General features: G+C 44.1%; 1 long non-coding RNA gene across 1 annotated transcript; it reads left to right on the top strand.

Moving 5' to 3' along the window:
• The first annotated feature begins 12,314 nt into the window (after positions 1–12,314).
• LOC123378896 lies at positions 12,315–35,223 on the top strand. The gene is made up of 3 exons (XR_006582786.1): positions 12,315–12,437; positions 30,710–30,788; positions 35,151–35,223. It is a non-coding gene; the product is annotated as an uncharacterized LOC123378896 (long non-coding RNA).
• The last annotated feature ends 36,866 nt before the right edge of the window (positions 35,224–72,089 follow it).

Below are 72,089 nucleotides of genomic sequence, written 5' to 3' on the forward strand. Positions count from 1 at the left end.
TTTCCTTTTTCCAATCGTCTGGGACCTCCCCTGATTGCCACGAGTTTTCAAAGATCAGGAAGCACATTAGCTAGGATCTATTTCTTCCATAATTGTACACTTTGGGGTTTGGTGTACACTTTGGATGCTCCTTTAAAGCATCTGGTGCTGCTCATTGTTAGAGACAGGATAACAGACTAGATGGATGATCGGCCTGATCCACCAGAGCTGTTCCTCTGAACTATAGGATAATAGAACTGGTTGGGAATTTTTTCAGTGAAATGTTTTGCTTGGAAAATTCCACTTTGTCAAAACCTTGTCTGTGAACAGTTTCAATTTGCTTCTGAAACTTTTTTATTTTTGGTGGAGTGAGGGGGATGAATGGGTCATCCTGAGATTTTTCTAAAAGAAAACTTCAATTTTTTTGTTATTGTTGAAAATGACTCTTCTTTTCTAAGTCTCTAAATGATTTTTTAATAAAATAATATAACAACCATCAAAATTGAAACAAAAAATTTCAAAATAATGTTTCAATTGACCTTAGGATGACCAGACAGCAAATGTGAAAAATCAGGACGGGGAGAGGAGGTGTAATAAGACCCTATACAAGAGAGAGCCCCAAATATCGGGACTGTCCCTATAAAATCGGGACATCTGGTCACCCTAATTGACCTGTTCCAATGTTTGAGATTTTGATGATTTTCCTGATTCTGGATAGGAAGTTGTAAAAACTCTCATGGGATGGGAAAATTGCTTCCTGTCCAGCTCTAACAGATAAACTATAAGGTCATACTTCCAGTACATTAATGGGTTCTGTAGCCCCTAGCCCAGGATAAGTACTGTCTTGAGGTGTGTGTGTGTGTGTGTGTGTGTGTGTGTGTGTAAATCTTCCTCCCAATTTACCTTGAACATCACCCACACAAAGCCCGGATGCTTATGCGGGTATAGCAAACTTCAGCCACAGTTTTGAAATGCCTGAGTATTATTACTCAGTTATGTAACTCTGGCAATCGTATTGTTGTTACACAGAAATGAATCCAGATCAGAGTTTTAAAAAAAGAAATCTGACAGACTATGAAAGATTATTTAAATAAATGTGTAATTAATTATACCTGTGTTTGCAACATGCACAATATCAGGCATAATTTTCTTCTCCTCCTCTGCTTTCCTCCTTTCTTTATTGCGCATTTAATTTCATTATGGAATTTTTTTAAAAAACCAGCCTTTGATAGTTATTTTTTATGATCAAACACCTTCTCCAATTAGTCTTGATGTCTCGCTATAATCGCAATGAATGTTATTAATTCAGCATTCTATATCCTAGTAAGGGTTTTGGCATGGCAGAGCATATAGCATTTGCATATAAATGTTGTAGCCCGCTTTCCTGTAGCCCCCACAAAAGCTATACACACCCATGCGTGTACACCCACACAAACCTCTGGGTCAGATGAACACCCAAGGACGTTAACATGTCTTTTGAATCCATTTAACGGATTATTTTTAAAAGTATCATTACATGTTCCTTGCTGTTAACTTTTTCCCTAACAAAACAGGCTGTAAACAAATCTGTTACAATACCCGGGAACACAGAATGAAGGTACAAAAAGAAGCTATCCTGAAAACAATAATCTATAGCAGCCAGCATACGGTACACCAGGCCAGTTCTTCACGCCCAGAGCACTATGGACTGGAAAATGCCTTCACTGTTCTGTCTTCAGACGAGTCTTAACTTGGGCATAACTCTTCCACTCATTTCTCCATATTATAGCAAGCCTTTCAGAAATAGAGGGTTTAAGAGCTCTGAATTTCCATAGATTTTAATGTCAGAAGGAACCTGGTCCTGCTTTGAGCAGGGGGTTAGACTAGATGACCTCCTGAGGTCCCTTCCAACCCTGATATTCTATGATTCTATGACCATTATGATAATCTAGTCTGACATCTTGCATGACACAGGCTAGACACCCTCACCCAGTTTTTCTGCATCAAGTCCATCACTTCTGTTTGAGCTGTAGCATGATTTAGAAAGATGTCTAGTCTTCATTAAAAGGTGTCAAGTCATGGAGAACGGTTAATTGCCTTCGCTCCTAAAAATGTTACCTTATTTCTGCTCTGAATTTGTCTAACTTCAGTATCAGACCACTGGATCGTGTTATGTCTTTGACTGCTAGATTAAAGAGCCACCCACTAGAAATCTCTTCCCTGAGTGGGAATTTGTGATCAAGTCACCCCTTAATCTTCTCTCAGGTAAACTAAATTGAGTTTCTTAGATTTTGAACCTGAGTCCATTCCTAACATGGGTCTGCATCTTCCAATGCTAGGAGCATCTCCTGCAAGTATTGATCCACCTCAACTCCCATGAAGTCAGTGGAGCCAAAGGGTGCTCAGAACATCACAAGAATGATGCTTTCTCCCCCCAACCAAGCACCTTTCCTGTCCTGAAAAGGACCATTATGGAAGAAGTACTTAGATATTACTCTCTCATCAGAAGCACATTTAGAACTGAGCAATCAAATAGCCCTTGTCTTGCTAATTAAAATTCAGTGGTGGGGTGAGTTAATCACTCTCTTTTTTTTAAAATTCGTACTTTACTTTTCACATTTATTCTGGTAATAATGTGCTGAAGAGCTCATCAGCCTCTGAAGGAAGGTAGCAATCTTTTCTCGTGTACATAATGATTAAACTGATAAATAGGCAAGGCACTGTAGAGTTATCTGTATTAGCACGGCAGCCCCTGTCACTACTAAAAACCTTAGCGGCAGATTGAGTCGGGGAACTGAAGTGGATAAAAGAACAACAGCAGCAAGAACAAAAAAAAGTGTCAGAGGTTCTTTCAAGTCCCTCTTTTTTTTTTTTTCCGGTTTGATCTTAGTTGCCACCTTAAATCATGTCACATTGATCACTCCAGCTTTATGGTAACAGAGATAATTGAGTGCATTTGGTTCTGCAAACAATTAAAGGACTTATTTGACTTTCCATTGTTGAGTCATCATCATGTTTCAGGCTACTTTGAATGCAAAATACTGTAGGTTTTTCCTAAATTATTTTTATTCTTGATCATACAAGTTCAAAGCTGATGGATGATAAGAGAAGCTGTCTGCTGCAGGTTGCTTTGAAGTCTAAGGGCAAGATCCAGCTCCCACTGAAGTGAATGGGAAAAAAGACTCCCATTCATATTATAAGATCTGATTCTTGGTGAGCTGAATCTGGTTCCGAAAAGGTCTGCAGTCTGCTCTGACTGCAGGGAATCAGTGGCTAAACTAGGGGCACCTGTCTTTGTGCCATAGAATGGGTCACTTGGCAAGAATATACCAAGAGCCCCCAGACTGCACTAACAGCTATATAAATGGGCCTAAGGCATGTGATTTTTTTCAACAGTGCTTAACACTGGGCTAGCTCTGCTCCTGTTGAAGTCTAGGAGGAGAGTTATGACAAAATTCACTTTCTCGTATCTGCACCCAAGGAGTACATACCACAGCTAAAAAGCTGGGAGGTGCAAACATCGCTTCGAGTCAGCTCTGCCTTTCATAGAATCAGAGAAATGTAGGGCTGAAAGGGACTTGAGGAGTCAACTCTGACCCTCTGTGCTGAGGCAGGCTCAAGTAATCCTAGAGTCTGACCAGCCCTGACAGGTGTTGCTCCAACCTGTTTTGAAGGCCTCCAGTGACAGGGATTCCACAACCTCCCTTGGAAGCCTGTTCCAGAGCTTAACTGCCCTTGCAGTTAGAAAGTTTTTCCTAACATCTAATCTAAATCTCCCTTGCTGCACATTAAGCCCATTGCTTCTTGTCCTACCTTCAGTGGACATGGAGAACAAGTGATCACCATCCTCTTTATAACATGTTTGAAGACTATTATTAGGTTCCCCTCAGTCTTCTTTTCTCAAGACTAAACATGCCCAGTTTTTTTAACCTTTCCTTAGAAGTCACTGATTTTAGGACAAGCTGGACACTGGGCTGGACTCTGGGTGTAACTAAGAGCTGCCAGTGTCCCCAAGGGCAAGTATGACAGTTGGAAATGGCCAAGTGGTAGAGAATCCCAGACCATGAATCTTTCCCTAGCCTAAGCCACCTAATCCAGCCCCAGGAAAGGAAGGTGACAATGCCAGAGGTCCCCCTTACCTTGGATCCCCCCCAGGATTACTCCGCCAGCTCTAAGGCTGCTTTGTGCTGTTGGCACAGCATAAAGCAACCAAAACATAGGAGAGAATTTTCCTCCTGGCTTGTACATCTATGTTTAGAGTTCACCTTCAGCAGAAACTTGTCTTTGACCAACTATGTGCTCATGCTGCTTCTACATGGAGAGGGTACTCCATTTTCAGACTCCAGCAGGTATGCACTTTTTTTAATGTGGCCAGCACAAATTGGGGGGTCCCTGCTGAAAAGCTTGAATTTGACAGCCAGGATGGGATTTTCAAAAGTGTTCCACATTGCCTGGACTGGCTCCATGAAAGTCAATTGGAGATTTACCACTAAGCTCAGTGGGAGCAGAGTTAAGCCAATACTGCCTGCTTCTGAAAATCCCACACTGAAAGAACCTGTCTTCCACTGCCCCTCAAAATGCATCCAGGTAGTTCCATTTTATTCCCTGCTGTTGAGGCTGGAGGCTTTGGCAATATCTGTCATTGCTCAATGTCCCCTGACCTAGCCTGAAACAACTTCTAACACCCCACGACACAGCTATCTGACAGAGTACATTGTAACGGATTAGCTGTCTCCCCAAGGAAGAGAACTCATTAACCAGACCTTTGACAGGGCACATCATTCCAAGCTGTAGGCTCAGAACATCTGTAAAGTAGATATTTGACATATTAGACTGTTACAGGCCCTTCCGATATATCCCATTAATCCAAAGGATGGAGGAAAGGTGGGAGGGGTTGGATGGTTCCACTGCATTATAGGACACCATTAGAATGTTAAATGGCTGAAATGATTGAAAAAGAAGATTCCTCTTGGTGCAAAACTTTGGGGTTTCTTCTGGACTTGTGGGAGATGCAACAAATCTCTCTGGTGGCTGAAGGACTGAAATACCATGCATAAAAGTGAATCAATGTACAACCACCCTTGACAAAGATCTGTTACTCGGTGCTACATAACCACCATTCTTGGCCAACCTTCCCCCCCCCCCAGCTCTTCTCTGGGGAGAGTGCTTTGGGAGTCAACCATGGGCATTTGGGAACAGTGAGAAGAGCAGCATGTGGTGATCCTTCCAACTCCTGTCTGAAACACACTGTCTGGGGAACCCTGCACTGTTGGTGTCCGTGGTGTACTGAATGTATTGGCCATCTCTTGTTACATGATGGTCCTGTATGGATTGTCAGCAGTGGGGATTGAACCTGGTTCTAAAATCATGGGCCACTCTGACCTCAACTAAAAGGCTCAGCTTTGTTAGCCAAGGCTATAGCAGGTTATATATGCCCCAGGATGACAGAGCCACATTGAGAACTTGATATATAAGAGGTCTCCAGTCCTGCAATGCCAGAGGGCAGGGAGAGGGAAATATGAGACTTAGCCAGGGCTTCCCCTCTCCCTCAGCAAGCTCCCGTGTTGGGCCTATTCAAAGCTCATCAGGGTTGGGAGTCTGTACAGCACCCAGCATAACGGGGTCCTGACCTTTAGGTGCTATCTTAATGCAACTAGAAATAACAGGACTGCATTAAATATAATCTAGAATAATAAAGGAATTAAAAGCAGCTTTTGCTGATTTAGAAAATAGAAATGTAATAAATGCTTGGGAGTGCAGATTTCCGTAGGCAGCCGAAGGGGAAGATACTGTAGCTTTCATTGAACAGCTAATACCCACTCTGCTTAGCATGTTTTTAAAACCTGTTTGCAGTAGAACATGTTCATATTTACAGGATTTTATCTTTTCTGCACCTTCATGAAGAGCCTAAAGCTTTTTCTTCATTTTGATTTTGTTTTTACCCAAAGTTTGGGGATTTTTCTCAATTCCAAAAATTCTTCATGCTGTTATACTCTTTTCCTGGTATCATTTCAGGGTGATATTTGCATTTTTTTTTAATTTAATCCTCTGGAACTGCCATGTGACATGGTGATCAAGGAGGAGAAATTCAATAGGAGGATGAAAATTCTGTGCCTCATTGACAAATCTAGTGTCTTACCATGACCAATGGGTGTGAAGTTCGGATCCAGAACCTGACCTGAATCCAAACTTCCCTGATGTCTGAAGTCTGATGGTGTCTGGATTTGGCCCATTGTGAAACCAGTCTCTCTCAATCTGGATCTACATGGCTCAAAGTTTGGAAGAGATGGATGGTGTGCATTTTATATAAGGCTCATCTCTAAGTATTAATTAGAAACATGACCATTGATCATGATATAAAAGTGCCTGTTTTTCATTGTTTGTTGTGGTGGTAGCTAAGGGCCAATCAAGAAGGGCACCCCTTTGTGCTATGTGTGTTGTACAGAGTAGCAGACAATCCTTGTCGTGAAGTTTACAGTTTAAATAGACAAGACAGACACAGGGTGGGGGAATGGCTATAACACACCAGCAGAGTAAACGATGTGTTGGCAGTGAGTGTCTCATTAGTAAGGCTACGTTTTATGTCACAGAAGTCACGGCATCTGTGACTTCCAGAGATCTTGGTGAAATTTTCTACTCCAGCCCCCAGGGTCAAGGGACTGGGGATGGCAGCCAGCAGGGGCCGCAGCAGAGTTCTGGCAACAGCCTCCTGAGGGGGCCCTCCACAGGTTTTCAGTGACAGGCAACAGCCTCGCGCATGGGGGAGTCGTGAGGGGGGGTGGGCTTAAGTGAGTGGCTGGAGGTGTCCTCTTTTCTCTTTGGGAAATAAAGTCACCATGCAGCTCCCAGCTGCCGTGGGCAGAGGGGACTTTGCATCTCCCAGCCACCACAGTGGTGGAGAAAATCATGGAGCTGCATCAGCCTTGGGTGCTGGATCCTCCCACTCCCCATTTTGTCAGGGTTTTTTAGTAAAAGTCACGGACAGGTCACAGCTTCTATGAATTTTGTTATTGTCTGTGACTTTTTGACTAAAAATAACCATGACAAAATCTTAGCCTTACTCATTAGTTCCATGATTTTCTTTTCAGTTGAATGGGAAGCGAGGACAGGGCAGGGGAGAATAGTGTAAGAGGGATCATTTTGGAGTGAAGCTGTGGTGAAGAGACTGAGAGGTGGCGGGAGAGGGTTGATGCAAATAGCCAATCAGCACAGGGCAGAGAGAGTCCATTCAAAACTGTGGAATGTTCTCTGGAAGTCCAAAGGTCCGTGCTGGAGTCTCTGGTTGTTCATCCCTACAGTTTGCCCCAAGGCAACGTGAGGAGGCAGATTCCAGATTGCAGAGGGCTTGTTAAGCCAGCAGACAAAGGTATGATACAATCCAGTGGCTGGAAGTTTGGGGTTTGACTAATTCCAGCTGGAAATAAGGTTCAAATTATTACCATATGAAGGGTTATTAACTACTGGGACAACTTGTAAATGGGATGTGGTGGATTCTCCATCACTTGGAGTATTCAAATGTCTTGCGCAAAGATATATTGTTCTTCAACATGTTTTTGCACCTGTTGCAGGAATTAATGGGTGGAATTTTATGCAGAAGATCAGACCAGAGGATCACAGTGGTCCCTGCTGGACTCAATATATGGATTAGAATGCTAACATCACATGGAACTCAGGGTGGCTGTACACATGGAGTGTGTTAATGAGTAGTGCAGTTAGATAACTTGTCCTTTGCAGAACACACACTGCAAATTTCTGTTCTCAGCTGGGGAAAGGTAAAAATGAATTTCAAACACAACACTGCACTGGGTATGTCATGTAGCATTTACATGGTGATTTATATTGTTACCTCTTTTGACCTGAATGGCTAGCCAATATTTGGGATCTTGGAGGTTGTTTTCCATCAGGAAAAGAAATTGATAGAGTTGGGCATTTTTTTTGCAATCCTGCTTATTAATAAAGACTGTACAGAGTCTTGTTTCCCTGAACATGGTAGGGATGAATCAGGAGGCCTCTTTCCAGCCAACTCTCTGCTCCAAAAGCCCTCCCGGCTTTCTCCAAGTTACAGTGCAAGGGCTTCTCTTGCTGTCTCCTTGGCTTTCTGGCTGCTCTTCTCTGCCTGTTTCCTGGCTGCTGCTGCACACAGACACATACACGCACCCAACAATCCCCAACCCCTGATGTTTGTAGTCAATCCCCAGGAGAATCACCTCTGCGTCTGGCTGGCCTTGCACATACCCTGTTGGGTAGGATGGTGGTTCCTATTGTTTCAAGTCTCTTACTCCAAAAAGGAACTTATTCCATTTATATGGGATACACAGCAGTTGTTATACCCAGGAGTGTCAGGCAGGTTTCACCTACTCTCCACCATAACACGATTTTCAAATCCATGGATGAATACTATCTAACTGTAACCTTTACAATACTCCATTGAGGTAAGTGAACAAATATAATTTTTCCCAAGCCATATGCTGGCAAGACACTCTGAAACAGTGAGGCCTACTGCATGGCTGCAGTCAAGTGCTGTGATGTTTCTATGCAGAAGATTAAAGAGCTTTCAGACACGATTTTGAGCCAGTTTTCTGTGACTAGTAACGAAGACTCTTTTCAATTATTATACTCTCACTACAGTGTAATCTTCTGTTAGAAATGGTGTCTCTCTTTTTTTGTTGCAGGATAAATATTAGATTGCACTAAGGCTTGGTGTGTTCTTGCCTATTACATAACAGCTATAAGAATCCTGCACTGATCTCTACTTTCTTAACACCTGATTGCTCAGGATTCAGTTCTTGCATGTTTTGCATCTACAACCTAAAGTGACTGTGCTTAAAGTTTCTTCCATTTTGAATTATTCTGCCAGTCTGGGAGTTTTCCATTGTCCTTAAACTGGGGAATGCTGCTGTAATCCATGAGCTCACAAAATGAAACAAATGTAAGTGCTACCCTTGTACATGAATGTTGGTCTCAGTATAACAAGTAATGTATTGATGGTGGCTTTTCCAGAACAAATTGACCCATTGCTACAAGTCCAATTTGGAAAAGTCTTTACTTAAGGGGGAAAATAAGCCAAAAGCCATTCAAAATTTCATCCGTAACGAACAAGATGATAACGCACATATGAAAAAAATGTGGCTTAATTCCTAGCTTTGTTTTTTAAAAGGAGTGTTATTGACTTGACATTTCTGTATAATTTTTGGCCCATGAAGTGTGTGCCAACATAAAACATGAAAAGTCATGTGATTACTAGGTTGGGCTCAATTATCAACTCACTTGTCACGGCATTGAGCATCCTAATCAACAAACTATGCAGCTGCATAGGCAATACATTCTCTCATACAACCCCCCGCTACAGTGAGTCAGTTCCCTCTGTTGTGATGTACAATCATATCCTCAAAATCTGAAGAGGGAGATGGGTGATATTTCAAGAATATAACGTGTGTGGCTTGCTGAACAAAATTTCAGGGCTACAGGGTCTGGCTCAATTGGTGGAGTCCACATTCTGGTTAGGAGAATATTCTCCTGGATCAGTAAAAGGTATTAAAACATTAATGCCTACATGGGATCTGAGTGATTCAGTGCAACAAGCAGCGGTATTGCGTAATGTGTAAAGTCCTCCCCTGAGTTAGCAAAGTGCACGGCTCTACAGCATAACAAGCAAAATCTATAAGAACTGAAATGCTTCTTAGAAAAAAACTGTTTGAGATTCCCACTCATTAAGAAAACCAACATGCAAGATCAAACCCTCCACATCCATTTTTAATGGCAAGTAATGAGTTTTTTTCCTCTGTCGAGACCTGACAGCAGAGTTCTATGTTTTTCCCCAGGAAAAAACCTGATGATCACTACATCCAAGGTGGCTCTGAACCCAAGCTGCAGATCTAAACACAGCTAAATATTACAAAATAGGGAATCTGGATCTGAGCTGTCGACCTGTTTCTCTTCGTTGTTACCACCTAAAGCCAGCGGTTGTAGACCACTTTAGGCGTTAGGGCCATCCTAAGTTATATCACAACACACAAAGAACAGAAATAGTCATGGGGGGGGGGGGAATCACCAAAAGATGTTTTTTCATTTTCCCCTTTTCCAAAAATTTGAAAATCCATGATCTTGAAATTGTATAAAATACTTAAATATTTACTGGGCCAGAGCACGTGGGAATGCTCCATGGCCTAGTAGTGGTTAGGGCACTCTAACCCAGGTTCCTCTCCTTGCTCTAATGAATACTCAAGAATTTATACACACTGGAACAATGCCAAAAGGAGGGACCCACCTTAGACTAGCCTATAACCCAGTAGTTAGGACACGCACCTGCAGAGTGGGGATTTCAGCCTTGGTCTCCCGTGTGGTGGGTCAGTGCTGCAACCACCAGGCACCGCCTCCCTCCAGCACAGAAATAGCTTCCCTACATACCCGTGAGTGACAGGGCCTAAGCCCTGCTCTTCTCTTTGGCATTTCTACTGGCTAGCGCAGATGCCACTCTACTCAGCTTCCTGGCTTCTGTGAATCTCATTCTTAGCGGCCTCCCTCTCCCTATGCATTGCTTAGGGACCGTGGGCACCTGACTGAGGGCAGGGGTCCTAAAGGTAGTGTTCCAAATTTCGGTCTGTGCAGAATTTCCCAAGGCTGCAAAAGAGAGAGAAGAGATTATTTGAAAATAAAAGGGATTCATCAAATTTTTTGTATTTATTTTACATCTGGATCTAAGTCCCATTTCTTGACCTAGCTGAACATGGAGCTCTGTGTTACTTGACTAAGGGGATTCTAGCTATCTAAGGTATACGGCCCCCCTATCACTATAGTACCTCACGGTCTTTAATGTATTTATCCTCATAGCCCCCCTCTGAGGTAAGGCAGTGCTATTATGCCCCTTTTACAGACAGGAAACTGAGGCACAAGAAGGGTAAGTGACTTGCTTAAGGTCGTACAAGAAGTCTAAGGTGGAGAATTGAACCATAGTCTCCCAAGTCCCACACTAGCACCCTAGCCACTGGGCAAGACTTCCTTGTATTTTGTGGATTGACCACAAAAGGAGGGGATGAAGGGAAAATCAGCTTCTAAGCTATTAGACAGGGTCACGAAGAAAGAGGCTCAAATCCTGGTGGCTGAGTTGGGTCAGATTTGCTGGCAGAGGTATGTAAACGCTTGTTTTTAGTTTGAGCAGTTTCTGCTTTCTGGTGAGATTTTTATTTCATTCTAGCCTTACTTTGGAGAGAGAGGGAGAGACCAGTGTTTGTAGAATTTTGATATCCTCTGAAGCACCTAGTACTGGTCACTGTCAGACATGGATCATTGGTCTGATCCAATGTAACCATTCCTATGTTCCTGTGTTGATATGAGAAAGACTTAGACTGACAGAGGGACAAGGTGGGTGAGGTAATATTCTTTGTTGGTGAAAGAGACAAGCTTTCAAGCTCCACAAAACTCTTCTTCAGTCGGGGATAGGTAATCATCTTCCCCCCATAAAAAGAGCTCTGTGATGCTTGAAAGCTTCTCTTTCACCAACAGAGGTTGGTCGAATAAAGAATATTACCTCACACATCTTGTGTCTCTCCCATCTAGCTATGTTGGTCCCAAGATAGTCTGATGCATTCCCATGATAGGTGGCTTCCTTCTCTGCAGGATGTTCTAGTACTTGGTCTTATCCCAGTCTAACCCAATGAGCTCAGAGTCCATCCGTGTATCTAACTTTCCCATTTAATCTCCTTACTTCTCATTCTTCTCCCTGACTCCCCTGTGCCGCCTTTATATGTTAGGGAGCAGGGTCACGTTAGAAGTCAGGCTGGCTGGAAAACAACAATTTCATTGCACAAAATATCTGCAGGTTTTTGACATTTTGTTTTCAAGCCAATGCACAATGAAAGTGAGACCTTTCAAAACTTTTGTGGAAAACAAATGAGACATTGACTCTCCAACCTGGTAGTTAGTTAGGACTTGAACTTTGCTTGGTACATCCCAGCTGAATACCCTAACCACTGAACTTCTCTGGGGGCAGGCTCTGGCTTTGCTTTTGACCAGAAATTCAAACACATGAGCAATTTTTTTTTTTTTTTGGACAAAACACTCAACCAGCTCCAGTGAGCCTGAGTATTAGGACTCTTGGGTTCTGTTGCTGATGCTGACACAGAGTCACTGCGAGACTGTCAGTAAGTCACTTCTGTTCTCATTGCCTCCATCTGTAAAACACAGTAAATAATACTCACCTACCTAACAAGGATGATGCAAGGCTAACTCAAATTGAATGGAAGTTGTTGTATACGGTGATGGGGTGTATAAACTACACCCTGTAGCAGCCATGAAGGAATTACTTCCCCAGCTGTGACTAAGTGACTGACTAGCAACAGCTGAGATAAAAGGCTGATGCTGAGGGAAAGGGGTGGTTGTTAGAAGGGCTGGGGATTATCTCAGGACAGGGCTTCAGCAGCAATAGTTTGGTAAGGAGCTTCTTGAAGAATGGACCCAGAGGCCTGGCTAGGAGAGTTGAGGTAAGATTGCTGGGGAATAGCAAAAAGCATGTTTCTTTTCCCTGCTATCCTCTGGGGCGGAGAAGGTGGAGAGGCCTGTGTAGCCAGGCCTTGGAGAGACTATAGGGTCAAGGAGTAGCTGACAGAGGGCCAGCTGCCTGGGTTTTTAAAAGGGGGTGGGTATTACAACCACCCCTTTGATAGCTGGGGAAAGAACAAAGAGGAACAAGCCCTCCATCAGCAGCCTGGCCTGTATAGAGACTGTGTCCACTGCCTCCTTTGCCCATTCAGTGTGCCCTGAGAGAGCAGTGTTGAAAATGCCCTGGGCAGGTGGGGGATAATCCTGAGGCATTTCCTACCTGCCACCCCTCCCCAAACTCTGAGTGGTCTGTTGCAATCTGTATGTGTTGTCCAGTGCTGTCCATGGAAGCTCTGAGTACAAATGCAAAAAGTACAGTTGTTCGCTTTTCTTAGTAAGGTGCTGGCTAATGGTGAAAACACGGACAGGTGCTTCCCTCTATCTCCTGTCCTCTTCGCTCCCCACTTTTTTTTTTAAGCAGCTGTGGGATCATTATTGTCCCACCTTTATTACCCCGAACTCAAAGCAGTACACTCTGGCACACCTCCTCTAGACCAATGTTTCTCAAAGGTGGCCACAGCTTCCTGGGCTGTGATCGGGGGTGGGGAGGAGCAGTGGCCCTTCCTTTGCCTTGTTGCTCCTGGGGTGCAGTGTGTTGGTTTCTGGGGCCCCCAGCAGACCCAGGTTGGGCCCTGCCCCCCTCTGGAGACACCTGGAGCTCAATGCTGGAGGAGCAGGCAGATGGTGAATTCCTCCCCTTACCAAGGGTGGTGGGGGCTCAGGTTTTGCACTTCAGCCCTGAGGTGACAGACTCTGGGCACGGGATCCCAGTCTCCAGCCCTGGGCTCTGGCCGCATAACAGTGGGCCCTAGGCTTTGCATAGCTTCCAGCCCTGCCCTCAGGCTGCAGGGCTTCATGCACTGCCCCCATCCTCCGCTGCTTCCCTCGACTTCCTATCCAGGCCTTGACTGTTCCCCTGGGCTTGCTAGGGCTGAATAAGTCTGCTGTGAAAAATGATACATGTTTGTTAATATCACTTTTCACAACAGATTTACTAGCTAGCAGTAAATAAATTACCATGATTTGGATGTGCCTATTTATTTTTCCCAAAGCTAATTCAGTATATTAGGAAACACCGTGAGGCCACCCAATAACTTGTCCTGAGAACCCCTCCTGCTCTAGACTCTCCATCTTCCTTAGTATGAAACTCTTCCTTTCAGCTCAAAAGGCCTTTCTCTAAGCATCACCCTGTGCCCTTCCCTTCCACGGAGATGTTAATCTGAGAGCAGAGTGTCAGCAACATTAATTCTCTCCTTTTCTCTGTCTGTGTTTAAATGGGAGGGGAAGGGTGAAGAGTGAAATGATTGGAACAGAAAAAGTGGTGTGTGTGTGTGGTGGGGTAATAAGAGGGGGAGGGAAGCTGTGATGTCCTGCCACATGCAGCCAGAGTCTCAGGGTGAAACTGTAATGCTCTCAGCTGCTAGTGCTGATCGGTAACCCACTATGAAACCTCAATGCTGATTCTCCTCTCAGTAGCTTTGTGAGGGCAGCACCACAAAGGTGGTCAATCTCCCTGTCCCAGTTCCTCCAAGTGAGTACCATGCACACACTCTCTCGCAGGGGACTAGGTTACACATTGGGTTCCAATTGCCAGTAAGGTGCTTGCACACGGCTGGCAGGTGCATTTTGCACAAGAGCATGCAGAAAACCTGATTTAAGCTTTACATACATACCCTAATAATCTTTACACCCCTACTGCACTGCCTGGGGCACCCTATTCTGGCCTATACAGGTTCTTATACTATGGTGATGAGCGCAGACTCTGCCTACTCACCCCTGGAAGGTGGGCAACGTGACTGCACATCTGTTGTGTGCCCTCATCCTGTCCCCTGAAGAAGGTACAGGGGAGTGTTCTGTTTGGATCTGTATAAATATGTGATGGAGGAGATTCCCCACACAGAGTTAACTGGAGTAAAAGGGCTCAATTAAGGCAGCTGGCTGCTCCTGAAGGGTGGGTCAGGTCCAGTTGAAGGTGAAGCCCAGCTGTGGGAGGAGCTGGTTGATGAGCAGACAAGGAGGAAGCTTCAATGAGAAGGGGGCTGCAGGGAGCGAGACAAAGAACTCTCCAATCCCTCTGGTTGCTAGAGAGTGAAGGAAGGCCTAATGAAAGGCGGACGTGCAGTAAGCCTAGGAAAGTGGCTGTGGGAAAGGGGCTGAAAGCAGGAAGGTGTCCATGGAGGCAGCAAGGGATCTGAGGGAGCAGGCCATAGCTGCTTGCTACAGGATCCCTGGACTGGAACCCAGTGCAGAAGGAGAGCCTGGGTTCCCCCACTGGCTGCCAGAAAAGGTGGTTCAGAAACACCAGGGCACAAGGAAGGGGATAAGACAAGTGTGTGGGGCCAGGCCTCCAGGGAAGTGCCTCCACACAAGAACAGGACAACTCTGCAGAGCTTGGGGAAGGGATGAAGAGTCTTTGGAGAAGTGAGCCTGGGTAGGGGCAAGAGACTATTGGGACTCGCTTTACCTGGAAAGCAGGATGGGGCTTCAACGTGACCTGACTGAATTGTGAGAAAAGGGACCATGGCTGTGCTGGAGTGGCCATCGGCAGAAGGTGCAAGGTGAGGGAAAACATCTGCTGTGCCTCACCTAGCCATGATTGTGTTGGGGTGAAAAAAAAATCCACTAGGTTACTTCTCCCAGAACGGTTCCCTTTTTGGGTAAAGATCTACTGCTCAGGGGGTGGGGTGGCGGGGAAGAGGAGTCTGAGTCCCAGAGTAGATTGACATTATTGGATTGAACTGCAGAAGCATCCCACACACACCCCATACCCTTTTTTGTCTTAATTGCTTCCTCTGGATCACTTCTGTGTTAGTCAGCAAATGATTCCAAAATAGGTGGCTGTGGTGTTTTATCCTGTAGGCATGGAGGTCTAATTACTCCCTGACTATCTCACGCACAAAGCATTTCATCTGAGGCTTTATCTTACATGATTAAACATTTCTGGGTAAAATGTTTACCCAATTTAAGCATCAATGAGTCCTGTGGCACCTTAAAGGCTAACAGATGTATTGGTGCATAAGCTTTTGTGGGTGAATACCCACTTCATCAGATGCTCTAATATATGTTAGTCTTTAAGGTGCCACGGGACAAATAGTCTGGATCTGTAAAAAGCAACAAACAAGGCTACCCCTCTGGTGCTTGTACCCAATTTAAGAGCACCACGTCATGCTCGTTCTATTTTGCAGGATTGAGACACGTGGTAGTTACTAAAATGTGACTCTTTATGAAAAGTGGGTGTTACATTGTCGATGTCCATAATAAAGAAATGAGGATAGTTTTCCAGTTGTCCAGTGCTGGCCTGACCCTGCTGCACATTAATGGAAGCAGAGTTAAGCTAACACAGAGTGTGTTTGCAAAGTCTGCCCTTAATGGTATAAATGCCACATGTCCACTGACTTGAAGGAGCACCACAATTGACCAGCTGAGAATCTGGTCTGTCTTCATTATAACTTACCATCATTTTTTTTATTTTTCTCTTTTCTCTCTGTTTAAACAAGCCCCTGGAACTCTGACTGCTTCCCCAAAGTGGGGCAAACTGTACTTGCTTCCCCCGCCCTCCCCAGTGGTTTTAAATAGCATTTGCAAAGAGCTTTGAACCTTCAATGGAAGATGCTATACAAGGGCCTGATCCAAAACCTTCTGAAGACAATGGGAGCTCTTTTATTGACTCTGGCCCTGAATTTGAAGTTTTGGCATCTAGACCCCTCGTTTTTAGTATCTAGCTCTAAGCAGGTAGAGGTGCTGTATGTGGGTTACATTTTGTCATTCTTAGAGGGGTTGCTGCTGAGCAACAAAGCAACCCCTGACTCTGACCTTCAAGCTGATCATTGAATCTCTTCCCAACCATGTTGGCTTGTGTATTGAGAATTGCACTACACCTGCATCCTGTGTACCGGCTGTGAAACATAATGTGTATCCTGAAATGAGAACCTTTTTAATAATGATGTAAATGAAGAGCTGAATGACATTGCAAGCAAAATCTGCTCTTCAGTGGAACCAAAAACTTTTAATAACGTTGCACCTAAGTTACTTCAATCTAGTTACACAAATCCTTCTGTTAAATAAAAATCATAGCCAATGCTGTATCACCCCCAATGAGTGATGCCCAAGGAGAGTGAATGTAGACCTAGAACAGTGAAGGCTCCAGTGGTATGAGGCATGGCACTGCAGATGACTTCTTCAACCATATCCTGCCTTCACTGAGCCTCTAGGATTGGATTCTGCACTGGTCTAAATCCAGAAGAACTCCAGTCAAGTCCATAGTTACACAGATAGCTGCCAGCCTGCCCTCCCACAAAGGAAGAGGGAAGAGGTAACCCCTCTCCCCCCTATAAGCCAGGCACTCTCATGTATCTCAAGGGAGTCCTAGAGATACAGGGTCATCACTGCCTCCACGAGTCCCAGGTGTAGCTCCTGGTTCCTTTGGCTTCCTGGCAGAGCAGCTTCTATAGGGGGTCATGTTACTAACGACTCCCCCGCAATGCCTCCCCTTAGGTTGGGGGTTCCACAGCCAGAAGGCAGAAACCAGCAGAGTTACTGCTGACTGGTGGAGTTTCTTTACCCATTAAAGGCAATTTTAAGGAAGAGACGAATAAGGCTGCAGTGAACAGCCTGCCTTGCTCTGCCTCTGGCCTGCTTCCTCTTAAGCTGCATAGCCTGACCTCCAAGGAAAGAATTCCATGGGGTCAAGGAGGAAAAATGGGGAATGATGATGCAGGGTAATCTCCCTGTCCTCCCCTTGACTCTCGTAGGTAGAGGGGATGGTTTGGCCCACTGTCTGAATATTTCCTAGAGATGGGCTATGCCACCTATTGCTAACAAAGTCCAGATTGCTTTGTGAAGCTGGCTGCTATAGTCTTTCAGGACTACCTCTCTATTGATGTATGGTCTCCATTATGCCTGTGCTGATGCTTTGCCTGTAATTCACAGGTTCCCAATTGTTCATGCATGCTCATAGGTAAGCCTCTCATTTGAATGACTGGAATATGTAGCTGTCTGCAGGCGAGGAGAGTAAGAATAAATGGATCTGACCACGTTCCTTATCTCCATGCTGCAGAAACTTTTGTCAATTTCTGAGAGAGACTGGGTAAAAGCAGAATGCTTAACAAGATCATTTGGGGTCATGGTACAATTATTAGATTCCTCAATTCTGTGTTACTGTAGATTAGTGTTCAGGCTCCCTGGAGGAAAACCAAATTTGAAATGGCAGGCAACAGCCAGATGCCAGACAGGTTAGCGAAAACAGTGCATGAACTGGGTAAAACACGCAGGAGCCCTTTCAAGTAGCTGAGCTCTTTTTCCCAGTGAACCCTTAACCGTGTTCCTAGTGAGTGCTCAGTTAAATTTAGAAATGCTGTATTACAAATGGGGCTTCATTGAGGAGTTGCAGGGATCAATGCTACAGTTAGGCAAACTTAATAAAAGCTTCATTTTTCTGAGACACCAATGAAGTCTTGTAACATGGCTGGGGAACTCTGAGATGTATAATAAGGGGTGATATGTAAGAGACTGATCTCTATCTCCTAACCCAAGTCACATGCCATGAACAGTATTCTAAGAGTAACAGACCTGACCTAGGCTAGATACCACTAGCTACTGACTTTGCTAGGAACCAATGCAACTCAAGAAATGGAGACGCCAAGGAAGGAAGTCAGCTCATCTACATGACAAAGAAATGGCAGTGTTCCCCTTGCATCTGCTAACAACTTCTGTCTCAGGGCTTTCTAATCTGATGGCCACAGTTTCTTCGTCAGGGGCCAAGTCAAAGGGAGGACCCACCACCAGGACCTTGTATTTTGCTACTTTGGTGTTTGGCATAGTCACTGTTGTCAGAATGAGAGCTGCCATTCCTGAGTTTGAGCTTGGCTTGGTTTATGGACAAAACAGGCAAATTCTGTCCTCCTTTGCCATGCGTGACCTCTGGGTGTATGTGAAAACTGTGTTTTGGCTCTGGATTCTTATTTGCATCCTACCTAACATACTTCAGTCATCAATACTGTCTACCAGAAGAAATAAGGTTGACAAACTGTGCAGGTTTCTAATGTAACCTGGGGGTAGGGAAAACCAAAACATTAAGAGAATCATAGGGTTGGAAGGGACCTCAGGAGGTCATCTGCTCCAACCTACTGCTCAAAGCAGGACTAATCCCCAGACAGACTTTTTTTTTTTTTACCACCCCAGTTCCCTAAATGGCCCCCTGAAAGATTGAACTCACAACCCTGGGTTTAGCAGGCCAATGCTCAAACCACTGAGCTATCCCTCCCACCCACAAATGTCTCTGCAAGTGGGATTTTTATTTTAGTGGTTAGCAGCAGGCAGGATCAAACCTGAGACCTTTGGAGCTCAATGCATCAGCCTCTACCCCGAGTTAAAAGATGTTTTTCTTAACCCAGCCTGTAATGGGCTCCTCAATTTCTAGCTCGTCTAGCCACCACTAAAGTAGTAGAGTGCCACACCAAGCAAGCATGGATTATGCTAGCAAAACTCAACCTAAGAGAACAACTTGTATCTACTGGCAGAGGTACTGCAACTAGAGACTATTTTGTGGCAGCAGACTTTTTGCAGCTGCTGTCAAGGCACAGCATTGTGCTGGCAAGGTTGCAACTTTTTAAGAAACAGACTTCTATGACTGTAAGCTTTCTAGAAACACCAGCAATAAAAAAACTGAACTATTTTATGATTACATGCAGATGTTAGACATCGGTTTTTCTTCAGTAATAATGCCCTTTGGCAACTGTTGGTGTGAAACATAAAAGGGTCTTTTAAAGATATGTTTCCAGAGTAGCAGTCGTGCTAGTCTGTATCCGCAAAAAGAACGGGTACAGCCACCCTTGCTGTTCCTGTGCAAGCAGTAAGCAGACTGCGTATGTGTGGAGTGTTGCTGCTGTAGCTCACTGAACTGGATTTGTGATGCTTATTAAGTTTGCATGAGAACAGGGCCAGATTGCTTCTGCTAAGCATCCAGACTGTCTTTTTTTCTGTGAATACATTCGAGAGAGGTAAGCAGCAAGGTTCTCAGCTGTGCTCCTGCTGGTTTTTGTATCAGGCCTTGGGCAGAAAGTGGCTGTACCTTTCTGCAGTGGCCATAGCAGCAAGTGTCCCAGACACAGTACTGGGTTCCCCTGCTATAGGGAGTGAGGCTAGGGTCTCACTTTCCTTCCGACACCAAAGTGGCAGCTGTATGACCTAACAGCTTAAAGCCAGACTATCTTTAGGCCCCAATCTTGCAGTCCCACCTTGAGCAGTACTAAGTGCAATTCTGGCATGGCTCGTGATCTGCCTAAGACAATGGTCACCAAGCCATAGATCGTGATCAACTGGTCGATCCTGGAGCCTCTGACAGTTGAGTGATCTCTGGCTGCTAAAAATGTGGCGGCCCAGCGGGGCTAAGGCAGGTTCCCTGCTTGCCCTGGCCTCACGCTGCTCCCAGAAGCGGCCAGCCTGCCCCTGGGGGGGCAGGGGTCTCTGTGTGCGAGGATCCTGCCTGCAAGCACTGCCCCTGCACTCCCACTGCTGGGAATGGGTAACTGCAGCCAGTGGGGGCAGTGCTGGCAGGCAGGAGCAGTGTGCAGAGCCACATGCTCCCTCAGGGGTGTGCTGGCCACTTCTGGGAGTGATGTGGTGCCAGCGCAGGCAGGCAGCCTGCCTTATCCCTGCTGCACTGCCAACCGGGAGCCGCCCCAGGTAAGTGCCGCCCGGTGGGAGCCCTGGGTGCTGCCCTGAGCCTGCCCCCTGAATCCCCTGCACCAGCTCGGAGCCACCTCTTGCCCCAGGCTCAGCCTGGATCCCCCTTTAGGGTGACCAGATGTCCCGATAAAATCAGGACCGTCCCGATATTTAGGTGTTTGTCCTGCATCCTGACCGATCTTTGGTCAGGACGCAATTTGTCCCGATATTTCGCTCTGCTGGCAGCGTTCGGGTTTGGGTTTTTTTTTGGCTTTTTTCCTCTGCTAGCAGCCCCCCCCATGTGTCCCGATATTTTTCTCCCTCTCATCTGGTCACCCTAGCCCGCTCCCACACTCTGAATCCCTTGGCCCCATCCCTGAGCCTGCACCCGGAGGGACGGGGGATGGAGTGAGAGGGGCTGGGCCTCTGGGAAGGCGTGGGGGTAGATCCTGGGTTGCACTTTAATTCAAAAAGTGATCTTGTGCATAAAAAGGTTGGAGACCATTGGCCTAAGAGGTGGTAAGTAAGTATGTACACTCTAAAGAGATTCTACTTTCAGCCTCGATCATTCATTGAAGTCACCAGAAGAACCACAGATGGGAGTAGAATCTGGCTCTGAATGACTAGAGACAATTTTCACAAGATGTAAAAGTTCTCTGCAGTGTTGTAGCCATGTTGGTCCCAGGAAATAAGAGAAGGTGAACAATGAGGGTTAGATTGTTCATGCATACTGAGTACACATGTGTTAGAAGACCATATAAAATGAAGTCGGCAATCCAGGGTTAGCAGGGGTGAGTTACAAATTGTTATAGTGAGCCATAAAACGAGCATCTCTGTTAAGTCCATTTTTGCATGTCTAGAGTAATGGATTTAACTTTGCAGGCTTGTCTTTTGAAGGTGTTGTGCGGGTTTCCTTTACGGATGAGTACTGAGAGATCAGATATGTAGCAATAGCTTTGTGACCTATGTTTAACTATCTATCCCAACATGAGTTTAGCTCAGATTTCCTTCCCCCCACAAAGAGCTCTGTTTAGCCCAAAAGCTTGTACCTTCCACAACAGAAGTTGATCCCCTACTGTGTCTCAAAATTTCTTGGCCTTTAAAGAAAGGATGCTGGATATCTTGCATATCAAAGTCAACGGTTTTGCCTGGCTACTTCTCAGGCTCAAGTTGGCCACCCCTGCTTTAAATCTGGACAGCTGAATCCCTATTTAGGCACTTTAATATTTATCCTTATTTTTCCAAGGTGCTGAATGCTGGTAGCTCCCAGTGCAATTGATGGAGACCCTCTGAAAATGAGGCCCATAGTTCAGGTGCTTAAGGATGAATGTAGGTGCCTGGCATTAGGTACCAACGTCTGACTTTGGCTTAATTTATGGTCCATTTCTGTAATGGATTACACTTCCATAGTCTTGGCCACACAGCAAACATTCTTTATATGGTCGTGCGGCTGCTTGGTTACACAGCTGTTAGTGGTAACGAGATCAACAAGTATGGGAATTACTGTCATGAGTAGGCATGGATGAGCTGATTGTTATGTTCGTAGAAAAACTCTCTCCCATTTTATCCAATAATTCCTGTAGTCAGCTGGACTTCTTCCTCCCTAATTCTCTCCCCCAAATCCCTCCATTTGGAATAAAATGTCTATAATTGGGCACAAGAACATAACATGATAAAGCCTTACATTTGTTAGCTTTTAAATTCTACAGCTAGAACATATGTTGGGCCAGGGCCAAAGCATAGTTCCATTGAAAATAATGGGGGCACACTGACAACAGCAGATCTGGCCTAGTGTTGCTAATTATAGTAGCTCTCAGTCATTTATTTTTAACAAATGAAGGGAGAAGGATAGACTTCATTAAAGCTTTGCTGACACAAAGACATTGGATCGCTAATCTCAGTAACATCGTAAATCCTGAGTCTCAATAGCATAAATGAGATCCGGTTCTAGCCTATTATCTGCCACTCTAAAGCGTACTTATGCCATGTTCACTGCCTACTACTTATCCTTCCTGGAACAAGAAAATAAGCAGGCCCTGAGAGCTGGATCTGCTTTCTTGATTTTTTTTTTGACTATTTTTTTTTCCCCAACATGTTAAACAGTTCTCAGAATTTCTTTATTCTGCAGAAGCTAGATTCCTTGTCACTGTATACCAAGTCCTAGCTCCCAGTGTGCGATTCATAATATAATTTATTAGCTGATTTTCACCATTCTCTCTACAAATTGTGTAGAGACAATACTTAAGTATTCCTCATAACAAATACCTTTTAGGAGGATACTCTTAAAATCTAGCTTCTTTGGGGGGCTTTTCTCAACTTGAAATGAAATACTCAGGTGTTTTCATTGGACACAAGTCATAGGGATTTGGTTTTGTTGCCTGAATTAAATATAAGAACAGTCATACTGGGTCAGACCGGTAGTCTGTCTAGCTCAGTATCCTGTCTTCTGACAATACCAGAGGCTTCAGAAGGAATGAACAGAACAGAATAATTCTGAGTGGTCCAGTCCCAGCTTCTGGCAATCGGTGGTTTAGGGACACCCGAGTATGGGGTTTCATTCTGTACTATCTTGGCTATGGCTCATGGAGGACAGGTCCATCAATAGCTTTCTCTCTCTTTTAAACTGGGTTATACTTTTGGCCTGCACAACATTCCATGGCAATGAGTTCGACAGGTTGTCTAGGCATTCTATGAAGCAGTACTTCCTTATGTTTGGTTTTTAAACTTGCTGCCTATTAATTTCATTGGGTGACTCCTGGTTCTTGTGTTACGGGAAGGGGTAAATAACACTTACTTTCTCCATACCATTCATGATTTTATAGATCTCTATCATACCCTCTCTTTTTCCCCTCCCCCTAATCATCTCTCCTCTAAATCGAACATTCCCTGTCTCTTTAATCTCTTGTATGGAAGCTGTTCCATACCTCTAATCACTTTTGTTACCCTCTCTCTCTGTACATTTTCCAATTCTAACCTTTTGTTGAGCTGCAGTAACCAGAACTGCACAAGATGTGGGCATACTATGGATGTATATAGTGGCATTATGATACTTCGTGTATTCCTTTCTAACAGTCATGCCAATTTTTTTAGCTTTTTTTGACTGCTCCTGCACATTGAGCAGATGTATGATTCAAAGATCTATCTTGAGTGCCAACAGCTAATTTAGACCTCATCATTTTTATGTACATTTGGGATTGTTTTTCAATGTACATTACTTTGCATTCATCAGTACTGAATTTTATCTGCCATTTTTTGTTACCCAGTAACCCAGTTTAGTGAGATCCCTTTGTAATGCTTCTCAGGCAAAACCAAAACTGACTATCTTGAGTAGTTTTGTATCATCGGCAAATTTTGCCACCTCACTGTTTACCCACTCTTCCAGATCACTCGTGAATATGTTGAACAGCACTGGTCCAAGTACAGATCCTTGAGGGACCCTGCTATTTATCTCTTTCCATTCTGAAAACTGGCCATTTATTCCTACCCTTTATCTCCTGTCTTTTTAACGAGTTACTGATTCATGAGAGGACCTTCCATCTTACCCCATGACTGCTTAGTGTGATTAAAAGCCTTTGGTGAGGGACCTTGTCAGTTGGTTGATTGTAACCCTCACTTGCACAGAATCCTGATTCTACTTTTTCAACACTAACTTTCTAGAAGCAGTTTGCAATACTCAATTCAGTTTTTGGTGAACATGCATGCCAATCAATCTGTTAGAATGGTACAAATCATGTTAAGTGGACACAACCCATCCTATGCAAACTCATATAAACATTCACATGAATATTTGTAAAATATATTTTTCCAGTATTTTCCCAGCTGTAATCTGTAACAAACTTATGTGTATTCTTGAGCTGTTAGTTTTACCCAAAGATGCTATTTTGTTTCATTAAGTGGAAGCAAGATTCAATTCAATAATACTTTATACAGAACAAGGCAGGTTTCTATCTGTTTACATTACACAAACCAACAAGTTCACAGAACCGGCTTCCACTAAATTTTCTTATTTATCCTATTTTTGCAAAAGGAAAGATTCAAGAACAAATATATTACTGTCAGTTGCTTCATTATGGAAACCTACACCAATGCAAGCTTTCTTCCTTAGATAAAGATATAAACTCAACCGGCTGGCAACAGAATATACACTTGTGTCCAGAGGGAGCATTATAATTAATCTTCTTTGTTTCTTTTAAAGTAACTTCTAAGAATTTCACGCTATTTCTTTAAGGCAGAAATACTGACATGAAATAATAAACCAACAATGAGGATGGGCAAACCCACTTCACCATATTTCAGACCTATTTGAATAATTCCCAGCAGTCTGTGTCAAGTCTGGAACTTCGTTCTGACTGTCCAAAGTGAACAAGATGCTGCTCCACCATAGTCAGCGCTTCTTATTTCTATGGCTTTATACCTGTTTCTGACCATATCATGGAAATCCCAGATTGGTGTTTGAAGAAAGCCACAAGTGAATTCTAGCCATGAATAACATGTGGAATTACAGATCTTAAATAGGGGGCCCTTGATAAACAAAACTGCAAACTCAGAGGCTTCCACATAGTTTGAATTCCAGCTTTGTCTCCTTTGTTTACCAGGGACCACACTGTCTGGAACTCTGTACAGCGGACATCTAGTGGCTGAATAATTTACTTGCAGTATATGTATCCTTACAATAATCCTATCTGGACAGGAACTGTCCTGCCCTAACTTCATGGGAGGCTGGATTCATGGGAGGCTGTTGTGGTTTCAGTCCTCTGATACTTGTACTCCATCACACCACATTAGACCATCTCAGGCCTGTTTACACTTGCTCTGTGTAAAGTAGAAAGTAGGTGCCTGAAACTTGGACCACCTTTTTAGTTTCTCAGCCTGTAAGTTCCATCGCTGTTGGCACCCCTACATCATTGGTAAAGCAAGTTCTTAGTTCTCAAAGTCTAATGGAAACAATTTGAGTGTAGCTTACACATCACTTCTGAACTTGGCCCATGGAATAGGCATGTAAAGATGCTACAGACACTGCAGCTAGAAAGGAGTTCAATACAGATGGGTAGAAGGTCAGGCAACAGCATGTGAGTGACTCTCTGCAAGGAGATGGAAAAGGAGTGATGCCTGTATTCAGGACACAGTCTTCTGCTTTTCAGTGATACACAAACAAATTGGTACATCTGTCTTGTAAGATTTGTTACAGGAGGCGAAATGAGCAGTAGTAGATGGTACCTGAAGCATTTCCTTAGTATTCTTCTGGGTGTAAGTTTACTTTTTTAATTCATGTGCATCTCTTTATCCTTGACTTCAGTATGTCGGCTACCCATATTTGCCTTCTGTAATAGTCTTCAACATTCTGCTGAAAGAAGCCAACGTTAGACTAGCTACAGGCTGCCTTGCAGCCATTTCCCTTGAACTGTTTCACCTTTCCTCAACAACCCCTCCTAGGAACTCAAACACAGTGAGTTTGAGGGTGGTTCTGGCCTTGGTTCTGTGCCAATGTACTATGTCTGCCCACTAAAGGGAGGAAAATAAAAACAACACCGTAGATGTACACTTCCCCCCTCCCCCCACCTAATACAGTAAATGTTAGGAATATTTGATTGGATGTCACAGCTGGATTAACTATATAGGTGTGCTTCATGTATTCACTTGGATTTTTAAATGTTTGCAATGGGGACACTTTGTTCTGGGTGGAAATGACATACCCCATACTCATACCACTGCACAAACCTAAGCATCACACATGCTTTCAAATAGGGCAGGACTATATCACCGTAAAATCTTTCAGGCAGGAACCATGTCTTTTTTTGTTCTGGAAGCAAAAGTGGGCATAAATAGGACTTAAATGGTAATCAGCATTGTGCTGGCCTCCTGCAATGGCAGAATTTCACCCTCTAACATTGGAGCAATCACATTTTAATTAACGTGAAAGTGTATGGAAAGCCGATTTGAAGATCACAAGGTCGGGGGTAGTCTAGATAATACTTAGTCCTGCCATGAGTCCTGGGGACTGAACTAGATGCCCTCTCAAGGTTCCTTCCAGTCATATGATTCACGGAAATAGGATTTTAAATTTGCATTCAGCCAGCCATGGTACAAAACAATACCCTGTAACTCATCTGACCATTGCAACTAACTAGGGACTGGTTGTGAACTATGCTAGTTAATAATTGAAGCAAAGAAATAACTGGATATTCATTGTGAATTATTCACTCCTCTGCTATGAGTGAAAACCTGGCCCAGATTCTCAGCAGGTGCTAATCAGTACAGCACCTTTGACATGAATGAAATTACTTTTATTTAGACCAGCCAATTGATATCAAAGGTACTAGGTGAATTTGCATCAGCTGAGGATCTGGCTCCTGGAATGAAATCACCTCTGCAGACTGCTAGCAAAAGTTTTTTTGATTAGGTTTCATAACACCCACAAGCATGCTAGAACCAAAGACAAGCACTTCTCCATAAAGATACAATTAGAACTAGTTGGGATTTTTTCCATTAGGAAAAAAAATCATTGATAATATTTTGACATTTTTATTGAAACTTTTCAAATGGTTTTTGTAGAGCAATTGGAAACTTGAACTTTCAAAAACTTTTTTTTTGTAAAAACTCCCGTTTTTGACATTTTCTGGCAAGTTTCAAATGAAATCTTTTTCAGACAGGAATTCTTACAATCAAACATCCTGATTGTGATCTCCTATCACATCATCTTCTCAAATGTAACTCCCTTGTCCTCAGTGGAGTGACTCCTGACTCGCACTGGTATGGGTGTGAGAAGCAGCAAGGACTGGCCATATGGCACTTTCCACTGGGACCAGGAACAAAGGTGGTATTAGAATCTCATGAGCTTTTTGGTCCTGTTTTGCAGACAGATAATTCTGAAAAGTAAATAGGACAGAGTTAAAAAGTGAATTTGTCTCTTTCTTGGGCAAAATTGCTATTGGAATCGCTGAAACCAATGGGAGGTTTGATTCATACACTCCAATGCCAGAAGGGACCATTATGATCCTCCAGGGCAGATCTACAATTATAATGCTACATCAGTGCAGCTGCACCAATGCAGCTGTAGTGTGTTTAATGAAGGCACTCTCTATGCCGACAGGAAGAGAGCTCTCCCGTTGGCATAGTTACTCCACCTGCATGAGAGGTAGTAGCTATGTCAGTGGGAGAAACCCTCCTGCTGACAGACCAGTGCTGAGGTCAGTATAACTAGGTCACTCAGCGGTGTGGATTCACCCCTGAGCGATGTAGTTTTTACTGAAGTAATTCTCCAGCTAGACCTGCCCCTAGGCTGACCTCCTGCATGACACCAGCCAGAGAACTTCCCCAAAATCATTTGTGAAGTGCATATTTCAGGGAAAAAATCCAATCTTGATTTAAACATTGTCAGTGGTGCAGACTCCACCATGACCCTTGGTAAATTGTTCCAATGGTTAATGCTGCTGGGAAATGTACATCTTTTTATTTCCAGACTGAATTTGTTGAGCTTCAATTTCCAGCCATTGGATCGTGTTAGACCAGTGATGCTCAGACTTCAGGGGTTCAGGAGCCAAATTACAGATCGGCATCACCCAAAGGAGCCACAGGAGGGTGAATCATTGTTTCATTTACTATAGTGCTATAGATTCATATGTGAACAGTATGATGGGGAAATAGTGTGTGTGTGTGTGTGTGTGTGTGTGTATTTTATATACACATACATATCACAGCAAAATGACTGACAAGTATTTTATCAATTAGAATTGTTTAATAACATAACAAAAGCATCCTGATTGGCTGCTAATTAAATCATTGTTTCAACGTGAGCTGCAGGAACCACATTCAAGACCCACTTGCAGCTGCGGAGCCTCAATCAGTATTGCTGTTTGACCTTCCTTTCTCTGCCACATGGCAGAGCCCATTATCAAGTATTTGTTCCCCCTATAGGTACTTAGCCTGTATTCAAGTCATCCCTTAACCGTCTCTTGGACTGAGCTCCTTCTGTCTATTTGGCTTACCGGTCACTATAAGGCATGTTTTCTAATCCTATAGATGACTTCATGGGTCTTATTAGACCCCCTCTCCAATTTCCCAACACCCTTTGAGTTGGGACTGTGCCGGAAGTGAATTAAGACTTTAGGATCAGGCTCATGCACTTACCACAGGTGAATTTCAAACTCTATCCCAGCAATAGCAGAAAACCCAGCTAGAGCAACTGTGTTGTCAATATTCTCCATTATCTGAAATTCTCTTCCTGCCCTAGGGAAATCTCATGGTACATCTTTAAGAGACAATTTATTCCTTCAACTCCATTTATTTACATACTGACAAATCCCTTTTTAATCAATCTGTTTCCTACATTTGCTTTCTCCAAAAATAGCACTGCGTTGACTCATGACAAATGACATTTCAGCCTCTGACATCCCTCACTTCAATTGGTTTTAAGTGAATCTGAATAAACATGTGATTAAATTACTCTCGCTAAAAGCGTATTTTTGCCATTCAGTATTTTACGCTGTAATCAGGTTGAATTCCTTGCCGTCTTCCCTCTTGACAAATCCCAGTGTGCGGTGTCCTAGAGAGTTGGCCCATTAGGAAATCTTCTAGAATTAAATTGAATTGTCTAGAATTTAAAAAAATGAGGGGACAATTGTACTAGGTCTGTAAGCTCAGGGGACCCCCCAAAACATCTGAAATGGGAGGGGTGGAGCCCCAGTGAACATGACGTACTGGAACCCCAAATCTCTCGACATGCTGATTGAGGATGACAAGTCTAGGTTCTTACAGACCCGTTAGCAGAATGGGTGAGGGAATTCTCCTCCATAATCTCTGCATGTACGGTTGAAATTCAGCCTCATGTAGAGGGGGTCACCACAAGACTATGCATCCCTTAAGTCTCACCTAGCCTTCTTTTTTTGAGATCTTAAGGGGGACATAAGTGCCCCACGAGCCTTGTGCTGGCTCTTCTGTACAGATGGAAATTCATTCCTGTACCTCAGTAAGTAACTTCCTAAAATCAAGAAAAGGCCTTTTGTAACAGTTGAAAATGCATTAAAAGAGGACAATCAAGTGACGGTACATAGGCAGGTAATTGAATTGCCACCTTTCCGTTGTGCAGTGGAGACCCCCGTCAATCTCTCCAGTCTTCTGCTGTGATGTGGGAGGCTGGACTCGATCAGGTCACTTCCCACTTTAATATCTAGGCAGCTGTAAGCTCATCTTTCAATGCCCTGATAACAGCAAGCTCACAAAACTGCCTACGGCATAACAAAGAAGCCTTTATTGAGTACTCGGTGCTGCCTTGAAGCTTCAGGCCCGTTCGGTTCAGTGAATGAAGGGTTGCTCAGAGCTTTCTCGTCCCACCTTTGTGCTGTTGACTGGCAGTTTTGCTAAGCCAATAGTTTAAAGGCACAGGGTTCTATTTCTTGTCTGTATTTTAAAATACTGCATTGGTAGAAAGCATTTGTATTTAATAGTAGCAGCAGCCGCAGCATTGCCAACTGCAAATGTTCAAAAATCGTCAGGCCACAGTAAATCATAAGACTAGATTTTAAAAAAAATAACACAAGCTTTGTGGTACTTGACATCTATCTTTTCAGGGATTTCTGTAACTCTTGTGTTGTGGGGGGTTTTTTTTGGTTGGTTGGGGTTTTTTGGTTTTTTTGTTTTAAATGTGAGATTCTTGTGTGTTCATTTGTTTCCATGAGCTGGGGCTTAAAGCAAATATTACAAGAGTTGGAAACAGTACAACTTGAAATAAGGATCTTGCTAAAATATGGAGGTATCATTTGGTTAAAGTGCTCTAGTTATTTATGATTTAAGGAAATTAACCCTTGTTGTTCCAGCAGGCATTTTGATTGGGGGAGGTGTGTAGGACGGGGGTTTGTGGAAGAGTCAAGGGGCTTTTTTATATTCTTCATTAAATATGAATGTTTACAAAATGATTTGCATTTAAACTGGAGCAGCCTGCAAAAGAGCTGTGCAAAAAAAAAACTTCGGATTTATTTTTGGGGGGGCAGAGGGAAGAATTAGCCTATGGCAAGAAAAAAGCTAATTCTTCCCTCTGCCCATCGCCCCCCAAAAAATAAAAGTACAAAGAGGTAGACTCTTTCAGATTTTAAAACCCAAAGATGATGGTTTTTGTTTCAAACTTTGCCTCTAAGAAGTTGCTGCTCTTGACAAACAGTCAATCCTTGGTGGAAGCTTTATGATTTATGGCTTATACAACTGGATATAAAAAAAATGTGTAAGGTTCAGGTTCCTATATCTGCTTTCTCCAGGACTGCAGGATATAAATATACATAGAAAATTTAGGCTGAATATGGTAATAAAGTCAGATCATGACTCCTGTACTTAGCCAGTGAAAGGAGGGAAAGAACATTTAATATGTATGGAAATTTCTGTATTAAACTGGAAACTTTTTATTTATTGATGCCCTGATAGGCCCGTTATGATTAGTGCCAGTGTGGGCAAACAGAAATATAACACTGAACTCAAAACACCATTTTAAAATGTTTTTCAGGGCTAAGACACAAACCAACAAAAGCAGGAATACTCGGAGTTTTAGGAGAAGGACTCTGACATGCTGTATTAGATAGAAGGTGAGTGGATTAATGCTTATAGGTGAGCCTCCCAAATAGGTTGTTTGGGGTTTCATGTCTGAGACACTTCTAACAAAGAGCCAAATTCTGCTGCCATTGCTCATGCTGAGTGGTGTAGTACTCTGCGAGTAGTACCAATGAAGCCAAATGGGGTGGGATGGGCCAGCACAGTGGAGAGAGGTGACAGTACGTATCCCCTGTGCAATTTTCTTTTGATGACTTGCAATCGCGCTTTCTAGAGCTACATGGAAAATAGAGATCCTTTCTTGTGGCCATTTTGGGCTGATCGGGAGAAAGTAAAACTCCACATTTGTTGAGATGGGATTTGCAAGGAAAAAAATCCATTTCAGGAGAACTGAAATCATTGCCTGGGCAGGCAGGCTGCCTGGTTTCCACTGAAACTTTTCATGGAACCAACATGTTCCCATGGCACCTTTCTATTGTGTCCAATCAGCATTTTCCAATGGAACTGTTTTTGCACAATGGATTTACATGAGTGGAAAGATGAGTGAAGAACCGGGAGGGGAGAGTATGTGTAAAAAGCAGAGCAGAACTTGTGTGCTGTGTTAGCAGATCTTATTTTAGTTTCTATCACACCTTACTGCTGTTCTTAGCAGTAGAAGTTCCCTTAACAAAGAATTAGCAGGCTGCCAAGAAGCCATGAGTGTGTGGCAGGGTGGGGCGCAGTCATTTGGAAGTTTCAGCCACATTTGCAATGGAAAGTGTGCAGGTGAGCTGAGACTGGTGAGCTCTGAGCCCTATTAATGCCATGGATCTTGGTCTGTCATGAGAATTGTTGGGCCATGCTTCTCTGCTAGTTCTCACAAGCAGTGCTACCAAAAAAGATGGGATCAAATAATACAGTAGAAAATACCATTTTTTGTTCTCATTTAAGCTGAATTCTTTTTATTAATAGCAGTCACAAAATTGCCTACCTGGCGCAGTGATTCATCATCATCCATTGGTTTTAATGACATCCGTTCATATTTCTGCTGCTTACATTGGCTTTGGTTACAATATTAGATATGCCAACACATTTTTTTGCCTCATACAAACAGAGATATGGAAGGTGTCAGATACAAGACAAGGCAATATAGCAGGCAGTTTAAAATAAAAATACTAGGAATGATCAAATCTTAAGACAACATTTTTTTACTTTGTCCCAACGCTTCTAGGTTTTTATTGAAAAAACAAATTTTCTTTCTCTTTCCAATGAAAACAATAAAAAAAATCTTCAGTGGCTTTTTTCTTGAGGGGGGAAAATAATTTTTCCATCAGCTCTAATAAATACAAGTATATGCTTTTATACAAGTCTGTAAAAAGATTGTACACCATTCCTCGTAGGGTACAATACAGAAATACTTATTCAAAATTTATACAGTTTGCTTTGAGAGAACATTCATTTTTGTTAATAAAAATGTATGAGCTTTGACGATTGTACCTTTTTTTAAATTTAGATTTACCATATGTTGAGTACTGATCTCTTATCTAATCCATCATTTATATTGCACCAAAAGGTGCTAAATGACCTCTTAAGGTCTCTCGCAGTGCTGCACATCTATGATTGTATTGTAGATTTAAATCTGATGTTTGTAAAATACAAGAAAACTGCGTGACTCGAGTCTTGCTCCTGGAAAAACTGGTAGTCACGTCCCTTCTGGTCATAGGGGCATATAGAGCCAATTATTTGTCCAATCACTAGGTAGGAAACACTGTAAGACTCTTGTACAATCCAAGAACAGCAGAATTGGAATCTGTCAGCCCAATGGGTTCGAGAAGCGAGGTACCATTGGTCCTAAAATGGGTCAGTCATGTAGGTGAGAGGAGCAAGTGGTCTGTACACCTCTTGGGGGGGCCAGGGTTGTCCCTGAAGGTTACTGTTAGAGGGATTTTCCTTACTCCTTTACTTTTCTGGCTTTTGTTACACAGACCACAAGGAGCAAAAGACTAGAAGTTTGAAGTGCCGACCATGTGATGTTTGTTGGGTTAGTTTTTAAGCAGGCATATTTTGAAGCCCTTTACACCAGTTGGGCTTTCAGTGTTTTTATTTTTAGCTTTGATGCTGCAGAGCATTTACCCCGTATTCCCCTTTCCAGCTCTGACACCGCAGAGCCTGGCCTGTGTCCCTGTTCCTTGTTTCTCCCCCACCCCAGCAAACATTCCAATTTCTCTTCCCACTTCGTGTTTGACCCCAGTTTATACAGTAATATTCTCCACTATACCTTATCCAATCATTTTACTGAAATTTAACTAACCAATCCCAACATATTGTAACATAATTCTCTAACCAATTATATCTCACTATCCTAATTAACTTACACCTAACAATTTATTATACAGTAGACAAACAACTAGAGAACCAGACAGATTAACAATAGAAAAGTGGGGGCCATAAAGATAACATACAGAAAAGAGGGTTTCACAACCATTGATAAGCGATTAATTTCTTGCCAGACAGGATGCTAGCAAACTAAGTTTTCCTTAACCATCTTAAGATCTGTTTCTTTATCTGGTCGTGATGGGCCCTATTAGGACAGGATCGTCTTCCTAAGAGCCCAATATCACTATTTCAGTGGGACTGGTTTGGAATGTGAGGATGTGACTGTACGCTTCTCGGCTTATGGCTGCACCTGCTGCTTAGCCAAAGGCCTTGGCCTAAGAACAAGGCCTCAGACTAGCCTAGTGAGAGAAGGCCCTTACACAGGCAGACTTGTGGGGTTTTTTAAACGTCTATAACTAGCTACATGATAAAAATACACCTAAGTTCTTAAAGTATAGGCCTTTACAGGCAAGCCTGAATATCTATATTCTAACAGTTACCTACATCCTCTGAAACTCATTGAAGTAATATGGCTCAGTATTATGTCAGTTTTACAGGTGGGAAAACTATATAAGGTGCAGATAGGTTAAGTGACTTATCAAGGCTACAGAGACACTGTCAGAGCTAGGATTAAAATTCAGAAGAGCCTAATGGCAAGGCTTGTGCTCAAGGCACTTACCTGGAACAGACCTGCCATTCCAAGTTCAGCCGGTTGACACAGTGGTGCTGAAGGAGTTCAAGGGACATTGAATACCCCAGCCATCATCTCTGAGGTGTGTGCGTAAAACATTCAGTTCCAATCCCCCTCTGAAATGCCTGGCTACCATTGAAGCCATGTATATGCGTGAAACAAAGTCCCATCTCTCTCTCTCTCAGAATTGAAACCAAAATTGTCTGAGATCACAAAACTGTCTGAGGAATGTAGCAACCTGTAAGCTATGAAATTCCCAATTCCCATGTGAAACTCCCATTCACATCCATGGGACTGTGGAGCAATAGAAGGCATAACACATGTATGTAGTTGTTCTTTGGTTCTATTTTCATCAGTCTATGGCTTGGTTTTCCTCATCCATAAAATGGGGATAATGGCATTCATGTTTAATGGTTCTGAGATTTATGGATGATAGTTACTATATAAGAGCTAGGTATGACTATTTTTTCAATCTTCTGCCTCTTCATTTGTCTGAGAATCTATTTATAGATATAGAAAAAACACATCAGAACAGGGTAAAACTTTTTCCAGAAAAAGGGTTCTTTTTTAAAAACAAGTTTGTTTCACTAAATTACTGAAAAGGAGCCTATACATTTTGAGTTTGTTTGAAAGGATGGAGATGGAGATGGAGGGGTAGGGGTAGGGGTGTGTATGTGTGTGTGTGAAGGGGGCAGGGAAATAAGTATCTTCAGCACAGATGGAACTCAGCTGAAAGGAATATTCCAAAGCAGTAGTAATCATGTGCATAGCAACTCAATCTAGGGAAGATTTGGGCAGAGGGGAGGATTAAGCAGGGTATGGAAAGAGTATCTTAATGGCCTTGAGAATCTGTCACCCCCTGTGCCTCTGTTTCCCCATCTATAAAAGGAGGATCATGATACTAACCTTTTGTAAAGAGCTTTTGAGATCTACAGTTGAAAAGCACCATATGTTATTTTTATTTATTAATGACCCACTCTGTTGAATTTTCCAACATTTCAAAAGCTGAATAATCAGTTACTCTGGCTACAAATCATCAAAGAAACTTTATTTTTAAATGAATGATTTATTTATAGATAAAGATACTTGTAGAGTATACATCTGACTAGCATGCAATGCACACCCGCTTCCCTTGTGTTTCACTGGAAATTACAGCAACTAATGTGGAAATGCATTTTCAATTTGGATTCATCTTGCAGCTCCACAGCCCATGAAGGGTTTTCAGGGAGGGGCAACAAATGAGCCTTTTTTGTTGCTGTTTTGTTTTTCCCTTCTCCCATTCCCCCACTTTATTCATATGAAAGGACAACAAAAGACTTAAGAAGTCTAAAATCAATTATTCTCTTTGCAGGCAGTATCAATGGGAATGACCAGCAAAGATTTAAAGAAAATTTCAATGCCTAAGGCTGGGAGAAGATAGGATAAAAGCAAGGCTCCCTTATCATGGTGTGTATGTCTGTAAGCTTGTGTGTCTAATGGCTGACTGTATAAGTAAGGGGACTCTGCTTATGAAAACTGGCATCATCCCAGCCAGTATCTGACTTGTGTGGATAGAGGCACCTTAAACAGACTATCAGAGACACCTGATGCTCCCTTCACAGATAAAGGCTCTGATCCTGCAGTAATTAGTCTCGCTGATTTCTGAGGGCCAGTTTTTAGGATCAGGCCCAAAATTCAGACTTAAGTGGCATTTGTTAACGGCTCAATGGGCTCAAGTGAGAATTAAGGATGGAGAGGGCTTATGTAGCCTGCATACTTGAAGATGTGCAAGATGCAATTCCCATGGTGGCAAATGGAAAGATTCTCCTTGACTTTAGTGGGAGTTAGATGGGACCCCCAAAAAATTTCACAGTGGGGGACAAAAAAGAGCAATTTCAGAAATGCCAAGTGTATTTGCACTTCTAGATCTCTAAAATCATTTGGAGCACAAGTTTAAGTCATTTTGAAAATATCCCTGGGAAAACAGCAGTAAGAGCTCTAGAGTCTACTGGTCTGGCATCCAATCACAAAGTGGATTTCTCCCAAGAATGTGTCTGTGATGTGGTTTTCTGTGATAGAGTGACACACATGTGGAGCTTGGGAAAACTTGGAAGAACACATGGTCTCTCTCTTGTATGTATATTTAAGTTAAATGTTTTTTTTGGATTTCCACAATAAGTGCGATAAATAAAAGGATAGTGTAGATAAGTGGTAAGATACAAGATGCTGTAAGGTTGGGGTATTATGAGAATAGGATTTCCTTTGAATAGTCAATACCTTATTTTTTTTAAACAAAGATGATTCATTAATTTAGTGTGGAGGAAATTTAGAAATAGATGATCTATTGGGCTTTACTTTCTCCACCCTAATCAGTGAAAGATTGATCCCTGTGGTATATTTCCCATTGGCAAAGCACAATCTAATTGCTGGAGTCATTGAGAACTATGCTTCCATGACTAGTACTTACCTCTCTCCATTCTGAAAACTGACCATTTATTCCTACCCTTTGTTTCCTATCTTTTAATCAATTACCAATCCGTGAGAGAACCTTCCCTCTTATCCCATGACTGCTTCCTTTGCTTAAGAGCCTTTGGTGAGGGACCTTGTCAAAGGCTTTTTGAAAATCTAAGTACACTATATCCACTGGATCCCCCTTATCCACATGCTTGTTGACCCCCCCTCAAACAGGGGTGAAAGTAACTTACAGGACTTACCGGTACTGCCGGAGTCCTGAGGGGTGTGTGGCCTCAACCAGAAGAGGCGGGGCCTTTCAAGATTTAAAGGCCCTGGGGCACTGGCTGTGGCTCAGGGCCCCAGGGCCTTTAAATCAACCTGGGGCTCCCAGCTGCAGAGGTGGCTGGGAGCCCCCCGGAGCTCAGGGGCAAATTAAAGAACCCGGGGCTCCGGCCGCCGCGGAGCTCTGGAACCTTTAAATCCCCCACCACAGCTCCAGCCACCAGACAGGTGGGATTTAAAGGGCTCTGGGCTCCTGCAACCGCAGCAGCCCAGCGCCCTTTAAATCCAGCCCCAGCCCAGCTGCCGAAGCCATGGGCGGGGGCCTTAAAGGGCTCTGGGCTGACCACAGCTACGGCAGCCTAGAGCCCTTTAAATCTGGCCACGGAAGCCAGTGCCGTCCGCCACGGCATACTGGCTCTTGCCGGTACGCTGTACCGGAGGGGATCAGCTTACTTTCACCTCTGCCCTCAAAGAATTCTAGTAGATTGGTGAGGCACAATTTCCCTTTATTAAAAACAATTTGATCGAAAAGAGTCAACATAATGTTCATCTATGTGTCTGACAACTTTTTGTTCTTTACTCTCGTTTCAACCAGTTTGCCCGGTACTGAAGTCAGGCTAACTGGCCTGTAATTGCTAGGATCAACTCTAGCTAGCCTCTCCTTTTTAAAAGGGACTCGACTGTGATGCCAGTCATTGGTACAGATGTAAATGATAGGTTACAGACTACAGTTAGTAATTCTGCAGTTTCACATTTTAGTTCCTTAAGATATCTTGGGTGAATACTATCAGGTCCTGGTGGCTTATTACTGTTTAGTTTATCAATTTGTTCCAAAACCACCTCTAATGACACTTCATTGTAGATGGGTTTTGCCCTCATTTTAGAGATTGAATCACTGGGTTGATGGATTAACAATGAGGTTGTTTTGGATCATCAAGTTAATACAGCAGGCTGACAAAGGATTGTTTTTAGTAATCCTTGCATCATGATCGACTGAAGGAGGTGTTTTTGCTATAATCTAAAACCCACTCATCAAGAGATCCTGACTGAACAGTGAAATCAACTTAGCTAGTGTAGGATGTAACTGTTCCTTTTAAAGTTTAGAGCAGGGGTGGCCAACTTGAGCCTGGGAAGGAACCAACATTTACCAATGTACACTGCCAAAAAGCCCCAGTAATACGTCAGCAGCCCCCCATCAGCTCCCTCCCAGTACGTGCCACCCACCAGCAGCCCTGCCAATAAATGCCTCCCTAGACCTCCCGATCAGCTGTTTTGTGGCATGCAGGAGCCTCAAGGGTGGGGGAGGAGTGAGGGCACTGAAGGTTCTGGAGAGAGGGTGGGAAGGGGTGGAGTGGGGGTAGGGCCTGTGGCAGAGCCAGGGGTTGAGCAGTGAGTCCCCTCCCCCCAGCACATTGGAAAGTTGGCACCTGTAGCTCCAGCCCCGGAGTCATGGCTCCTTGTGTAGGCACCATATTAACTTCTGAAGAGCCGCACGTGGTTCCGGAGCCACAGGTTGCCCACCCTGGCTTAGAGCCTGAATAAGGAGGACCACACTGAGTGGGAAGTATAGAAACCAAATTGGTTTCTAACCACAACCTCGCTAGTACTACGCTTCCTCCTAAAATTGCACCTTTTTGATAGCTGTTCTACACTTCTTATTCCCCCTCAGATGCCCTATGTGGGTTCACCAAGTGCCTTCAAACAGAGTTGATTGCTGGCTGCAAGAAATGCTCAGTAATAGCCACTCTGAAAAACACTTTCACCTCAGACACTTTACTAATGGCATGGCAGACTTGGGGTTTAGGGATGAGGGCATTTTTAAACCACTGTCTCCGCAAAGTATGGTCTCTCACACTCACTCAGAATGAGTCATCTCTCTGTTTAGACAAGAAATGGGGAAAAATTAGACAACTCAGTTGACTTGAATTTCATCTGCTACATGGGCATGGGATCTGTGCTGCACTTCAGTGCAGTTACTGGGACCAGGTGATGGAGTAGGTTGGTCAGAGCTCTGACACTGGCCGGGGTGGGGGCCCTTGGGAGAGAGCAGACTGGCATAGCTGATGATCCAGAGTCTTCACTTCCTCTTACCCTGGGTGGCCTGCCCATGGGAAATAGGAGGGGTGCATTGTTTTAGATGTTGACCAGGAAAATCACTCTTCCCTTCTGCATAGCCTTGACCTTAGGGGGGGGCAGGGAGGGGGAGACTCCAGCTTGCACCAGCTTCACCACCAGTTAGGTGGCCTGTGCACTCTGGATACCGTCCATGTGGCCTAATCCTCTCACAGGGAACAGGCTCCAGGCCTGAGGTCACTATTGGGAAGTCCCACTCAGTGATGACTATTGTCTGGAAATTCCATGCCTGCAGTCACATGGCATCTGTTCTCTCAAATTCCCATTTAAGAGGGGAGGGAGGGGCTTTCTGGGGAAGCTATGAACACCCTCCCATTTTGGGTGCTAGTCATGGGGGGGCTCGCTCTTAGCTTCAACACTACAGGGTTAAGCCATTTCTTAAAAATACCTACAGCCTCCTCGGCAACATACATCCATTCTTTCATAGCTCACACATCGAGGAAGGGACGCAGAGAACTACCTATGGAGCCTCATTAAGGTACAAGTTCATAACTTCCCTGGTAACTTTTACCCTAAAAACAAAGAACGACCGTCACACTTTTCAGAACAAATTCCATTTAACACCCAACAATTCAAGTCTATACTAGGCCCAACTTGCGTATGGTCTGTTCTCCTCACATGGCATAACAAGCACTTAAAGGGAACACACTCTGATCTAGGGAAGGATTCCCCTTGTGCAGGAAGTGTGGAAGAAAACTGGAAGGCTGCCTTCTGAGGACCACCCCCCACCCCACAAGCTCCTGTGCTGGAGCCTGCAGAGATAGTGAGGACTGGGCCACAGCACTTGAGATTTCTGGCAGTGCTGTGGTTCATAGGTTGTGAAGCACCATGGTTCCTGATTCCACCTATGCTACAAGTTGGAGGCACAGTACAGCATCTGTGCCACACCTGTGAAATGGAGTTGATGATGCTTCCTCTCACCCTTGAACTGTCTTGTCTACTTAAATTGTAAGCTCTTCAGGGCCAAGACTCTTACCACAGCTAGTATCTCTACACTGCAGCTGGAAGGCTTAATTTCCAGCTTTGATTGAGTCAGCATGCTAAAAAAACAGTGTAGGTGAGAAGATGGGCTAACATAAGAATGGCCATACTGGAACAAACCAAAGGTCCATCTAGCCCAGTATCCTGTATTCCAACTGTGGCCAGTGCCAGGTGCTTCAGCGGGAATGAACAGAACAGGTAATCATCAAGTGATCCATCCCCTGTTGCCCATTCCCAGCTTCTGGCAAACAGAGGCTAGGACACCATCCCTGCCCATCCTGGCTAATAGCCATTAATGGACCTATGCTCCAGGAACATATCCAGGGTTTTTTTTTTGTTAAAAACCCTGTTAATCTTGGCTGTCACAACATCACAGGTGGGATTGTATTCAATGTTGCTAAGCCAGCCTGCTGCCACAGCGACACTTTGAATTTCAGCACACTGACGCTCTATCAAAACTAGCACATACTGGAAATTAAACCCCTCGCTCAAGTATTAACACACCCTGTATGTGCAGAGCCTGATCTCAAGTGGGACTCCAAGGTAATACTATAATACAGCTGTTAATAATGAAAATCACTTCCCCCATCCTAAAAATGAGACTAGTTAAACTTTCCTACGTCCGTAACATTGTGAGGATTCAATAGGTAGCTCTTGTGAGGTACTTTGAATTTTAAGCAGCTTTCATCTGTTGCAATCACATACATCAAATCCCCTATATTATACTTCAACTTGCATCCCCACCGATTCAAAGTAATCTTGCTTTACGTAGTTTTAAACTTTAAAAATTACATCTTGCTCCTTCTCTTTATTGTAATATTCCTCCTACTCATTCATAGCTGTAACTGCAGGGTAACTCAAGGAATGTAACATGTCTGTTTAAATGTATTTGAGGTTCAACTTTTGTATTAAAATCTGGTTTGGTTGCTATTCAGTGTGCCTGATCCACTTAATCTCACTAAATTTATTTCAAAAACAGATTTTTCTTTTCAAATCCTAAAGGAATTCCAATGCAGTTTCATGCGTGGTATCATCTCTGGCTATAAAGCATCACATCCAATAAGATGAATACTATTGGGGCTTTTTAAACAAAACGGTGAGAGAAATCCAATCTTGGAACCATTATCTGCTCATATGCATATTTTTTTTCCCCCAATCTCTTGCAGACTCATGGTATGTGATCCTTTCTAACAGCAGACTATTTTTAATACAGAGAATTTTGTTTTATCAATAGTATTGTTACCAGATATTTTAAAATGATTCGGCATGGGATTTAACTTGTATTTGTACATGCCAAGTGTTATAGTATAGGCTTTGGACCTGATCCTGCAAACACTTAGGTCCCGTTTCAAGAAAACACAGAAACATGTCCTTAAGTCCATCCCTCTTCTGCAAACCACGTAGCACATGTTTAAATATACACGTCCCTAAATCCCATTGAATTCAATAGGACTTTAAGGATATGCTTTAATTGGGGATGATTTGATTAGTTGCAGGCTTACTATGAGTGTTCCCACTAACTTCAATAGTACTGCTCTTAGTAGCAGGTCCTACATTCAGTGTTAAGTGATTGCAGGATTGGACCATTTATTTTATTACATATTTAAGGCCTTTTAATTTTATTTGAGAAGGAGATGTTAAGGGGAGGTTCAAACATTCTATTCCCTTTTTGTGTCCATAGTCTTGTATTTGAACAGAATTCCAAGCATGTATGTAGGCAGCTCAACTGAGCGTGGTTTGATGCAACTTTTACTCCTGAGGGCATTCTGCACCAAAAATTTAAAAATTCTGCAAGTTGTATTTGTCAATAAATAAATGTGGAGAGGCTCCAGCATGGCAGTGGGGAGCACAGGCCACAGACTGCACAAAGGTGGGAGATCACCCTGCAGTCTCCCCACCCCTGGGACATGGACTCAGTGGTGAGGCTGCACCTGACCCTGACACAGCATAGGGCCTAGGCCTGCCCTAGAAACACCATGGGGCTCTGCCCCTCTGCACCAGGTGCACTAGTTCTGGGGCAACCAGGCAGGATCCAACTGTGAAGGGGCTCAGCATGGGGTGGGTGGTCCATGTGTGGGGTGAGAGGGTTGTGTGGGACAATCTGGGTGCAGGCAGCTCAATGGGGGGTGTCTAGGTGTGGGGGATCTGGATGCACAGAGGCTTTTTGGGGGCATTCCAGGTGCATGGGGACTGAGATTCTACAGGGGCTTCCATGGTGAAGGTGGTTGGGGCTCAGCAGAGGGATCTGGGTGTGTGGAGGGGTCTCAGTGGGGGACTCTGGGTGCTGGGAGAATGGGGCTTGGTGGGGTGGGGGTCTGGGTGCAGCTAGTTGGGGGCCAGTGGGGTGGGTGTCGGGGCTTGTCAGGGTGGAGGTCTGAGATGTAGGGGGTGGGTGTCTGGAGGCAGGGAGTCTGGGTGAAGGGGTTCTCCAGATGCAGGAGATGAGGTTCGGGCATGGAGTGCTGGGGGGTTCTGGGTGTACGGGGTGAGGCTTGGCAGGGGTGTCTGGGTATAGAAGATCTGTCTGCATGGGGGTTGGGAGGATGGGGGCACAGCTACACATAGTGACCCCCCCCAGCTGAGGAGCGATGGGGGCAGGAAGCAGAGAGGATGCTGAGCTTTCTGCAGCTGGAGGGAGGTTTCTGGGGGGTGGGATGGGAGGAGGAAGTCCTGTCCTCTCCTGCCTCCAGCCCAGCCAATACTAGCAGCTAGTCCCGGCTCAGGGTAGGAGCCCCTGGTTGGGGTGTGCCCAGACCCACGGTGATCTATCTATCTGCCAGCTGTTCTGGGTGCCTGAATCTATATACCTGCACAGCTAGGGAGTGCATGACTGTTCTTGCAGCTTCCCTGTCAGAAAGTCATTTTTCTATGGAGAAACAACGAAAACTGCAAGGGACATGAAGTCTGCACACATGCAGTGCTACAGAATTCCCCCAGGAGTAAACTTTGAAAATCTAGAATGAAATCCCCCAGTGCAGGTCCCTACCTCTGGGGAGTCCCAGACAATGCGGCTGGAAATGAGATATCAGGAGTCCATGCTGGCAGATCCCGATACAGGAGCATGGTCTGTTGTATTGAGCATAGCATTGCAGTTGGAGCAACTATATGCTGGAGAAAAAAATGCCAAAATGAAAAAAGGAGGAAGCAGCCACATCTCCATTACAGCCCTTTGCAGAGCACTGTATATACCATCTAAATATTGATTCATAAAGTGATACTCATTGCTAGAAAACAAAATCCACATATGGGCATAACTGCATATCTACCAAACATGCTTACAGATTCTAATTGGAGGGGCGGGGGATGGCTCAAGTTTCTTCTGGTGACAAGCAGGGTTTTGTTGCATGATCTTTGTCTTCTGATTGCTTTTTATTAGCACACAGGTAGCTCTACCCAGATACCATCACTATGGTGGTAACTCCTAAAAATATCACTTTGTTAGAATATGCAGTGTTGCTGTAGCCACGTGGGTCTCAGGATACTGCAAAAGAAAGATGGATGAGGTAATATCTTTAATTGGAGCAACCCCCTTGTCTCTCTAACTTGTGGTAAGAGCGAGAACAGGTGAAAATTTCCAAAGTTTAGTGCTAACTATTTTTGGTTGAAATTTTGGGGGGTGGGGTGGAATAGGATTTTTTTTTTTTTGCAGCATTTCTTGAAAAAGTCATCACATTTTTTGGCAAAATTTAAACAACATTGTGGAAATTTTGAACGTGGCAAAACATTGACATGATCTGATAGAACCCAAAATATATTCGGCATGGGGCAGATACATAGTAAGACTATATTTTGCGCCAAAGAGCTAACAAATTCAGAAGACAAAACAATAGGTGGGGGTGAGAAGTGGATTCAGCACACAAGCAAATTAGTATCCGTGAAATATTGTAGCTAAGACAGGGGAATATCAAGTAAGAGTAGGGAGGTGATATTACCTCTGAATATAACACTGTGATCCCATTACTGCAATAATGTCCAGTTCAGGCATCAACACTTCAAAAAGGATGTTGAAGAATTGGAAATGGTCCAGGAAAGAGCTACACGAATGATCTAAGGCCTGGAAAACATATCTGATAGCAGTAGACTAAAGATGTTCACTCTAACTTAGCTTATCCAAGAGAAAGCTAAGAGATGTGTCAGTCGTGGCATATAAGTAGTTGCATGTAGAAGATACTTCTGATAATAGATCGTTAATCTATGGGAAAAGGGCATAACAGGATCCAGTGGTTAGAAGCTGAAGCTAGACAAATACAGACTAGCAATAAGGTGCATCTTTTTAACAGAGGGTATCTAGTCACCACTGGAACATTTTTTTTTTTATTGTGGTTGAGTCTCCATTTTGAAGTCTTTAAACCAAGACTGGATATGTTCTAAAAGAGATGCTATAGTTCAAACAGAAGTTATGGGCATGATGCAGAAATTACTGGTTGAAGTTCTTTGGCCTGTGGTATGCAGGAGGCCAGGTCACATGACTGTAACTGCCTCTTCTGGCCTTAAAATCAATGACTCTGACTGTCTTGTGGGATTTTTTTTGAATATTTTGGGAGTTTTTTGTTCTATAAATTATCCCCACTCTATCCTCTGCCTTACTGATCGTCCCTAGCTCGACTCCTGTCTGCAAGTCCCTAACTGTAGGTATTTCTCTCTCAAACCCAGTAAAATTCTAATTAAACTAAAGTTTCTAGCATACGCTCTGCACCTCTCTCCATAGGTGCTGGAAGTAGGGGTGCAGGAAGTGCTGCCGCACCCCCTGGCTTGAAGTGGTTTCCATTATACACAGGGTTTACAATTTGGTTCAAGGCTCTCAGCACCCCCACAATGCAAATTGTTCCAGCATCCCTGCCTCTCCCATTCACCCACAACACAAGAAACCCAGCCCCCGGCATGGGTCCTCCCCAGACCATTCCAGGGCAGAATTCAATAATGCCTATGATAGTCTGTAGATGCTGAAGTGGATTCAGAATGGGTCATACTGGTGGGAGGGATGTTTCATGCATTGCATGCTGGGAAAATAATGTGAAAGGACTCTTTGATTTTTAAAACTCCACTGCCTCTTTATTAAAAGAACTAGTTAGGTGCTGCAGCTAGCATTTTAGCCATGTGCACACAGACTGACTCTTTTGGTGCCTCCTCCAAAAGCTTCCCTTCTGCAACCTGGTTTCCTCTCTCCATGTTCCACACAGCTTGCTACAAGGGTGGGAGGTCCTATGAGTTGTGTTGTCCTGGAAATGTGTTTGCCGAGATGCTGTAGTGTTAGTGCTGATTTGGTGTCTGCTGGATGTGCAGTGGCTGATACAGAGAGACTAGTAGCTAAGGGGAATGGGAGGAAGTGGGAAGGCAACCAATCAGCAGAGGGCATACACATCTTTCATGCTATGGGCTCTTTTGGATGGGAACATCTCATGGCTTATGTTTGTGCTTAGGACTTTCCATTGTGCCCACAGCTGGGGTATAAAGACCAATAACAATTCATTGTGAATCACTGTGGTTCGGAGGCAGAGCCCATAGGAGGGAATGGGGCCAGGAAGCATCACTGCAGCTCAAGCCAACAGATTAAGTTGATCTGACCCAAAACAAAATAGTTTGGTTTGATTTTTTTTTCCCCCCCCAATGGAAAATTCTGCCCAAATCAAGCTCTGCTCACAAAAATTTGTGTCAATGAAACTCCATTTACCAACTAGAAAAAGGTTCTCTTTGAATTTTGCTGAAGTTATCCAGTATTTGAGGTATTTCCTATAGCAAGTCTAGGAAAGGGCAAGGAAATGGTGCACCTCCTGAGGTCTGGTGCCATTCACTTCACAACTTGTGCCTAAAGAGCTACAAATCATTTATTTAGGAACAAGAAATACAGGTTCGATTAGATCCTCAGCTGGAGTAAAACACTTTAGCTCCACTGAAGTCAAGGAAGCTGCAAGGCAGTGTTGCCAACCCAAGTGCTCAAAAAATGAGACTGGCTTAAAAATTATTTTGTTTTAAACAGGAAATATTATTTGTTTTCTGGTTTTTGAGTCTAAGGTCTCTGGGTATTCAGTGTGTGTTTTCAAGTTTTTTCTTTACAACCATGAGCGCTAGACATTTCCTTTTAAATGAATAATAATAATAATAAGCACTGAGATTCTAATGTCGTCACATGCTTTTAGGAGCTGGGGCTTTAAGAAAAACACCAAATATCACAAGCATTCAGTAAAATTGCATGACTTGGCAACACTATGCTGTTTTAAACCAGCCAAGGGTCTTGGCTTTTAATAGCATTCTCTTCACATTGTTTGCTAAACCCATCATTGCTAGGTTTGAGAATGAACAGTGGCAGATGGACAAAGAGACAGACGGATAGAACACTTCCCTCAAGCTAAGGCACTTTGCAGAATGTTAAGCCTTTTATACTTACTTATTTGTCATAATAAGTTGTCACCTGCACGCCTGTAACAGATGCTGTCAACACTGCTGTATGTGCTAACTATTTTATAAACTGTATCATGCTCGTACTGTGCTGGTTCCTGTTTCTAAATGCAAGTGGGAAGCTACAGATACAGATATTTGTAAGAGAAAGAAGGTGTGATCCAGCACAAACCACTCCTCCAAGTGGAAGTAAAATTTGTAACTGTTAAACTTCCTTCGGCATTAAAGGAAGTTATAATGAGGGGATTTCAAAGTTCCATGTTAGCTTTACTGAATCCAGTGTGAGAAATAAAGACACTGGTACTGCAGATAGGCTCTTCTCACAAGACTAAGAGCCCAAATTCCAATGCAAAGAGTATCCACTCACACCTTTGGAACCCTCTTATTAGGACTATCACTGCAGTGACTGCCCTGGATGTGAAATTCCTTTTGTATGTTCTCTTCTAAGCCTCCAACTGGAAACTTTCTTCCTGTCCTTGCAGAGGGAAGATGCATTCATTATTTGCACTGAAGGACTATGCAGTTGTGCTATAAGATTAAATTATTGCTGCAGCTCCAAAAACATTTTTGGGACTGTTTCAGTGCCCTGCAACGTGTAGGACAGCCCTGTCGAAACTGAGATGGTCACATGATAAAACAGATAGATAGCAAACCTCTTTCTTATCGCCTTTTTTTAAATCATCGGAGGCTAAAAATGTGGCCTAGTCGCTATTGTTTGTGGGTATTCTGTAGTTTCTGATTTGGGCCATTTGGGATCTATTGTGCTTGTATTGTAATAGGATAGCTAGGTGCTCAGCACTTGTGGAACTCAGGTGCCTATGTGGAAGCTTAAGTAAGTGACCAATTAAAAAAAAATAGTCTAAGAAACTTGGCAATGGGTCGGTGCTCAGGATATGCTGGAATGTTCCCCCCACCACCACCCTTTTCTAGTACTTCTGATCATTGTCAAGTAAATCGTCCCCTGGGTTCCAGTACTTTTTTTTTATAGGGACCCCCGCGCTGCTATGGTTATTTCATGATTGGGCAGCAGAGTAAAGGCTGGAACTCGTATTGCCTAAATTCATCCTCAGACTATACCTTGGTTGGTATTTTGTGCCTTAAGAGAATTCAGCAAATAAAAGGCTTAAAATGAGCCAGAGGTTGTAGCTTACCCAAAGCTTCAAGTGCTGAGAACATTGGAGGACCTAGTCTAGTGAGCAGCACCCTAAGCTATAAAGCATTAAGGGATCTTTGAGTAAGGCAGCTACTAATAGCTATCACCCCTTCCCCACCGACTACTGAGATGGTAAACTCGGTGCCTGTGCTTGCATCACACCAGACAGCCCCAGGGTGCTTGATAAACATTGAATAAACAACTCGTCTGTTACCATACAAGGCCTACTTGCCCCACCAGGCATTTGCAAGGATGAAGGGCTTATTGTGGTGGTTAATGAGCCAGTGTGATAATAGGCTACTCACGTGGGTAACCAAATATACTAAGGGCTCACGTTTGTTTGTACTGGGTAATAAAGAGAGATATACCAATCTCCTAGAGCTGGAAGGGACCTTGAAAGGTCATTGAGTCCAGCCCCCTGCCTTTGCTAGCAGGACCAATTTTTGTCCCAGATTCCTAAGTGGCCTCCTCAAGGATTGAACTCACAACCCTGGGTTTAGCAGGCCAATGCTCAAACCACTGAGCTATCCCTCCTTCCCTTTGAACAGAGGGATAGTTCAGTGGTTTGAGCATTGAGCATGGTGAACAGAGCCAGCGGCAACTGTGATGGGCAGTAAAGAAATTTTCAAGTTAATAAATAAGCAAGATCGCAGGCAATGCACTGTTCTTCTTAAGGCAGGGAGAGCTTGTATTTAACTACTAAATGTTTTTAGTTAAACATGATACAACACTAACACATCAGGCAGCAACCAGAGCCTGGTGTTAATTACAGCCTACACCTGCCTGGTTCTTGGAGTCCATCCTCTATCATGGAGGCCAGGCCCCTGAGCTCTGGTCTCTGTAGCCACCCCACATCCTTACACAACAGCAGCAGCTCCAGAAAGGCTGAATTGCTTATATCTTTTTTATGTACAGTTCTGGATAGGGGGCAGCATGCCCACCTCTGACATGTCAGGACCAAGCCCGGAGAGACAGCTTCCCCAATAAAGTCATAGCAGCAGCAAAGTCTCCAGAGTGTGCATATTGAATCTGTCCTTCCATTACTGAATCATCATTAAGCTGAGAACTTGATCATCTCCCAGAAAATGTTGACTGAAAACAGAGGAAAATGTTGTAGGTACCAATGGGTGGGGATAAAGAGTACTTAGACATGACTGGGCTTTAATCTCTTACAGGAGGTGGGAGCATATTGATCACAATCAAAATCCCTAAAATTACATCTGTACTAAATTGTATCAGGCTTGAATCAATAAGGCTATTTTAATGGGCCTTGTATTATTCTGTCCCAATTTATTTCATTGGCTCTTCCATTGTGCTACCAAAAACCTAATGATCTCCTGGTTTTAGTTGTTTTACATTGGGATGATCTTTGTGCTTGGAATTATGTTGCCATTTTCAGGTTGCTTTGGCATGTGGCTGAGGTTCTGTCATTCGTTGACAAAAGGCTAGATTGGGGTGTGTTTTGTTCCCCCCCCCATTCTGCCCACCTTGCTCTTCAGTTGATTTGAATCTGGAGTAAATCCAGTGGATTTACACCAGCACATGGCTTTCAATTGCTTTGTCACTGGCTCTCCAATCCAACTGCCATGGAAGCCTTGCTTGGGAGTTCTGGTACTCTGCTTAAATCACAATGGAATACTAAGAAATAAGGGAGGGAGAATTCCCCTTAAAAGATACAATATTCCAATTTGGAAGCCTGTTGGGGACTGAAGTGGAAAGTGAGGTGAATATGAATGGGGAACCACTCCGATCTCCATTTGTGATGTTATGACTGCAAGGCCAAGGGACGCGTGGAGACTAAAGAAAGGGAACCTACATTTGAACCTGGTGTAAGTGGGTGCATGTCCACTGAAGCCAAATGAGTTGTATCCTCTTGCATAATGTCTGAATTTGGCCTAATAAGTCCTGGAAACCAAAGAGGAAGAGAGATCTAACAGATGTGGTTTCTTTGATCTTGACTCCACTGAATTTAAATGTTGGAGGGACAGGACAAGATGTGACGTATGGTGAAAGCACATATTAGAAATCAGAACTCTTTTGGTCCTTTCAGATCATCAGCTGGAGGTGGGTGATTGAGAATGCTGTGCCAAACTTTATAGACTCCCTGGTGTAAAGGGAAAAAAACCTAGATCCAGTTGGCTGAGACTGATCAACAGACATGATCTCCAACTAAGACTGCGAGGTGCTGTACATACACACAAGACAGCTCCTTCCCTGAAGAGCTTGCAAGCTAACATCCAGATTCTGCAAAACACCTGTGTGCATGCTTAACTTTAATCAGTCCCTATTCAGCAAAGTACTTAAGCTTAAATCCTATTGAATTCAATATTTAGATCGTCAACTGCACTCTTTCTTTTGTATTACTGCATAGTGCCTCGCTTGGTGCAAGCCTGACCCTGGCCTGGGGCCTTTCAGGAGCTATCACAGTGCAAATAATAATAATGTAACTAATTTAATTAGATTAACGCAATACAGAGAGTGTCGCATAAACACCTCACAGTCTTCCCCTTTTTTTGCAGCCTAACATGATTTCTTCTGGAAAACCTCGGTTCATCTTAAAGCTGCTTGTGACAGCTGTGACTTTAATAAGAGGCCACTTTTAATATACATTGCAGATTATTCTCAATTTTCCAGTGTGTCTGTCTTCCGCTGATTACACTTAACAGCTTGCCTTCTGTACTTGCAGTATGGCTGCTAATAATGTTACACCTCTTATAATGTTGTTAAGTCAGAGCAATTCTGTTACCTCTACTGTCGGCACCACCATGTGCCAGTAGAAGCTGTCTTATTTTGGAAAGGTGGGAGTTTTTGTAAGGATCTAGCATTTTCTGAGTATTAGCATATTGCTTACCAGGAAACAAGAATGTATGTTATTTCCTCGAGGGTCTATCTTTAGATTCTATTAAACCTGTTATTTGGTTAAGAGAGAATTAATCAGTTCAAGGAAAGTGGTACAAAGGCACAATTTTTTGCTCTAATTGCCTCAGATCAGAACAATGTGTTCTTGCCAAAAAATTAAATGCATCACTTTACAAAGCTGTTTATGTTGCATGTGAATTATTTAGGATAAGTTTCATTATGGTATTAATATGCATGACACTGCATCACAATATAAAACCTATCAAGTCTGGATTGAGGGTTTTGTGTTTTTCTTTAGATGCTGTACAACTTGGAGGAGGAGGGGGCGGTGGGGAATCCTTTATAAAAATCTCAATGCCTTTTATGGGTTAAATCTCCGTTCATATTTCGAAGATGTGATCATGCCTTTGAAATGTTAATTTATATGCACAATACCTTTTGTCAAATACCCTCCACGTGGAGCAGCTGAGCTTGTGGAAAATGAAAACTATATTTCCCTCTGATCTAGAGCTGTGTGAATCTCTGGAATTTCACTCTACTGGGTTTCCTACAGACCTTTAATTAACATTCAGGATCTGTGCCCCCAGATGCAGACTTGAGTTTGAACAACCCGCTCCCTAAACGAAAGAGAAACTGAGTTAGAATTGCCTGGTTTCACTTTTTTACAACCCTGTGGATGAATCTGGATGGATTCCCCCCGATTGTTTCAGGTTTTGTTGTATACACTTCACATAGCTGTAATTAAAAGCACAGAACTGGTGTTCTGCTGTCACAAAACTTCTGTGTACTCCATGTTTTCAACATGTGCCATCTTAGCTAATGTCATAGTGTAAACTTAGTTCATACTGGCTGAGCATCATTATCAACCCAACCTATGGCCTAAGAGTTTAACGAAGGGCTCTCTTCTCACTGTCTAGGTCTTACCTGTCAGACTCCCAAACTCCTGTTGGTCTAGTGAAATTTCTTTTAAAATACTACTTTAATCCAGCTTCTGAGGGAAGGTGTGTGTGTTTTGCACAGTGATATGGAGTGGGGAGGGTATAGGCTGGATGGTTGTGATGGTCCCATCCAGCCTTGGAATCTGAGAAGCTCTGATTTCCCCTTGTTCACCTCCTCCCTTCAGCACTGCCCACCGCCTGCTTAGAACACTTGCAGTTCTACATTAAGATGATTATAATCAAATTTCCGGCTTCACAGCTTCAGCTGGTAACCTGCTGGGTTAGGTAGGAGTCTTTCTTCTGATGCACAATTGGTTGGATGTGTTCCTTTCTGTCCATTGGCTTGTTTTTTCGCCTTCCTCTGAAGCTTTTGAGATGGTCACATCTGGAGATGGGACACTGGATGGGTGGACTGGTGCCCTGAGTTTCAAGATTCCTGGCTGGTATTTTGCTGCTCAGGGCCATACTGATTTTTCAGATTGGAGATCAAAGTAATTCACCCCGCCCCACCAAGATCAGATTGGCTGATAACTTTGGAGGCGGGAGGTTGTCGTCTTCTGCAGCATGGGGTGTGATTCACCTGCAGGATCATCTGAGCATCTTATCTATTCAATTGCCTGCCATTGCAGGGGCCATGGAAGAGATCCAGACACCATCAATACCCATTCTCTCCATATGACACACACGAGTTTTTTATCTCTGAGGACTGCTTTAATTTAGCAAAAGTATCTGGGCTTAATATAGGGAGATCTGGGTGAAAATTAATGGCCTCTTTTGACATAGGAAGTCTGACTAGATGACTTCACAGTCTATGAAGCTATCAAACATTTTTGTTTTTGCTTTTTGAGGAAGGAAATTAAGACTTTACTTTCAATGGGCAAAATTCTGAGGTCCTTTGCTTGAGTCAGGGCCAATTATCAATGTGTAAACTCCCATAGACTCTAACTGCTTTCCCGAGAGATGGAAAAAAAGTAAACTGAGGGCAGACCTCTGAATTTGACCTCAAACCATTGCTTTTACTTGGGAGGGCCCTTTCCTAATCATTCTGAGCAGATGACTAATAGGGAAAATTAAAACTTCTTCAACAAATTAGATATTGAATTTCAAACTTAAGAATGGCCATACTCAGTCAGACCAATGGTCCATCTAACTTCTGACTAGTTACTGATCTATGAGAAGCCCTTCCCACTTATCACACTACTCCTTAGCTTAAGAGCCTTTGGTAAGAGACCTTTTCAAAGGCTTTCTAATAGTCCAAGTACTCTGGATCCACTGGATCCCTCTTGTCCACATGTTTGTTTGACTCCCTCAAAGAATTCCAATAGATTGGTGAGGCATGATTTCCCCTTTGCAAAAGCCATGTTGACTCTTTCCTAAGAAATCACGTGCATCTATGCATCTGATCATTCTGTTCTTTACTATAGTTTCAACTAATTTGTCTGGTACTAAATTTAGGCTTACAGGCCTGTAAGAGCTTTTTTTTCTTTAAATGGCATCACATTAGCTATCCTCCAGGCATATTTCATATTTGAGTTCCTTCAGAACTCTTGGGTGAATGCCATCTGGACCTGGTGACTTATTACTGTTAAATTTATCAGTTTGTTCCAAAACCTCCTACTGACAGCTCAATCTGGGACAGTTCCTCAGTTGCCACCTAATTGCAATTAGTGAATACATCTGACAACGAGCAAATAAGAGCAGCAACATGTGTGAGTGGCTTGTGAACTAAGAGGCCAAAAATTGTCAGAAAAGTTGTTTGCTGTGAATGGTGCACCCAATTCTTGTGATGATACTGATCATGATGATACAGATGATACTGATGTCCTTGCTGCACAGAGTCATGAAGACAGCACTATAGGTGAAAGTAAGGTGATGATTTGTATTTTGCTAAGTAACACCATTAAACTGTGGCACACGTCCGTCCACTCATTTTACAAGTAAGGTGAACAGCTGGGATGTTGTGATTCAGAAGCATCTAGCGTCAAATCTTGTCAAACTAAATAACACAGAATGTATTAGTGTCCAATAAACAGCCATTAACCACCCAGCATTGAAATTTACCAATTACCAAACTGTTCCAGTCAGGAAGCTACTTGCTGTTTGCTGACAACACATTAATGAATCTCAAGTCTTAACCTTCCCTGAATTCATGAATAACAATTTGGCTCCATGAAACGTGATCACTATGAAACGCGAACTTCAGTTGAGTCTAAGCATTGGTTATAAGTTTGAGATGATAGAAAGAGAACCCTACTCCATCACTGGAAATTTAAACTCTCATAAAACCGAGCACTTGTCACAGTGATAAATGGGTTTTCTTGTTGTTTCACTGTCTGTATCATTTCCCAGTCAGATTCTTATCAAATACACAGACAACACTGTGGAAGCTGAAGGTACAATTGTCTGGATTTTATTTCTTTTCTAGAGAAATGAGTAAAGGTCACAAAATGTTTGTTTTTAAAATACGCTTGACTTCATTTTTGATTGAGTCAGTATGAAAACTCATTACCTTAATGCTCTTGTTGCCTTCACAGAACAGGCATCTTTTATGGTTCTTTCAGTTCTGACTCATTCAGTTAAGGCTTGACCCGGAGACCACTGCCATCAACAGAGACTCCATAGTGTTAAGTGAGTTTGAGATTAGTCCCTCAAAAGGTTTTCAATCTGGGTTGTTTGGATCCCCTCCCAAAAAGTTTGGAGGGTTATTTGGTGTCTGAGAAACGGAGCTAGAAATTTCATCGGAACAAGCGCTTGCAAGACATGCTGGAGCACAAATGTTTCCAATCGAGCCATGAACTTTACCAGAAATATTTTTTTTTATTTCCTCACCTGTGATTTAATTCTTTTGATTCCAGTCCCTGTTGGAAAGCACGAGCCCCAAACATGAGGGTAGGATAGGGCTGTGTGAGGAAAAATAAATAAGATTTAAGAAGACGTGTATTGGGTCAAGTTCTCTGGTGTGAATTAAAGAGAAGATCTGAGTTAGATGATTGGTGGTCCCTTCTGGCCTTGGAATCTATCGACAAACTGTAGCTGTGAACAGTGATGAGCTGCCAAAATCTTAACAAAAGTTCTGATTTAAGGGGGGGGGAGGTTAGCGGGGGAGGGGCGGGGGGAGAGATCCTTGTGGGGCCGGGGGCCCCTGCAGGGCCTGGGCCAATTGCCCCACTTGCCCCCTCCCTTCCCCTCTGGCCAGCCCTGGAGCTTGCAGCAGCCCCCACCCCCACCTTGCTGGGCCATTCAAAAAGTGGCAGCAGGACAACTCCAGAGCTCAGCTGAGCTGCCCAGCTGGTGCCGGCGGCTGGCCACGCTGCAGCTGGGGGGAAGGGCCGGGGGAGCCTCAGCCTCCCCAGCTGGGAATCCTGGGAGCAACAGGATGGTCCGGCCCACGGACCAGAGTTCTTTGCCCACCCCCTGGCCCTTTAACAACCGGTTCTCCACGGAGGTCTAATTTTAGCAACCGGTTCTTGAGAACCGGTGGGAACCTGCTCCAGCTCACCACTGGCTGTGAATCAATAGTGAGCGAAGAGAACCCCCGTATAGTCTGACCTACTGAAAATAACCGTGGTTAGCCCTGAAATATTGGAAAGTAGTCGTACTTCCTTGTTGGTAGCAATGCGCCCCACAGCGCAACGTGACTACAGTGCCTTCGCTCAGCCTTGCTGGATTCTGAATATTAATTTGTACAATAATTGATTTTATTTTAATCATGGAGAGCAGTCTGTGATCACTGAATGGAGTAGGTGGGGGGAGAGACCTTTGTCATGTCTTACTAGGATACTGAAAATCTGCAAATATTTGAGTAACACCAGTGATATGTTTGATGTATAGTAGAAATGGAACAGATACTTTTTGCCAGTGTTATGAATGCTGAAGCAGAAGCCAGCAGTGTGTCACTCCCATGGGGGACCTTGTGACATAAGAGGCATTACCTGCCGAGTAAGAGGTACCTGCAGCCCCCAACTGGCTAGTGCATGTTGCCCTCAGTAGTGAACTCTAGAAAGATGTACACAATACTCTTATACAAATGAGAAGCAAATTTTACTTACCTAGCTATATATTTATGTGCCTTTGTTTCCAATGTATAAGTGCCCATCCTATTGCCAGGGTACCCCTCTCCCCTGCCACAAACACAATTCACAATGTGTGATGCAGTTAGAATTGGTCCAGCTGTTTTCAGTGGAAAGTAACTTAATCTATATTTTTTGTCTACAACAAATTTTCTTGGAAGAATTTCATTTTCAGTTATACTATCTATTTTTTGATGGGGGGGGAAATAATAATAAAAAAGAAACGGGGGAGGGGGAAGCCCCCAAATCAATTTTTTTACCTATATATGTCTGTCTGTCTGTGTGTGTGTCTCTCTCTCTCTGTTTTTGGAAAACTGAAAATGGTTCACATTCAGGAACCATTTTTGAGGGGTGGAGATGGGGAAAGATGTGTGTGGGTTTGTTGAAAACTAAAAACAAAAGTTGTGGGAAATAGTGACCGCCAAAAAACTCCCTAGAAATAAAACTTCAAACACACACACACACATTTTCTCCAGATGCACTGTACAGATTGGCCATATTAAAATAGAAGATTTGGGGGATGCCTGACTATGGTACTTACTGGCTGCCATTGCCAAAGTATGAGCACCTCACTCTTTTTAAGGCATTTATCCTCACAATCCCCTTGCTGAGGTAGCACAGTGCATTTATCCCCATTTTACAGATGAGGAACCAAGGAATGCAGAGACGAGCGGCATGTCTATGCTGTGCAGGAGGTGTGATTGCAACTCAGATAGACATACCTGTGCTAGCTTCAATTTAGCTAGCGCACTAAAAATAGCGTTGCTGCAGCAGGACCGCCCAGAGGATTCCGGGGGCCTGGGGTCTTCGGTGGCTGGGGGCCCTTCCGCTCCGGGACCCGCCGTCGAAGTGCCCCGAAGACCCGTGGCGGGGCCCCCCGCCGCTGAATTACCGCCGAAGCGGGACCGCCACCGAAGTGCAGCCTGGCGCGGGTCTCGCTTTGGCGGTAATTCACCAGCGGGGGTCCTTCCGCCCCGGAGCGGAAGGACCCTCCGCCGGCGAAGACCGGGAGCGGAAGAAGCTCCGGGGCCCCTGGAGCGAGTGAAGGACCCCACTCCAGGGGCTCCGAAAACTCTCGTGGGGGCCCCTGTGGGGCCCGGGGCCTGGGCCAAATTGCCCCTCTTGCTCCTCCCCCTCCCCCCCCGGGCGGCCCTGTGCTGCAGTGCTGCGAGTGGTTAGCCGCTCCACGTATGTACCTAGCATCTCAGAGGGGCTGATAGAATCGTAGGACTGGAAGGGACCTCGAGAGGGCATCTAGTCCAGTCCCCTGCACTCATGGCAGGACTAGTATTATCTAGACCATCCCCGATAGGTGTTTGTCCAACCTGCTCTTAAATCTCCCATGACAGAGATTCCACAACCTCTCTAGACGACAATTTATTCCAGTGCTTAACGACCCTGACAGAAGGTTTTTTCTAATGTCCAACCAAAACTGCCCTTGGTGCAATTTAAGCCCATTGCTTCTTGTCCTATCCTCAGAGGTTAAGGAGAGCATTTTTTTTCTCTCCTCCTTGTACCAATCTTTAATGCTTGGGTCAGTTAGCCTCTCTTCTGCTACAGCTACTCTACTTTTAGCACAGTAGCTTGATCAGACCTTGGTAGGGTGACCAGACAGCAAGTGTAAAAAATCAGGACAGAGGGTGGGGGGGAATAGGAGCCTATATAAGAAAAAGCCCCAAATATCAGGACTGTCCCTACAAAATCGGAACATCTGGTCACCCTAGACCTTGGGAGGGATAGGGCTTCTTGAGCTGAGAATTGCATATTCAGCTCCAGTGTAGATACACCCCAAGGGACTTGCTCTAGGGTGATGCACAAAGTTTGTGCCGGGACAGGGAATGAATTGTTTCAGTTCCTTTTAACCATGCTTTAACCACTGGACCATCCTTCCACCCGGCCCTCAGTTCAACACCTTCTTGAAAGAATGAATGATGTAAAGCAAGTCCCAGTTCAACAGAGCAGTATTTCTCAATGACCTGGTGCCGGTCCCTGAGCTTTCCCTGACACTGTTCAAGAAGGTAGAAAGCCAGTCCCTGGTATCAAAAGGTTGCAAAACACTGCAATAGAGCATCCCTACATTGGGTAGCTCTGTCAAGTTTTGTTTCACTTTAAGTTGAATATAATCAGCTTTATGAAAGAGGAAAATAAGATTTATCCACTCTAGTGACATTTGAGTTTGCAAAAAAGAAAAAAAATGTGTGCGGTACACATTTATTAGTAATACCTCAAAGCCATTGCAAGGGTTTTGTGTTTAATCTTACATTATTCGCCTCCTGGTAGGATAGTGAAGATCCTACATATTTAAGCAGTGAACTGAAAGAGGACCAAATTAATGAACAACATAGACTGTACTGTATGGGGGTGGGAGGAGGGGAATCTCCTTGTCGAAGGAGGTAGGTGAAGAGACTGGATCTACTGACATTTTTACATCTCCAGTCAAATGTCACTGTGAATTGAAAGTAGAACATATAGAAAAAGCAGCAGCAACTTTCTATAGGAGCTGCAGAACACAAATCCTTCTTTTACATGAAATCATATTAAAAAGGTCATCCCACTACATATGAAAATACCATGGCAGTTGCTGTAGTGCTCTTTCAATTTGGAATAGGCACTTGAATGCCATCACAGAGGAATAGCAGATATTCTATAATTAAAAGTAGATTATGATATTTTCACAATGCCACTATATAAATCCATGGTACTCCCACACCTTGAATATTGCATGTAGTTCTGGTCTCGCCCCCCGCCCCCATCTCAAAAAAGATGTATTAGAATTGGAAAAGGTAGGGGGATGGGCAACAAAAATTATTAGAGGTATGGAAGAGCTCTGTGTGTGTGTGTGTGTGTTTTGAGCAGTTAACAATAGGGACCTGATCTCACCCGTAGGCTCTAGATGCTACTGCAGAACTAGTGACTTAATATTAATAGTAACAAAGCATATTCACCAGACTCCTCAAGTGTGCAGAAGGGGCCATATATGTGAAGACAGACTTTCTCGTGACATTCTAGTACTTTTTGCTTCAGGCAAGTAGTACTTTATGAACCACTGTTCTCATGGCATTTTGCACTGGAGTCTGTAAATGATTCAGTGCATAAAGAATTGAGGGTTAAATGTATCTGAATATTTTCTGCACCTTAAAATGTTTGGGTTTGGTTTGCTTCTGGAAACGGGCAAAGGTTCTACAGGGTTGAAAATAAACTGGTTGACCCATCCCTAGACTCACCCATTTTGCTACTTTGATCTGTTTGAATTTTTTGGGGGGTGGGATCTCTGATTCACAATTATTTTCTAAATAAAGTCAATGTTGGTTTGCTAAACTCATGGAGCTCACCTTATTTGTCCACAAATGTCCAGATAGCTGCCAGGTATATGTGAAAATGATTGTGAATCCTCAGAGTTTCATTAACTGTAGAAGAAATTTGTATCCATCAAGAAAACTGGTATCAGAAACTGCATTCTTTGCTATATATACTATTCTGTATTACAGCCATGCAGTCTCATTGCATGAACTCTGCAGGCTGGAATACAGTTAATTTTCAATATTGCTTTTTAAACTCTTTTTTGTAAAGTACATAGAATTAGGCTAGGCACTATAAAAGCTGAAATCAGCCAATCAAATCTCATTGTGGTGATATGAAATTATCTGTGTGTCCGGAAAGATTTTCAAAGCAATAAGCCTGAATCCTGTAAAATCCTTGAGCTCTGCCCATGTCCTCTTTAAGTGATACTCAACATCTCTCAGGACATATGCACCACTTTACAGGGCATGCTTCTGCTCTGTTTTCTGTAGTACGAGCGAGTCCATGAGTTTGTTGGCTGTTGCACTTGTGAAATTAAAGCTGTCTCTTGTACCTGCAGATGGAACTTTCATCAAACTGCAACAAAACCATCCTCCTTTTATTCTGCTTTTTGTCTTGAGGTTATGTAGCTTTGCTAGTGACAGGAACATGTGATACTAGTCAAGGAATAGAAATTGTCTGTGCCCCAAAGTGCTGAACACTTCAAACAAACAAAACCTCCCTACTCTGGGCTATAGTTTGCTTTCTTCTTTTTTTCCCTTTGTGTTACGGCTTTGTTCTGACTTTGTGGAGCTGGCGCTGTGAGATTAGAATGACAATGTGTGAAATGAAAACTCCTGCCTATCGCTCTGCAATCAATGCTTTGTGTTGCTTTTTCTTGGCTGCTCTCAATTCTCCAGGTTAAACTTTTCTCGGTTGGTTTACTTCTACTTTACTTTTTTTCAGATCATCTCAATCCTAGAGCACTTCCGAATGTTGGATGGTAGAACATAAGAATGGCCATATTGGATCAGACCAAAGGTCCATCTAGCCCAGTATCTGTCTATCGACAGTGGCCAATGCCAGGTGCCCCAGAGGGAGTGAATCTAACAGGTAATGATCAAGTGATCTCTCTCCTGCCATCCATCTCCACCCTCTGACAAACAGAGGCTAGGGACACCATTCCTTACCATCCTGGCTAATAGCCATTAATGGACTTAACCTCCAGTTCTCTTTTAAACCTTGTTATTGTCCTAGCCTTCAAAATCTCCTCAGGCAAGGAGTTCCACAGATTGACTGTGCGCTGTGTGAAGAAGTCTCTCAGTATCTCATGAGTCAAGAATTAAAGACCCATATGGATCATATGGGGAGTTAAGGGACAGGTCTCAGAAATCAGGGTTGAATTTCTGAGCTGTGACTGCAGCACAGCCTCCTGGGGGCTGCCTATATGTTGCTCCCCTTCCATAGTGGCATGCTGTATGGAGACTCCTCATCTGCTGTCTCTGGAGGGCAGAATATTTGACTGGGGGCTTGGGGAATGTGGACATAGCCCACCTCAATTGCTGATGCTGCTGGATACTCCTTCCCAGCGTGGATCCAGTAGCTGGAGAAGCCAGAAGGTATAGGTGCAAACTTGCAGGTGATTGCCTCAAGCCAGACTCCACAGCAGCTTCTAGTGACTGCAGGTGGATGTGGTTTGGAAGGTAGAGGAGGGCGAAGTGAACCAAGGTGTTATTTTAGGGTGTGGATCCCTTTCCTAAGAGAAAAGGAAGCCCCCCATGGGGGGGAGGGGCACGGCAGGGGAGATAGAGGATCTCTGTCTGCATTCAAGCAGTGGTTGTCTCAAAAATCCAGTGTGGTTTCCTCCATGTGGAGATGCTCGATGTTCCAATATGGTGGGACTTTGATGCACTTGGGGTTATTTTGTGTCTTGTGACAGGAGACTAGGAACTCTGGGACTATGCACACACACAAGTCCTTTGGTCTCCTCCGAGTGCTAATCACATTCAGTTAATTTTTAGATAGCATCTCACAAGTCTGAAAACGTTGGTCTGTTAGTTAAATATCATCTGAGATACAGTTAGTGTGGGAGTAGCTAATAAACAATTGTGCATCATGATATATTGCCTGTTTAACTCTCCTTCATTGAAGAGACTCTGAGAGTGGTAAATGAAAGTACAAAACAGGAAAAACAAATCAATCTCTTCTTTATGAACCTGACTTTTTTATTAATCAGGTGAGTGATATTTTCTGATTTCTAGGTGGAGATGGGGGTAAAGAAATGCCTGAAATAGACTCTTGGTTCATTCTAGCAGGTCAGTGCAGATGAATGCAGTACATCATGCAGCCATTTTATGCTCTGATAGCTACCTTTACATTTGACTTTTGGAAGTGTGCATTTTTTCATTTGATTAGTTTGAACCCAAATGATAAGTTCCCTCCCTTGCCAAAATTGACCAGTCACTGAGGTCCCCAGGCACATGATGCACATTACAAGTTGAACACAGCTCTGTTCCACGCATCCACTCTTATTACACCTGGCACGCGAGAAAACTGCAGGCTTTATTTAATATGGTTGGACCATAAGCTGTGAAATTTGTGGACTTCAAATGCAATGGGAGATTCTCACAGCCTGCAGCAGGAAAATAGGGACCCCAGAACTCAGTCTTCCAATCTTAATGGGTTTCCAGCATGGTTTTCGCTGCAATTACCCTCCTTGGATCCTGATCTAACCTGCACAGGAGTCAATGGAAAGATTGCCATTGACTGGAGTGGGAGCCAGATCAGGCCATTGGATGGAGATTTTTCAAAGCTCTGTATGAGATTTGGGAACCCTCTCCTAGCAGCTGAGCACCCAAACCTTTTAAGCAGTTTTGAAAAAATCTCGGTCTTAAGGCAAAGTTTTCAAAGGCAAAAGGGAAGTTAGTGACTCCCATTTGTGCCTTTTGAAAAATCTACCCCTTAGCCTCAGCAATTCATTGGGCTGGAGATTATGTAGTGACTGGGCTTCTTCTGGAATGTGGGAAGTTTATTTTTCTTGATGTCGTGGTGGTTTTTAAATAATGAGGTAACCGGGTTGAGCCTGAGGCTCAGGCATCAGCCCACCATAGCCAGATTCAGGGGTCAAGGCGGGGAAGCCCTCGCTGGGAAAACTGAGTGCTGAGAATGCTGTGGCCCAGAACTCTGCAGGGAGCAGAGCAGTCTCAGAATGGCAAGAGATGTGATTTCATGTCTTTGGGTGAGTGACAGAACTCTTCACTAGTCTGCGTGAGGGAAACTGAGTCACGGCTAGAAGGCTTTGTGGCCCAGGATCTGCTAGGAGTGGTGAGACCCTGGTACAGCTAGGAAATGAGGTGGTCCAGGACTCCGCTGGGAGCAAGGAAGGCTTAGGGTGGTAAGGGATCTGGTTTCACACTTCTGGGTGATGGAACCCTTGATTGGCCTTGGTGACCCAGATGAGTGTGAAGCAAGTGCTGGGGGAAGTATCAATGTTAACTACTGGGCAGTCAGACCTTCCCCCCTTTTAACTGAGGGTAGACTGATTTGGGGAGCTTTGGGATTGGAAGAGCTCTTGAGGCTACCTTGCAAGGAGTAACTGGGCTGCTGGAAGCCAGGGTGAGAGCCTTACTGGCCTCAAGGCTTTGAACCACAGCAGCATTGCATTAAGGTACCCAGGGTTACAGGGCAGGCAGGGACGGAACCCCTTGCTGAAGCACCCACCCGCTGGTGTCATGTAACAAGTTACTATACTCAGTGGGTGAGTGTTACAGCCGGGCCTGAAGGGACATGCTGGTAGGCGAAGGGTTTTGGGTAGGCAAAGACTGAAAGTGATGGATCTTTGGTTTGGGAAGAAGTTGAAATTAACGGATTTTGACAGGGTAGGGGCGAGAGAAATATTGCAGCGTGTCACCAACTGTGGTGGAACATTTCTCCGGGTTCCCCTTGTTAAAGTGTCAGCAAATTAATGTAAACATTGAAAGCGATATTTTAGAGAGAAAAATGGTGTAAAGAAACAAACAACGCTTGGGGATTTTTCAGCTGAAGTGTGAAATGAGATGGAGGGTCAACATCGGGGGGGAGGGAAGCCCTCAGTTACTACAGTGGTGATGGACCTTATTAAAAGCCACATTGATAGAGGTAGTGGAAATGGAAGGCTTCTCCGGGCAGCAGGAGCTGCAGTGAAGAAGGCGGTTGTAGGTAGTGGTGAGAGAGCAAGAAGAGGCTGGTGCTGGAGGACTGGACAGGGTGAGAAAGGGAGCAAGGGTTAATGTCGGACAAAGCAGCGGGTGGAGAGAGAGAGAGAGCTCAGCTTTTTTAGGAGAGCTCTCCCTCCCTTTTTAGCCGATGCTGTGAGAGCTCCCCCTGCTCTTTCAGTCTACTACATACCCCATGAGGGGACCACAGAGAATGTGGAAGAAGGCCCACGAGGTGGGCCAAGCAAGTTCATAGAAGGATAGTAACAAAAAGGGCAACTTTAAGGCAGGTCCAGAAAAGAATGTGGAGCCAGACGAGATGCTTGGAGTTTATGGTACACGAGAAAATACACTCAATATTATTTAATTAATAACGTTAACTAAGCGGGGCCCGGTAGATCTCCTTAAAGAGGAGAATGTTTCTCTCAACAACCTCCTAGCGAAACAGCCAAAGTCCTACCCCGTCTGCTCTCAGAACTAGACAGTTCGATTGATTCTTCCTGTTTGCGTTTGAAGGTCAATAGTGGGAGGAAGGATCCTGTCACCCCCCCATATAGTCCCTGGAAACGTAACGGTGGAGGCAGGATGCTGCATCGGCAAGTGCCCGTTGGATGAAATGTTACAGATGTTCTGCATCTCGTTTCCACCCTCTTCCCCCCCACCCCAGCTATCATTGACCCCTTGTGTCAAATGGAGAAGTCTCCATTTTGCCTTTGGCCTTGCTTAGCAGGAGGACCGCGCCACGTGTTTAGTCTGCACGGGTCCAGCACTTAAGACCCCGCTCCTGGAAACGCATGGTAATCTTTACACCAATGAGCAGTCTCATTAAAACCCACAGGGCTACGCAGTGCAGGGAACTCAGCATGCACATGAGTGCTTGAAGAGCAGGAGTGCATAAGTCCAAGAGATCAGACTTTGAATGACTGTGGTACCCCAGAGTCCAGGTTCTCAAAGTGATTTACAGGTCAGTTGTGAGAGGGGTAATTACTATTATCACCACTTTCCGGATGGAGAAGCTCAGGTGCGGAGGAGCACTCATGTGACTTTGCAAAGAGTGTTGTTGTAGCCATGTTTGTCCCAGGATATCCGAGACAAGATAGGTAAGGTAATAACTTTTATGGGACCAACTTCTGTTGGTGAAAGAGAGGCGCTTTCAAGGAACACGGAGCTCTTCTGTAGAATTCGTAAGCTTGTCCCTTTCACCAACAGAATGTAGTCCAGTAAAAGATATCACCTCACCCACCTTGTCTCTTTGCACAGAGTGGCAGTATTAGAAATTAAATCCATGCTTTCTTATCCTTGCTCTGGTGACTCGATTAGGCCATCCCCCACGAATCAGCTGCATCTCTCATACTTCCAACTCAACTGTAAGTCTCTACTGAACTGCACAGAGTTTTATAGCAGTGATGAATTTGACCAAGAACCATTAGGAAGATAGTTTGCTGCAGAATTCAGCACTCCGTAAACCAGCAGTGGTGCTGCAACATTGTTTACAGTGCGAGAGATGGGGGGATAGCAGACGGGGGAAGGGGGCTGAGGCTGGGACCACAGCTGGCAGCTGCCGGGACCCTGTGTGGCGGCCCCTGCACTCCTAGTTCCTGTGCCTATGGAAACCAGGGGTTTCCCATTGGATTTAAGTCCAGGTTGCTGCAGAAGATATTGATTTTTCTCAAGTTTTGCCACATTTAGATTAGACTGGTGCATGTGTCTGGATTCCTTCTTGGAGTGGTGGTTAATCAGATTATACCTGCAGCAACTTCCACCATTCGGCTCCTCTCTCCTTCATTGTTTTCTCCCTTTTGATTTAAAAAAAAAGCACACCTAGAAATAGCTCAAACAGCAGGCGCAATCACTTTTAATCAATCCTAGAAACATACAAGGGTCTCCTGGATGATGATCTATTAGAGCTGGCTGGCAAATGGAATTCCCATTACAAGTGTAATTTCAAATTTAAAAAAAAAATCTGAAACAGATTGAAAAGTCAATTTCCTGCAGAATGGTAATACCCCAATTTTGTTTAGAGAAAGTAAAAATGATATTTTGTTTCAACCTCTTTGAAAGGTTTCAGAGGTTCCCTACGTTGCATGGAGCCTTGATAGCCTGTCAGCTGATGGGACTGGGAGCACCAGAGCTGGAGAGCCCAGAAGCTCTGTCTCTGGGGCAGTCCATGGGGCAGGCTGCCCCCGAAACTGCTGAACCTGGAAATTGGTGCTCCCCAGCACTCCTCAGCTGGGGCAGAGGGAGAGCTGGGAATGATTTCCTGGTGGAAAACACTGAAACTTTTCTGTGGAGAATTTCAAATGTGCAGAAAATGAGTCTTCCCCTGGAACATCATTCAGAGAAAAAATTCATACCCCAGTCAATCTGTACCAGAGCAGTGCCTCCATATTCCCAACTTAGATTAAAACCCCTTTGTATGTGACACTGTAGAAATGCATAGAAAAAGAAAATTCCTGACCCAAAGTGTTGACCATCAAATTAAACAAGACAAAGTGTGGGGAAGAGAAAATATAATCACTCTCATTTTATGGAAGAAGAATTGAAACATGCCAAGGTACTTAGGCACATGCCTGTCTTTAAGCATGTGAGTAGTCACACTGAAGATGGCTTACATGCTTAAACTTAGTCAAGATTTAAGCACCTTGCTGAACTGAGCCTGAGAGATTAAGATCCTAGATCAGCAAAGCACTTAAGTGTATGGTTAATTCCAAACAAGCAAGTAATCTCATCCCTATACAGAATATTTAAGCACTGAGTTCACCAGGACTTAAATACATGCTTGAAGTTAAGCACAGGCTTAAGGGGAGTGCTGAAAAGAGGTGAGAAATCTCATAAGTATTAAATACATACTGAGCTGAATCAGAGCCCAAGTCATGCCAAAAAAACTCAGTGAGAGAGCTTGGAATTTAACCCAGCCATAAGCGCCGATTCCATGGGTGCTCTGGGGCTGGAGCACCCATCGAATGAAAAGAGTGGGTGCTCAGCACCCACCGGCCACAGCGGCCACCACCCACCCACCGGCCACCACCAGTCATCAGCTGATGAGAGGGCTGCACCACTGCCCAACAGCTGATAGGGGGCAGAGGCTCTGCCAAACAGCTGTTTGACAGCTTGGGGAGAGGTTTGGGGGAGGGGGAGCGGAGCGAGGGGGGGTCTTGGGAGGGGGACAGAGCATGGGCAGGGCCTAGGTTAAAGGAGGGGTTGCGCACCCCCGGGAAAAGGAAGAGTTGGCACGAGAAATGGGAGTATCAGCTGGCAAATGTTGGCTTTCTAATTGCCACCACTGAACATCATTATTTATAGGTTTCAGAGTAGCAGCCGTGTTAGTCTGTATCCGCAAAAAGAACAGGAGTACTTGTGGCACCTTAGAGACTAACACATTTATTTCAGCATGAGCTTTCATGAGCTGCAGCTCACTTCTTCGGATGCATAGAATGGAACACGCAGACAGGAGATATTTATACATACAGAGAAAAATGAAAAGGTGGAAGTATGCATACCAACAGGAAAAGTCTAATCAATTGAGATGAGCTATCATCAGCAGGAGGAAAAAAAACTTTTTGAAGTGATAATTAAGATGGCCCATAGAAGGTGTGAGGAGAACTTAACATAGGGAAATAGATCAATTAGTGTAATGACCCAACCATTCCCAGTCTCTGTTTAGGCCAGAGTTAATTGTATCTAATTTGCATATTAATTCGAGTTCAGCAGTTTCTCTTTGGAGTCTGTTTTTGAAGTTTTTTTGTTGCAAAATTGCCACCTTCAAGTCTGTCACTGAGTGGTTAGAGAGATTGAAGTTTTCTCCCACTGGTTTTTGAATGTTATGATTCCTGATGTCAGATTTGTGTCCATTTATTCTTTTGCGTAGAGACTATCCGGTTTGGCCAATGTACATGGCAGAGGGGCATTGCTGGCACATGATGGTATATATCACGTTGGTAGATGCCATACAAGACAGAATGAGATGATCAGAGAGCACACAACCAATGCTGAGACTGACCATTGTGCATTCCATATCGGACAGTACAGCTGACATTACTTGTGAAATATCTTTGGCTTACACAGGTACCAGAGGGCTCAGTGTGTCTTTTTGAGTAATGCCTTTGAGTTCTTCACCTCTTCGTGCTGTTGAGAGAGACCAACCATAGCACTTTGGATTTTGGCATTTGCTTCTCAGCAGAAGCAACACAGCAGGCCCTGGATTTCATTTATTTATTTCTTTTTCCCTAAGAAATGCCTTTGCGGGGGATGATTTAGTGGTTGTGATTCCAGCTAAATTTTCTAAGAACATGAAAACCAAGAATTCAGCAGAACAGTGCAGCCTGCCATCCTATCAGTAGCCCCAGGTTGCATCTCACACCCAGGTTCGCAGATGCTAACCTGCATTCCCATGGGGGTGATGGTTCTAATTGCTGTTTCTTCTTTGTGCATTCAAAGCTCTCTTATTTTTTGCATATTCTTTTGTGGAGGTGCAGAAGAAAAGACAGAGTTAACTTAATCTCTAGGATTAAAACATCCCCCGGAACTGACAGAATCTTACTCCGTTGCCAGGCCTCTAACATCTTGAAAATCAAATTAGGCACAGAATTAAGTCACTATTGCATCTTGCAGCAGATGAAATGAGCCCTACATTTGTCCCTCAGCCCTGTTTCCCAGTCCGGTTTCCACCCTCGGAGTCCCTGCCATGTTCTAAGAGCATGGATCTGAAGCAAGAGCAGCAAAACAATGCTTTCAAACGTCATCTGAAAGAGAGCAGAGAGACGACACACCTAGCTGAAAACAAGACAGTATGAAAGATCTGATGCTGCTATGACATGCTCCACCATTGATGGGGAAACCTCAGTAGATTGAGGTTTGGCTCAGCTCACTTGGGGTCAATCATGTGGCTTTGTTGCTGTGCTCATTCATTAAAGTGTCCTTGGGTACCGCTGACACTGGTCAATGCAGAGGTCTCCACATGCAGCAGCACTACTGGAAGGTCCAGTCTAATGCACTGGAGTCTCTGCCTCACTTGGGTCTGTCTATTGGTGCCATCAAGTCATGCCCTGGGTTAGGCTATTCAACCACATGTTGCTGTTGTAACCCTCGTGCCTAATAGGGAGATATCTCTTTAAGAGATTTATCACGGGGGAGGGAGTAGGAATGAGTTGTGTCTGGGTCATTGCTGCAGAGGCACAATTAGCTCTCCACACTCAAAAGTTTTTGGAATGGGGTGTGACACTATGTGATAGCCTCAGAGTGCATGAGGCATAGGCACCCACCGGCAGCCCTCCATCAGCTGCCCCTCCACCCCCAAGTGTTTGCCGCCCGCCGGTGGCCCTGCTGATCAGCACCTCCCCCTCCCTTCCTGCACCTGCCTGCCTGCTGCAATCAGCTGTTTTGTGACATGCAGGAGGCTTTGGGTGGGAGGGAAGGGGAAAGGTGGGGTGCACTGGGGGAAGGGGGCAGAATGGGGCAGGAAGAGGTAAGGTGGGCTGGTGCAGGGGCCGGAAGAGGCAGGTGGGGGAGGTGCATTGCAGGAAGGGGTGTAGTGGGGGTGAGGCCTGGGGCAGAGCCGGGGGTCGAGCACGCCCTGGCACATTGGAAAGTTGGCGCCTGTGCCATGAGGGCAAGTAGTCAGGGCAGCTTCTTTGCAAAGGCCACGTACCATGTGTGAGTTGGGAGAAACTGAGCCCCAGGAGCAGAAAGCAGGTGGTTTTCCCTAACTCTCTGAAGCATTTTGCAACAGGGAAGCTCTGACAATGCTGAAGGGGAAATTGAAAGGGAAAACAATTTTCTTTTATTTTAATTTTATACTTGGAATGTTGCTTGATTTTAGCCAAACTTTGTTAAATTGTCTCAACTAGTATGATTCACTAACTTTTCTCTTATGTGCCTGTGGTGATGGTGAGTTGTTTATTTTGCTGATTTAAGTTTTGTATGTTTGTTCTTGTAACTAGTTTTTTTTTCTAATCCATATAATTAACTAAGTGATTGGTTAATTACTTAGTTGACTAGCTAACTGAGTGATTGCAGCATAGGAAGGAGAGTCTGCCTGGCTTCCAGCTGAAGATTTCTATAAGCAAGTGGAGGGAAGATGATGTTGCTGTGTTTTTGACTCATCAGACTGTCTAGATTTTGTTGATCTGAGACTCAGGTGAACTCAGCCTATGTTTTTGGGAACTATGAGTTTCTTCTCACTGTATTTCCATGGGTCTGGCCTGTTTATCTTCACAAACATAAAGAAAGAAAACAAATGAAATCTAATGTGTGTTATAAAGTAGCCATGTTATCATAGAATATGAGGGGTGGAAGGGACCCCAGGAGATCATCTAATCCAACCCCCTGCTCAAAGCAGGACCAATCCCCAGACAGATTTTTGCCCCAGATCCCTAAATGGCCCCCCTTAAGTATTGAGCTTGCAACCCTGGGTTTAGCAGGCCGATGCTCAAACCACTGAGCTATCTCTTGCCCTCCAAAATAATTGTTATTTATGTTTCTTTATCATACGATTTTATAAAGTTGGTACTTAAGAATTCACTTAGTTCCTTTTGTTCTTCTTGGACTTGACTGTAGGGGCGGTTGACCCTGTGCAATCCTCGCTGAAAATCCTCATTGACTGAATTCTAGATCTCCATGTGCTTTTCTATGGGAGTTGTTTTTAGGCCCAAGAGAAGGGTAGTGAAGTAAACCCTCGTCCACCCAAAAGTTATACTGTCATCCTTCTGCCCCCTGTCCACTTCTTGCTGTGTCATGTCTTAAATTAGGCCCTGATTCAGCAAAACACTCCATCATAATAGTACCTAGCTTCTTCACAACAGATCTCTGTATCATCAGCTCAATGAGGAAATTAAGGCATTGAGGAAGTGACTTGCCTAAGGTCACCCAACAGGCCAAGCCAGGACTAGAACAGAGGTCTCCATCTAGCGCTTTAGCCACTCGGCCACAATGGCTGCTAAAAAGATTTCACCACATACTTGAAGTTAAGCACATGCTTAAGTTATTAGCTGAATAGGAAGAGGTTTCACTTCAGTTCCCTGCCCTGAAGAGTTTACAATCTATCTTGTACGGCACCTAGGGCTAGGGATCCTGGTGCTGATGGTGGAGCACGCTTATAGTGATAACCCCGATGGAAGCGGTGTTCTGCTCATTTAACAAGCTGTGAATGGCACACAGGATTGTAATGAAGGGAAATCTGCTTTATTCTGAGTTAATTTTCTCTTTTCTTCCCATGTGGGGCAGTGCCCCGGTGTTTGGTTGAGTGAGCATATTTCTGGTCTGAAGGTGATCTGAATGTGGTTTCGTCAAAACAGTGAACAGGAAGCCTCACAAGATTTGTGGTGATTCCTGTTTCTGTTCAGCCTTAGATATGCCAAGAGAACAACCTTCCTGATAAAAGGAAATAATTTAATGCACAATTAGTCTGTGGAATTCATTACCACAAGGTGTCACTGAGGTGAAGAGTTGAGCAGGATTCCCAAAAGGACTAGACAATTGCAGGTGCAAGGAGAATATTCAGAGTAAGGTTTAAAAATAAAAGGAAGACTTTGGGAAGAGAGAAATCCTCAGCTGCATGCTGAATCCACACTCTAACTAAAGGGGGCTAGGAAGAAATTTTCCCTGGGTGTAGGTTATGATGTAACTGCCCATTGCAGAGTTTCCTTGTATCTTCCTCTAAAGTAGGGGCTACTACTCCCTGCCAGCGAAAGGACATTGCAATAAAAGAACCATAGTCCAGTCCAGTCTGGCATTTCCTAAGTATTTTGGCACTGTTTTTCGGTTGTCTGTCTCTGTCTTTGTTCTGCAGAGGTGGCCCAGAAAATTAAAAGAAAACAAGAAAAAAAGAAAAAGTTCAGACCATCAGAAAAATGGGTGGCTGATTCCTGTTGTATTCAAGCTTTGGGTGAAGGTTTGTGCAAGTGCGGCCTGTATTGTAATCGAGCCAGTTCAATTTTCTCTATTAATGCATGATGCTAGTGAATGTTAGCGGGTGAGCTGACAACCACTGTTTCTTAACAATAAGCTTTTTATTTTTCTTCTTTGCTATGTCTGGGTTGACTTTCTTTCTTGTCAAAGCTGTAAATGTAAACTTCACATGTAAGGTTACCACCTCTCAACAGGCATGTAATACAGCAATTATAAATCCACTTAGATATTTTTGTTGTTTTGGGAAGTATAGGGTGTGCTGGAGGGGAGGAGAGATGGGGAAGAGATGAAGAAAAAAAGACAGCACACAACAAAAAAAATCTAAGGACAGCCACTCAAATGCAGGCATGAGACCAGGAGAAATGTTAGAAAAACACCACCTTTCTCCTAAGCTGGGTATGATTTCTGTCTTATGTTGATTAGCCAGAGTATTGTGGCTGAGGACTCACTGGTGCAGCGCCTCCTGCTGGTTGTCCAGGGAATTAGCTCTTTTCCAGCTCTGGAGCACCCTCTGCCGGCTGATGCCTCACCTGCCGCTGGCCCCCGTGTCCTTCCCAGACCCCTGTGCCCTTGTATGTCAGGGTTCTGCCCCTGCAGTACCCCCACAATCTCTGGGTCTCCCCTCCCCAGGGAACCCCCAAACCTCTATCCCCACCTTGCCTCAGTGGCTACTGCTAGTCACCATCTAGCCCCTGCTCACTGGGGCAGCCTGCAGTCTGTAAACCACTCATCAGCAAGTTGGGAGGTTGGACTGGCTGCCTCTGCCTACCTATGGGCTGCCCCTTTGCAGCCCCAGTATCCTTTGTAGGCCTTTGATGAGGCCTGCGGCCTTGGATTTCTACTAGGCTGGAGCTCCCTAGCTCCCTTTGCTCTCCCCCAGCACTGCTCCACCCTAGGTACCCGTCTCAGCTCCCAGGCAGCCAGGTCCTTCCCTCTCAAAAGCTAGAGAGAGAGAGTGTCTCTGTCCTTCTGGCCCACAGCCCTCTTATAAGGGCTGGCTGGGCCCTGATTAAGATGGCCACAGCTGTGGTCAGCTACTCACTCAGCTTCGCCAGCTGCTCTTAATCCCTTTTACCCAGCCGCAGCCCCCTCCAGAACTGCTTTTAATGCCTCCGGGGAGGAGCGGGGTGACCACCCCACTGCAGGTATAAAGAAAAGAAGCATTCAGACTTCCAGGTATGCACTGTCTTTATATTCTCACTTTGTCCTTCCTGTCGCCTGACTCCCCCCCTGCTTCTTTTGGCTAGGACCACATCTTGTCATGTCACATTCACCCAACTAAGATTGTTTGCTCCCCACAGCGGGCTTGTGTGGGGTGCCTGGAAAATATTGACAGTGACAAAATGTGTGTGTGGGGCGGTGGGTGATTATTTTCAGGGCCTGAAGGGTGTCAACACCCAAAAGAGAATGATCCAGTTGGTTAACTAGGAGTGATGGGTGACGGCGAGTAAACGCAAATTGAGTCTGAATGTGAGGCGTGTTTTCCTAATGGAAAGAGTTTACTGGATCGTGGAATACTCTCCACAATATTAGCCGAGTACGAAGGGGTGCCAGTCATGGAACAGCAAACACGGACCATCCCTGTCCCGAAGAGCTTGTAGCCTGAGACGTGACAACTAATGCTTGACTGATTTAAAACTGAACTGTACAATAAGTATACACTGGGGG

Source organism: Mauremys mutica, chromosome 10 (genome assembly GCF_020497125.1).
Source record: "Mauremys mutica isolate MM-2020 ecotype Southern chromosome 10, ASM2049712v1, whole genome shotgun sequence".
NCBI lineage: Eukaryota > Metazoa > Chordata > Testudines > Geoemydidae > Mauremys > Mauremys mutica.